At 37.7% G+C, this 67,333-nt stretch overlaps 1 protein-coding gene and 1 long non-coding RNA gene across 5 annotated transcripts; both read right to left on the minus strand.

Moving 5' to 3' along the window:
- Nucleotides 1-6,427: 6,427 nt before the first annotated feature.
- Nucleotides 6,428-52,193, minus strand: XPO1 (exportin 1). Of its 3 annotated transcripts, none has more exons than XM_081832038.1 (25): nucleotides 51,420-52,193; nucleotides 48,021-48,152; nucleotides 42,504-42,605; nucleotides 38,987-39,059; nucleotides 24,419-24,480; nucleotides 24,189-24,233; nucleotides 22,567-22,748; nucleotides 21,476-21,524; nucleotides 21,276-21,395; nucleotides 20,038-20,166; nucleotides 18,996-19,154; nucleotides 17,638-17,835; nucleotides 16,700-16,838; nucleotides 16,324-16,505; nucleotides 16,082-16,238; nucleotides 15,817-15,980; nucleotides 14,746-14,880; nucleotides 14,276-14,459; nucleotides 13,849-13,955; nucleotides 11,782-11,976; nucleotides 10,117-10,285; nucleotides 9,329-9,463; nucleotides 9,087-9,246; nucleotides 8,911-9,007; nucleotides 6,428-7,492 (listed from the first exon to the last, which is right to left on the minus strand). In XM_081832038.1, the coding sequence occupies exons 2-25, from the start codon at nucleotides 48,144-48,146 to the stop codon at nucleotides 7,346-7,348; spliced, it is 3,216 nt and encodes a 1,071-aa protein (XP_081688164.1). In that variant the 5' UTR covers nucleotides 48,147-48,152; nucleotides 51,420-52,193; the 3' UTR covers nucleotides 6,428-7,345. The 3 variants fall into 3 exon arrangements, with proteins under 3 accessions (XP_081688164.1, XP_081688165.1, XP_081688166.1); XM_081832039.1 differs by lacking the exon at nucleotides 51,420-52,193 and adding an exon at nucleotides 50,592-51,053; XM_081832040.1 differs by lacking the exons at nucleotides 48,021-48,152; nucleotides 51,420-52,193 and adding an exon at nucleotides 41,337-41,400.
- A 2,882-nt stretch (nucleotides 52,194-55,075) lies between these two features.
- Nucleotides 55,076-60,728, minus strand: LOC145723909 (uncharacterized). Of its 2 annotated transcripts, XR_014149306.1 has the most exons (4): nucleotides 60,607-60,728; nucleotides 59,339-59,404; nucleotides 56,425-56,529; nucleotides 55,076-55,647 (listed from the first exon to the last, which is right to left on the minus strand). It is a non-coding gene; the product is annotated as an uncharacterized LOC145723909 (long non-coding RNA). The 2 variants fall into 2 exon arrangements; XR_014149305.1 differs by having other exon boundaries at nucleotides 55,076-56,529.
- Nucleotides 60,729-67,333: the final 6,605 nt, after the last annotated feature.

Below are 67,333 nucleotides of genomic sequence, written 5' to 3' on the forward strand. Positions count from 1 at the left end.
CCAACTTTTTCTTTTTTTAAGATTTTTTATTTATTTGATACACAGAGACACAGCGAGAGAGGGAACACAAGCTGGGGGAGTGGGAGAGGGAGAAGCAAGTTTCCCACTGAGCAGGGAGCCCGATGCGGGGCTCCATCCCAGGACCCTGGGATCGTGACCTGAGCCGAAGGCAGACGCTTAACGACTGAGCCACCCAGGTGCCCTCTCAAATAATTTTTTTTAAAGTAAAAATAAAAAACAAACACTATCTGTAATGCCAAAGGGCAGGCAGGCCAACTTCACAGCTCAGGACGTTGGTTCCACCTCTCAAGTGGAACTTTGATGATGACAAAGACCCAGGTGGGTCTGGGGAGTGACTCTAGGATGGACTCAGGGATAAAAGGATTTCTTGTGGACCCTCACTAATAGTCTGGAAAACAAGGGGAGGAGTATAGCACTTATTTCTGTGTCTAAGAGCTGCATGAATCATAAAAACGAGAAACATATTTAAGAATAGTTTGCTCTTAACTGGTGGGGCATATTGAATAAGGCAGACCTCATTTTGAATATCTGATCTCATTACTATAGGAGACCCAAGACCCAGGGGAAAGGACATTCTGAGTCAGAGCCTTCAGTTAGGGTAGCAAGTACAGAGAATTAATGTTCAGGCTGGATCTCTTACATACTCCTCCTGGCATACAACATATAGTATATCCCAGCTTGCATTAAAACTCTGGTCTTGTTCAATAGGCTAACAGAAGAAGAGAGACTTAATAAATTAAGTGCGTGTTGACCCACAGTAGGCTCCAAAGAAATCCCCCTAGAGAGAACAAAGGAAGATTTTTTTTAAAGTAATCTCTACACCCAGTGTGGGGCTTAAACTCACAGCTCTGAGATCCAGAGTCACATGCTCTGCCAACTAAGCCAGCCATGCGCCCTAAAGAAAGATTTCTGAAAGTGGAGCAAATGCTTCCATGTCAGAAAAGAAAGGCCTAGTTAGTTGGCAAACTCTGGGGAAAAAGATACAATTTTCTCAGGTATCCTAACAGAAGTGAGAGCAGTGGTACTGTTTGGGTATTAGGTCCATCAGGAGATCACGGAAAGCACTTTGGAATTTTAGATATCCATTTTTCCAAAAGACTTTTTTTTTTTTTTTTGCAATGGAAATGAAAGATTTCCCATCTAAACTTTCCCAACTCTTAGACACGACTCCTTCCCCTCAACTTCTGTCATTTTTCCTTTCCTTTAGGACGCTTTAAAGTTTTCATTTGTAAAGTCAGGATATTAGTTTTAGTAGTCTTCTTTTACTCATCTTGAAAAATTGATTGTACACAACAATTAGGAACAAAGACAAGTAAATGGCTTTGTCTCCCACCCTGTATAGATGGGATTTTTTTTCAAACTGTGGTCCGCGAATGACAAAGGCAGCTGTCACTGCCACAGGAACAATTTCATTGGCATTATTAGTACTTGAATGCTAGGGAAGATTTTGCTTTTCCCATTAAGTCAACTGCCTTTTGTCCTTTATTTTCACTTAACACTTTTTGAACTTGTAGAGGCTGTTAGTTTCAATTTACTCTCCCCCTTAGATAGAATGCCAATTTTATTCCCAACAGCAATGCATCCAGCTTCAAGATTGTATTTCTGAGCTTCTCTTGTTGGGTGGGGTATGGAGCTGTACTTGAAAGTGTTCTATGAGTTTCTGAGACTTTAAGTCTTATAAGGGGAAGCTTTCTTCCTCTCTGCTGTCTAGAATGTAGATATAGTACTTGAAATTCCTGCACCTATATTTGAAGTGGGGGTTAATCCAGGTGCGAGGGATACAAAAAATTCCTAAATTGCCAGAACCCTGGTGATATAAAGCTGAGCTTCACAAGTTCCATTATGGTTAACTCTGGATTTCACTGACACATGGGCAAAATAAACATTGTCATTGTTATTACTGTTTCTGGTACATGGAGCAAAACAAAAAACACATTAAAATATTTGTAACAGGGGCGCCTGGGTGGCTCAGTCAGTTAAGCGTCTGCCTTCGGCTCAGGTCCTGATCTCAGGGTCCCGGGATCAAGCCTGAGTTATGGCGCCCTGCTCAGGGGGGAGCCTGCTTCTCTCTCTGTTCTTCCCCCTACTCTTGCGGTCTAATAAATAAAATCTTAAAAGAAGATATTCTTGTAAATACACACTAGTACCATCTTATCTGTGGGGGAATATGTCCCAAGACTCCGCAGTGGATGCCTGAAACCGCAGACAGTACTGAATCTAAATACAGTTTTCTCCTATACCTACATACCTATGATAGAGTTCAATTTCTAAGTCTGGCACAGTAAGTGATTAACAATAATAAAATAGGACAATTATAAACTTAGACTATAATAAAATAAATGTGGTCTCTATTGTACTGTACTCACCCTTCCTGTGATAATGTGATGTCAAAATGCTTATGTGATGAGACGAAGAGAAGTAAATGACGCAGGCATTGTGACGTAGCACTAGGCTACTGACCGTCTGACGACAGGTCAGAAGGATCGCCTGCTTCCAGACTGCAGTTGACCTCCGTTAACTGAAACCACAGAAAGTGAAACCCAGAGAAAGCAAGACTACTGTAAAACCAGTTTGCAAGCTAGTGTTTTTTCCCGAGGGCCAACAGAATTAAATTTTAAAGGTTATCAGTGGGGAGGTAGGGCAGCTTTCATCATTCTGAGTAATGGATGTTACAAAATACAAACTATGCTGTAATACATGGGAAAAATGAGAAGACAGTATTTTTAAAAACAGATTGAATAACCAAATATAAATTTTAAGAAATTACCAGTGAAATTAAAAACTCAGTAACTATACAATTCAAAAAACATAAACCTAAATTGGACCCCCATTTGGAAAAACACAAGCCATGAAAGACATTTTCAGGAACTGTTGGGGAAACCTGAACATGGACTAGGTATTATGGAATTACTATTAATTTTCTGAATTTACTCAGAATGTCTCACAGAGATGGAAAGCACAAAAGATGGTAAGGGAAACTTTACAACAGTACTTATCAAAAGTACTACTTATAGGGGCGCCCGGCTGACTCAGTTAGTGGAGCATGTGACTCTTCATGTCAGGGTTTTAAGTTCAAGCCCTATATTGGGTATATAGAGTACTTAAAAAATCTTAAAGTAGTTATTTATAATTAGTAATCTATTAGTAATTAGATACACTTCATTTTTTACCTTTTCAAAAAAAGATTTTATTTTAGAGAGATCACAAGTTAGGGGGCAAAGGAGCAGAGGGGTAGGGAGAAGGGGAAAGAATCTCAAGCAGACTCCACACTCAAGAGTGGAGCCCAACTGGGGTTCCATCTCATAACCCTGAGCCGAAAGCAAGAGTCCCAATGCTTAACCATTAAGCCACCCAGGCATCCATTTTTTTTTTTTAAAGCCAGCCTTATGCCCAAATGTGGGGCTTAAACTCAGGACCCTGAGATCAAGGGTCGTGTGCTCTACCAACTGAGCCAACCAAGAGTACCATGACTGTTTTATGAACCTCTTTTCCATAAAGCCTTACATTCACATTGTACAGAATGAATTATGCTGCTTTTTCACAGGAATCCCAACACATACACTATGAAATCACACCAATTATTTCCTATATGTATTCTAGTGTGTTTTTTTTTTTTCTCAAATTCCATCCTTGCCTGTCTGTTGGGGTCAAACATGAGAGGTCTGTATTGTGTAGGTAAGCCTAACAAATTAACTAGACTCCAAGTGGGGTAAGGAAAAGCCTGTGAAGATTTAACTCATACTTGGCTTACTTACTGCTTTATTTCAAATCTAAGAGGACATCAATTGCCAAGATGTACCAAGAACAACTAAACACTGCCAACTCTGACAATGTACTTGACAATCCTGCAAACTGCATGAATTGGTTATAGCAGCCTCTTTTTGAAATTTCATCAATCTGTTCACACTTCTCATTTGAATAAAACCGCTTTGCTTGCATTTGGTAGACAACTCCTTGCATTACAGCTTCTGGGCAGCTCCCCTGCATAGGTCCCAAGACATAACTTGGTTGCCACTTTGCAAGAAAATATCAATTGTGGTTATCCTTCTAAAAATTAAAATTTCCTTAGAAGTTTGTTCTGCTTCTGTGTGCCTTTTTTTGTACATAAAAGTAACATTTTGATGTTGAACTATCCTTTTGAAGACACTAAGCAATTAAACTAATGCACACCAGCAGCTATGATTAGGTTTCACATGTGGACAGGCAAAGACATGTCCGTGGCATTGCAGGTCCACCAGAAAGTTTAAGATGCCATGGATTGTTCAGATCTACTCCAATTTCAGAGAAGCTAAAATGTGAAGAAAAAAATGCACCCTGGAGTTAGGTATGGTGTCAGGCATATTCTCATGTTTGTATGTAAATTCTCACAACCATCAAGGGGACTTAGCTTTGTGATCCCATTTTTCAAGTTCAAATGCCTTACCCAAGATTCCCCATTGAATGAGTGCCTGGACCAGGATTCAGACCCACTTAACTATGCAAAGTAATTCCAGTTCTCCTCCCAACTTGTAAGAATTTAGAGACTGACTTGTTCCCAAGAGTTAAAAAGCACTATGCCAAACACGTGAAATGACCAGTTACCAGCGTACTGTGTTAAATACCTTGAGGGTGACCCAAATATGATCAATGTACAATCAAGCAAGAAATGCCCACCGAAGATTTAATTTGCTATCACTATTGTTTTCTTGGTTTTGGTCAAATCTCCTCTTTGCTGGAGTCCCACAAGCTTCATACAAGGGATTGAACTATGGGATAGAACATACCTCTGATGAGAACTCTGTGTAAAGAGACCGGAGTTCCAAGTTTCCAATTCCATTAATTTCTGTATTTTCCTTGAATGTGTTTAGCTTATGTAAACATTGAAGAAATGATTCTTTTAAGCTATAGCTATAATTTTATTCAAGATAATTTAATGTCTTGTGAAGTTCAAAATTTATAAAATTGTATATATTGTAAAATAATAAATTGTATAATTAAAGTACATGACAGTAACAGAAGTCAGCAGGGGAAACGGGAGGAAAGGTGTTCTTATCCATTATCTTTCATTTCACGATCTAAAATCTCGAGCTCTTACCATCACATCCATGTCCCTTCCTTTAAAGGTATTTTTCAGAAGTTTATTATCACTTCTGCTTTCATTCCAGTCAACAAGACTTCAACCTGGTTGCAAGGGTGGTTGGGAAAGGTCAGCTAGGAGGCTTAAGTACCCAGTTAAAACATAGGGATTCAATTATTAAAACAAATGAATGATACATATTGAGGGACAATTATCAGTTTTTGTGACATTGTCCTGAGGCCTGTACACAAAGTAAAAAGGAAAAAAAAGGTAAATTTACTCTCAGCAGTGGCTGAATCCCAGTTGCCAATCATTTCTAAATTCAAAGCGGACTATCCTGGTTTCCAAGCCAAGACTTGTTTTCTTGCAACATCTAGAATATACCAAGAAAGCAGGGGGTAGAGTGGATGTGCTAGAAGGTAAGAAAATTGTGTATGATCATTGACAGAAATGGTGACAGCGACTCAAAACAATATGCATTTCATAGCTAATTCAAAATAGACCAATCTGAACCTGAACTTTTGACTTTTGGCTGGCTGACCCAAGAAAACCTCTTAAAAGGGTTTTTTAGGCCAAAACAAGTAATTAATAAGAACAAATCAAAGATTTTAACAAAGCTAAAATTTGAAAGTTTTCCAATGTTCTTCTTTGAATACATTTGAACTCTTACCATTTACTGTCCTAGAAAAAAGTTTCACACAGGATTATATTCTACTGAAGCAATAGTTTTGTCAAAGCCTACGAAGTTAGAAGAGTACAGCAACTATACAAAATTGCTGACTCTGCACGAACATGAGGCACTTCAAATGCTTAGGTTTTAGTCTAGGTTTATAGGTTAGACTCAATCCTCTAGAGACAGGCTCACCCAAGCTAGTTTCCTTTTTCTATTCCCTTATTTCTACCCCCTTTGATGTTTTATAGGACATCTACACATTTTCCCCCTTCCTCCTACCTTTCCTAAAGGGATAAGGCAACTTTCTAAGGGTTATATTTGACAAAAATACAATTAATCAAGAATATCTGCAGTAGCTTCTTACACCTGGGTTCTCATTCTCTTTCATCTGTTATACGTAACTCCTATCCAGGAACCAAGAGAAGATGCTTTTTAATTGCAAATAAAGATAAAAGCACATCAAGCTGTCACAAAAGGGATCTGTTTCATGGGAACAGAAGGTAACATCTGGAGCATGTTCGATTAATCCAACTGTGCCTTTACTCCCAATAACCCCAGAGGTTGTATTTGTAAATCAACAGTGTCCAACTTCACTTAAAAAATGTTACCTAATACTTAAAACACATATATAATCACTTTCATTAATGCAGGAATAATTTTGAGCCAATAAAGGAAAATAAATGTAAACCAAGTTTATTTTGCTTTTTAAGTAGTGTTCTTAAAGCACTACAGCTTGGTAAACAATGTAAATTAGTATAAGTCATCTCAAAAGCCAGAGTTTTGTTTTGTTTGTTTTTTAATGAGTTGTTAAAAAGATGCAGCCTATTCTAACAGGATAAATATTTTTAACCATTTCACTTCGAGTTAATGAAGGCTCACAAATGAGCAACACTCCTCATTGAGGAAAACAAAAAGCTGTTGTCGACAAGCGACAGCACACACACACAAACAAAAAGAACTGTGTAAAAATAACTAACTGTGTTCCCATATTTTTTGAAGTCGCTTTACAATGGGATGATATGCACATGATCTTGCTGCAAACTTGCCATACAGACTCGTAATACATGTAGTCTAGACAAACGATTCAGTCCAAGAGGTGCTAACTTTAGACAATGCAGCACTAGAATCCTCTTAACGCAATTTGTTTTACTCATTACCTTTCCTTCTAGACTGAAATACAGGCTAGAAAGAAAATGCTCCCTAATTAAAAATTGGTATTGTTTACAGGAAAATTGTGTAATTTTGCATTAGAATTTACAAGTATATGTTCAAATTGAATTTGCCTCCTCCCCCCGTCCCAGCCACAAAATGGGCATGAAGTAAAATTTTTAAAAATGCCTTAATTTTAAACTTCATGCAAACTAAATAAAGATGACCAAAACAAAAGCTTAAACAATGGAAGGATATTTCACAGAAAATTTCTTATACAAAAAACACATAAGAAAAAGGGCCACTAGGTGACATTTTAATTTACAAATTGGCATCATTTTGGTCGACAAATATCCAGATGCTGTTTTCTTCTGCTAACAAGAGTTGCGGGGGGTGGGGGGGAAACCCAACAACAATAACAAAAAAACCCAGCATGACTTCCGATTTTAATCACACATTTCTTCTGGAATTTCATGTGGATTAAGGATGCCAGGGACAGACATTTGAAGTTTATGTTTCTCTTCCTGAGCCTGTCGAAGGGCTGTTTCTCTCTCTTCCAAAAACAGATCAGATGTATCTTCACCTGCAAACTCCTGTGAACACAAGATGGTTGAAGTGTTAACATAATGAATTCCAATTTTGGAAAATGACCTGTTTGGGGTGGGGGGAGACAACAAAAAACAACAAACAAAAAAACCCCATGTAAAAAAGGATAGACAAGCACCTCCCTGTTTTGTTTACATGATAAAAAATCTAGCCTTCAATTGGTTGGTTTTAAATTATATTGTGTGTGTATGCACGCACACGCGCGTGTATGTATTTAAAGATTATAGGTATTAGAGAGAGCAAGTACGTGCTGGCACGCACACGGGAGGAGCAAAGGGAGAGGAACAAGCGGACTCTGTGCTGAGCGCAGAGCCTGACACCACATGGGGCTTGATCCCAGGACCCGGAGATCATGACCTGATCAAGGGTCAGATACTTAACTGACTGAGCCACCCAGGTATCCCTAACTTATAGTATAATACAATTCTGTATAGCTGAATTAAAACCAAAGGTCTTAGTTGAGGATAAAAAAGGTTATTAAAAGAGGCACAGTCTGATGTCATATATATATGTAATACGCTTCACAAGCCAGGAGATTTAAAAAGCTGTTTCTCCTATGATTAATGACAAAGTTTAGCTACATTGTGACTGACTTTATAGCTGTTTCAGGTAATTTTCATTCTCCACCTTACAACTTAGCTAATATATTTACAATTGAAAAAACCTTATTTGTATCTTGGAGAAAAAATTTGATTATTGCATGTGACCAGTTCTTATTTAAGTCAGGTTAAGACAATCCATCAACCACTTATAAATGTTATGTTACTTTTCTTTTAAAACATTTTGTCAGAGAAAGAGAGCGAGCGAACATAAGTAGGGGGAGGAGCAGGTTCCCTGCCGAGCAAGGAGCCAGATTCAGGACTTGATCCCAGGACTCTGGGATCATGACCTGAGCGGAAGGCAGACGCTTAACCAACTGAGCCACCCAGCCGTCCCTACTTTTAAATTTCTTTAAAAGAAAATAATACAAGATGAATCCCTCTTCCCATAAATTTAAATGAAGCATTGTGTAACAGTAGTAACGGGTTGATTATCTGCGAATTTGTCTTAATTCCCTAAAATGGATTCCTTACTAACAAAATGGGTATGAAACCCCCAAAGGGTCTACCAGTGTTTCTTTCCCCATATTTCACAATTTTTAAAAAAATCAGCTGTAGGATGTAATCACAATATTCCAAGACATTTATATCATCTAAAATGAACTGTATTAATAACAAGTTTCCAAAAACATTTCAAATCCAACCTGTTCTCAACTACAATTTAGTTTTTCACTCTGAATCAGTCTAGGACTAGTAAGCCTGAATATCATTCATTTTGCTTTACCAAAAAAGTGGTTAATTCTACAATGCAACAACTAAATCATATCTAGTTTTACTATTTCTCCAAATACAAACAAAACACATACCTTTATTTGTACTAGGAAATCCCTAAGATGCTCCTTGAAAGCAGGAATATCCTGATTTAAGCTGAAGAGCCCTGTCACAAAGAGCTTTACTTGAGCACTGTAAATCAAAACACAACAATTAAATAATCACTATTTTTTTAACTGAAAAATGTATGCGTATTAAAAAGCATATTTACTCTTGAAGATGAGGGAATGCAGATTTAAGGAGATTTGCCACATATTCCTGAATGAACATCTGGTTGTTAACTGGATTTCCAGGATTTAACGGTGTACTTATTTTTCCTTCTTCAACCAAATTAAACATATATGCAAGTATTGACGCATGCATTGTCAAACCTGTTGATGAAAAGAACATTATTACCTCCAACAGGTAATAACAACTGGAACACTTAACATTCTCATGGCTATAAATTCTTACCAGCAGTATGTGAGGTGTCTGTCACAACAGAAAAGATATGCTGAAGAATATCACAAAAATAAGTTTGATAGAAACTCTGAGCTGCAGCTTCTTCTTGTGCAACATTTTGTAAGAGTGTAAAAAGTATCTGTAAGCCTAAAATGTACAGAACACCAACAAAGTTATTACAGACTGGTAACATTCATATAGAATTTCCACTATTCAACTATTCTGATTCAAAGGCCATTCTTACCCCCCTTTCCGCTAATGACTAACAATTATTTGACTAAGTTATCTTGAGTAATGGGAGTTCAAATACCATCAATGCCTGCTTAGTTACAGACTACAAGTAATAATTATTACCAACTTTCCACTATTTCTGAAGGTTCTGTCGATTCTCTCCAAATCAACTCTAAAAACAGCATTACAAGTACATACCTGCTACACAAACCGAATTCTATGTAAAAACAAACTAAATAAAAATCTGTCTTGCTAAAAATGCTGTGTTTTATCCTTATTTTGACCCTCACTGGCACCGAGGAAAAGCAGACAGGGAAAAGGACACAGTGGTGAGGATGTGGAGAAGGGATGTTTTATGCCCATCTCCCTCTAACTCAATCCTGCCCGTGGACTCAACTATGGAACAGAGGACTCAACTGCTTTTAGAATTTACTTAGGCCTACATACCAAGTGATGTACTCCAACAAAACCCTGATAACAAGTGTTATCTACCTGACTATACCTACAGATCTATCTCTAAGAGCCTGTGGATTGGTAGGGCAAATGAATAAAAGGACATGTGTATTTACCTGTATCTGCAACGTTCCTCATAGTATGTTTGAAAGCCCAAATAATGGAATCCAAAACAAGTTTAAATTGTGCAGGTGGTATAGCCAGGAATGCTGGGAAACAATGAGAATTGACAGCCTGAAGTAGTAAGAAAAAGTTCGTTCTGTGTTCAGGATATTCTTCAAAGTCCTAAAAACAAATGGTGAGAACAAAGTAATATTTCAATGCCTTAATTATGTTAAATAAGAGAGAAAAAAGAAGCCCTAATTTAGTATAAAGATTTGGAGTTGTTAGTGGGCCCCATAAGGTGTACAGCCTCATGACTGGAAACCTGAAGACAACATAATCTGCCTCCCATGGAAAATGAAATTACCATTTATTACACAAATGAATTACTAAAATGGAAGAACAGAAGATCACATTATAAAGAGAATTCATCAAAACCCACATAAAGAACATCACATTTTCTAGTTACTCAGACTATTACTACCATGTTACGACGGTGACTTCAAGATCATTAATACAGACCTGAAAATTTTTTAGCTACTGAATAACTTGTACACGTTTATCTACGTTTTCCCTTCTTGGTTAATATATTTTCCCATTTCTTTTAAGCACATTGTATATATATACTTTTTAAGATTTTAAGTTATTTTTTTTTTTTTAAAGATTTTATTTATTTGACAGAGAGAGACACAACGAGAGAGGGAACACAAGCAGAGGGAGGGGGAGAGGAAGAAGCAGGCGCCCCGCCGAGCAGAGAGCCCGATGTGGGGCTTGATCCCAGGACCCTGGGATCATGACCTGAGCAGAAGGCAGATGCTTAACGACTGAGCCACCCAGGTGCCCCAGATTTTAAGTTATTTCTATACCCTATGTGGGGCTCAAGCTTACAACCCTGAGATCAAGAGTCACATGCTCCACTGAGCCAGCCAGATGCCCCGTATAATACTTTTGTAACTTAAAATGCACCATTTAAAGAAATTAGTATCACAAAATTCTTTTTTTTTAAGATTTTGCTTATCTATTTGGTAGGGGGAGAGAGCACAAGCAGTGAAGTGGCCACCCAGGGAATCCAGTATCACTAAATTCTTAATGTTTAAAATGCAGCAACTTTTCACTAAATGTTAGCTATTTGAATGTTACAATCTATCAAATTTACTGTTTTGTTGTAGAGATCTTTTTATCTTTTTAAAAGATTTATTTGCTTGAGGAGGGGACAGTGCATGCGAGGGCGGGGCAGAGGGAGAGAATCTTCAAGCAGACTCCCCACTGAGCTCAAAGCCTGGACTTGGGGCTTTATCTCACAACCTGGAGATCAAGACTACCAAGAGTCAGAAGCTCAATTGACTGAGCTACCCAGGTGCCCCAAGATTTTATACATTTTTAAAAAAATAAAAAATAGGTTTAGTGTCTGGCTCAGTTTAGGTTCCTGGGATCGAGCCCAAGTTGGGCTCTCTGCTCAGCCAGGAGTCTGCTTCTCCCTCGACCTCTGCCCCTCCCCCCACTCGAGCTTGTGCTCTCTAAAATAAAATCTTAAAAAAAAGTAAGTATTTCTCTGATCTAGAAGTTCAAATATTTAAACTCCAGAGCTTAAAACTTCTGTTAATCTCATAGGTATATTTATGCTTTACTTAAAGCATATATACTGCAGAATTTTCCATAATTGAAATGTAAACACATACCTTATTTATCATATTCAATGTGCATTCAAAAACAGCATCAAATATTTGAGGTATTTCAGCTGTTATATGTCCTCCTAACTTGTTGACAATAATAGCCATAGTACTAAGCACTTCTGGTTCTCTAGCAGCTGGGACATTTCTCTGATAATCAATGAGAACTGCATCCAACAGAGGAGGAACAAAATTTTCAGCTACCTATTTAAAAAAAAAAAAGAACGCTTTTAAGTTTTATTCTATACACTTGCTAACCATTATCAACAGCTAGATCAGTGTTGTATTGAGATTTAGATTGCATATCTATTAAAACTTTTTACCAAAGGAAACCAAGAAATCGTAATAGGCTGGGAAGAGCCACAGAGATATTCAGAATTCAAATCTGTAATTACTAAGGTAACTGAAGCCCAAAATCAAGTGACCAGCTCCAAGTTACTACGGTAGGACCAGGATTCTAGGGTTACTGTATGTGGGATCACTTACCTAAAGGAATGAAAAGTCCTAACCAATACTGTATCAATTGTGTCAATGAATAGTATCTATAATAAAAACCAAGCAGCTCGTATCTAATACAAAGTAGACACCCATTCAATTATTATTTTTTTAAATGCAGTGAATGCTACCTGGTAAGTACTTTAACAAAAATAAAATGGAATTGGAATTGTACCAGAAAGACTGAGTTTCCATGAGTCTCAATAAACAGGGTCATATTAAGGTGTAACTTACATGCTTTTAATAGGTTCGTTATTAAGACATGGACAATAATTACAAATAATGTTTCTTATAACTGAAGTTAACAGTGTAAGTAGTGTCCTACTATACAAAATAGGCCTAGTAAAATTTTTTTTTTTTAAAGATTTTATTTATTTATTTGAGAGAGAGAATGAGAGAGAGCGAGCATGAGAGGGGGGAGGGTCAGAAGGAGAAGCAGACTCCCTGCTGAGCAGGGAGCCTGATGCGGGACTCGATCCCGGGACTCCAGGATCATGACCTGAGCCGAAGGCAGTCGCTTAACCAACTGAGCCACCCAGGCGCCCAGGCCTAGTAAAATTTTAAGGATAAGCACAACATAACTCACTTGTTCTGTTAGACCAGAAATGGTTCCCATTTTACTCTTAACAGTGCAGTAACTGTTTCCCCACAAACTGGATCCTAAGTGTATTTTTGAGGTATTTTTTAATTCACTGCCCCAACCCTCCATACAAATCTTGGTTGTAAAATGATGCCCTCTCCTTGTTATTATTGTCACCGATACTCCTAAAATTTGCCCAAGCTCTTGTAAATTATGAACTTCACAATTCCTTTAATTCATCTTATCTTCTCCTTTTGAATTTTAAATACCGTTCTGATCTCATAATACATGTGTTCAAAACCTTTCAATATTTGGTATGTTGAAAATCCCACAATTGTTTTCTGAACAATTTCCCTGAAAAGTATCTCATCTGTAGGAACAATACTGAAATTTCAAAATTATCAAACAGCACACTTGTCAACCACTATTTGCATACAGCAAAGATTAACATGACAGGATTCTCTGTAATATTCCAAGGATCAAGAGAATGAAATGGTAGAATAAATTAAAAATACAAACTTTAAAAAAATACTAACACACATTTTCCCAAGTTGAGGCACATATGGAGCCTGGTTTAGTTTCTGAAAATCATTTTCCTTTCTGGAAATGATTTCAAACTAAAAGAAGAGTAAAAGAGACTTTTAAAACTTCCACTGGGAAAGCCCTTACCTTCACTGCAGAGGCAAACTAATGACATCTTCGTAAATTACTCTGAAGACTCATGAAGAAACACAAAAAATTTCACTGGAATATATCTATTATCCATAGGGGGAAAAATGACTCAAGCTACCTTGTTACATATCACTACTGTCTCCCACTAACAGTAATTTCTAAGGAAGATGGTGTATATGATAATATTTTAAAGTATTCAAGGACTCTAAAAAAAGGACACTGCAAAACAATGCCAAACATATCCATCCACTGAAATTACCTTTAAATGAGCTATATGCATATTATCAGAGAATACAGCATCAACTTAAAAAGTATAACATTTCACATACCATCTGTGGATCATTGGACCGGCTCACCCAACCAGATATTAACTTTAAGGTTTCCCTTTTTACTGTTCGCATACTTCTAATCAATGGTTGCTTTGTAACCATCTCACCTAAAAAATACAATCCAGTGAAATCCAACTTGACAACTAAAATTCTACATTGGTAGTTACATATACTTCAGATCTAACAGTTCTCATTTACCACTCAAAAACAAAGACAAGGGCACACAGATGAATGTACTGGGAAAATAAACTAAGACTAATTTTACAAGGGAAAAGTGTATGCAACTCATTAAAAATAATTGTCTAGGGTCATTTGGCACATTGGGAGGGTTAACTTAAATCTGTGAGAAATGAATGCTTTACACTAAGACTGTGAATGTAGAACTGACTTGCTATTCATCATTCCACAAAACTTCAGAGTCGCTTACCATTAGCTTGGATAGCTGCTGAAATATTTTCACTGAGGCACTTGTATACATTAAGCATATCTAAATAAATTCTCCCAAGCTGAATTACAAAGGGATGTCCGACAGCTTTGCAGGCTCTAACATTTGTTTTCAATATACTACCGAGCTGCTTAACTGTTTCAGGATCTTTAAGTATATCCACATTCTGTGAAGGACAAATAACAAATTTCATTTATCACATGAAAATTACCTTTGTAATTACTAAAGCAAAAAACACTACCCACACCTTACTCCAAACCACCATCACATTTATAATCCAAAATAGAAAAAAAAGAAATCTTTATTACCTACAGGTACAACTAAGAATAGAGTAACAGTCCCAATACACCAGCAAAACAGAATAAAATTACAGTATAATTTCTGCTACTTTTGTAAACAACACTGTTGTCTTGAATTCCATTAGAACTTTGAGAAAAAGTAGTAAAACTTACTTTGGTTGCCTGCTGGATTATGCTATCCCAAACCTGATTAGGGAGTAGCATATATTTTTCTATCAAATGTTCTTGAACTGTTTGGTCTGTTTGTGCACCAATCATGTACCCCACAGCTTCGTAAAATGTATGTACCTATGTAAAAAGGCAGACATTTTACTTTTATGTATTATAAGGAAAACTACACACAAGCAATTCACATATGTATTAGAACTTATTTTGTGAGTCTGAGGAGGAGCTTACATTAGGTAAGAAAATAGCCTGACAAACTTCTGCATAAATTTTTGCCCCACTATGAGAATTTAACCACTCCAGCAGAGGTGGGTGGGTGGGGGGGGGTAAAATAGGTGATGGGGATTAAGAAGTGCACTGGGTGATGTATGGAACTATTGAATCACTGTATTATAAACCCAAAACTAACTTAACACTGTATGTTAACTATACTGGAATTAAAAAAAAAAAAAATTTAGCCACAGAGACACGTGTACTGAGTCCAATGGTGGCACTCTTTCTATTGCCATTCATGCATTCTGGGTAAAATAGTAGTCACGGGGCACCTGGGTGGCTCAGTTAAGCATATGATTCTTGGTTTCGGCTTGGGTCCTGGTCTCACGGTGCTGAGATAGAGCCCTCCCACGCCCCATGTGCATTCTGTCAAATAAATAAACCTTAAAAAAAAAAGTAATCACGTTTTTTTTGGCAGGGGGAAAATCTTTTTTTTTTTTTTAAAGATTTTATTTATTTGACAGAGACACGGTGAGAGGGGGAACACAGCAGGGGGAGTGTGAGAAGGAGAAGCAGGCTTCCCGCGGAGTAGGGAGTCTGATTCGGGACTCATCCCAGCACCTGGGATCATGACCTGAGCCGAAGGCAGACGCTTAACGACTGAGCCACCCAGGTGCCCCGGGGGGATCTTAAGCAGGCTCCACACCCAGTATAGAGCTCAATTTCATGACCCAGAGAGCATGATCTGGGAAAAAATCCAAGAGTTGAACACTCAACTGACTGAGCCACTCAGGAGCCCCAGTACTATTTACTTTCTTAAAAAAATATGCTCGGTGCTCTACATACCTGTTGAGGCTGAAGATCACAAATTATAGTGTTGATATTGTTCAAAATTTCATCAATAAATGGCATTACCTCTCCAACCTGAACCTGAACAAAATGCCTGCGGCATTTCTGAGCTATTTTAATGAAAGTATCACAAGCCATGTCTTGGACTCCATCATGGGTCTCTAACAAAACAAAAAGAATTTTCAAAAAATTTTTAAGAAAAATTTTGGTTTTTGTTCAATAAATATAAATAGCTAAATAATATATATTAAAGAGGATTTACCATGCATGAATTCAAACAACTTGTTAACTACAGTCTTCAAAAACTTCCAGTGAGCTCTTAAAAACCTTGGATATTGACCTACTATGTACATGATATTTGATGCAATAATAGCTTTATTATCTTTGCCTCTTTTCTGTTCACATAATCCTAATAGATCCTGTAAAATGAGAGCAATTTCAGTCATTTATAACAATACAATATAGTTACCTAACAGTTCCAGTTCATATGTATCACTTGCATACCTTTATAACAGTAACAAGAAAGCGTTTTTCATCCTCTTCATGCATTGCTCCACTAATGGAGCCTATTGCCCAACACAATGTATTCAAATTTTTCCATGACCACTCTGTACCATTCACTTGATTGTGAAGCTTCTCAGTCATTATTCTTTCTGTATCTACATAATCCAGATGAGTAAGATAAACTACAAAGGAAGGGAAAAGGTTCCAAAAGTTCAAATACAAAACTCTACCATCAAAAATCTTTAGTAAGAAGTAACAGCACATTAATAAAGGTGGTTATTAACAAATTCAGAAAAGTATAACGTATTTCTTTAAAAAGTATTTTCATCCCAGAAGAGAATTACAAAGATAAAATTGACAGTATTTATTGACTCACCTAATGTTTCTCTCATATTCTTATACAAATTAATGGAATCTGTATCCTTCATGAATTCTCTTACAACTTCTCCCTGATCATTTTCTACAACCAATACTTCTTCTGGTTTAGCCATACGACTAACCATCAATAAACGGACCTACTCAACAATAAACAAGAAAAATCTATTACATTTTTGAAATCAGCCACATCAAATGTAGGAAAAAAAATTAAGATCAAGCACTTCACACTTAAGACCAACATACCTCCATAATTCTTCCCACAATATAAAAGAATATAAACATTTTAAAAATGTAATTCAAGGGGTGCCTGGGTGGCTCAGTCTGTTAAGCGTCTGCCTTCAGCTCAGGTCTTAATCCTAGGGTCCGGGGATCAGTGAGCCTGCATCAGGCTCCCTGCTCAGCAGGGAGTCTCTCCCCCTCTTCCTCTGCCCCTCCCCACCACTTGTGCTCACTTTCTGTAGTAAATAAATAAGATCTTAAAAAAAAAAGTAATCCTACAACAATTGTTTTCAAATGTTCTTTATCATGAATAAATGTAATTTTTCTGTGTCTCATGCAGAGACTGATTCAGTAGATTGGTAGGTGATCTCTTAATCTGCATTTCTTTTAAGTTTTTTTTTTTTTTTACTTATTTGACAGAGAGAGAGAGGCAGTGAGAGAGGGAACACAAGCAGGGCGAGTGGGAGAGGGAGAAGCAGGCTCCCCGCCGAGCAGGGAGCCCGATGCGGGGCTTGATCCCAGGACCCTGAGATCATGACCTGAGCCGAAGGCAGTCGCTTAACCAACTGAGCCACCCAGGCGCCCATATATTGATTTTTTAAACTAGTCATCTGTTTATTCTCTTATATACACGTCGTGTATATAACTACTTGCATTTAGTCTTCAAAATCACAGCAAGGAACAGACAGAGCACTCAACCACCCACTTTATTATTACCTTGGATAACACGGGCAAATACAGCTGTCTCCTGGGAGGAACATCAAAATGTTGACTTCCAGAGAGCAATGGAGAAGCAGATGTAGAGAACGGGCTCTCTCTATAGAGTTCAGCTGCCAAATGATTCCAGTACTCAAGACAAATCTTGAAGATTTCCGTTTCCTCCACTTCTGATACCAACAACATATAATGAAGGGCCTACAAAGAAGACGAACAGTATTAAAATAATCCTTAGACATTAACACCCTACCACAAATTCCCTTCCACTTGTTACGTTAATAGGATAAAAATTCATGTTTCATTTTACACAACTCTGAGGTTTGATTATTCATCTAATAGACTAAAAATTCTCAAGGAGCAAACTGTGCTTTCTTCAGACATCTCCTAGAACATTTAAAAACTTTATGTAGTTGTTGGCCAGGAGGTATGTTCCCTAAAAAGGAATGGACATTAAAGGACATTTCATACCAATACTCAAAAGGTGTGAATAATCCACATGTCCATCAACTCATGATTGGGTATACAAAATATGTAACCATACAATGGACCATTATTTAGCTGTAAGAAGAGATGAAATAATGGTACATGCTACAACATGAAAGAACCCTGAAAACATGCTAAGTGAAAGACGCTAATTACAAAAGACCATATACTAGGAGTCCATTTATATGAAAGGTTCAGAATAGATAAAATCCAGAGAGCAAATTAGTGGTTGGCTAGAGCCTGGGGGAGAGCAGAATGAGGGACTATTTTAATGGGTACGTTATTCTTTGTAGGTGAATAAAAATATTTTAGAATAGATGACAGTTGACAATACTGTGCATGTCACTGAATTTGTACACTTTAAAGATAGTTTTATGTTATATGCATTATACCTTAGTTTTAAAATAACATCTTTAGATTTTTCATCTCAGAAATGTCTGAATACCCTTGAATTTAATTCTGATTATTAATTATTGATCTGGCATTATGCAGAACACATAATCAAATTCGGCTTGTAATTCAGAATGAACATATTTTTATGCACTGACAATAGGTAAGATGTCGTCAAAGGTACATTTTATTTTTTTAAAAAAGATTTTATCTCAGAGACAGAGTGCGCATGTGCGTGAGCACAAGCATGAATGGAGGGGAGGAGCAGAGGGAGAAGCAGGTTCTCCGCTGAGTGGGGAACCCTATGGACACTAAGATCATGACATGAGCCTGCCAAAAAGGCAGACGCTTAACGGATTGAGCCAGCCAGGCGCCCCAAAGGTACAGACGTTTAAATAAAAGATATTTTGGAACAAAGGCATTTTTTAAAAAAAGCTTTCATTATATAAAAGAATTTCAGAAGCCAAAGGGTCCACAAAGCCTACCTCCATAAGTGTTTCCCTGAGATTTAACCTTTTCTCTATAAGTTGACCATGTTCCTTTAGAAAGGTGCAGAGAAACAAACTGAGGTTTTGAATAAAGTTCTGTTCATCATCTTTTCCATTTGAGTATGCAAGTCGAATATTCGTATTTAAAGGAAGCATCTACAAATTTAAATATGGACCATTAGTCTGCATTCTAAAACCAACAAAAGGTATTACCTTTATTTATTTTTTAAAAAGATTTTATTTATTTGCCAGAGAAGAGACACAGCGAGAGAGGGAACACAAGCAGGGAGAGTGGGAAAGGGAGAAGCATGCTTCCCGCTGAGCAGGGAGCCCGATGCAGGGCTCGATCCCAGGACCCCGGGATCATGACCCGAGCCGAAGGCAGACGCTTGACGATTGAGCCACCCAGGTGCCCCAAGGTATTACCTTTAAATACTAAGATTTCATCACTTTGTTACTATTATTATAAACCACAGACTTAAATATATTATTCTTCACTAGAAATCCTTCGTCTATTATAGTATAGTATTTTTGTATTCTAGCTTTTGAGTTTTTAAAATGTTACAAATAAGATTTCTACAAATTTTCTCAATTTTTCCCTGTATCAGACTTTTCCTTTCTTAGTATTATTAAAAACAAAAATACTCAAGTAATTCATTGGAACACACATACATACTGTAATGCAGTATTATGGTTAACATTCTCAATAATTTCCTATGTACCTAAATCAAGATTATAAATGGATAATCTACATTTCAGAGGCAAAGTCAGAAGCAGAGCTAGTATCAAAACCCCAGGTTTCCAAGCTTCTAAATTCTATGTAAATAAATTACTACGATGTTCCCAGAAACTTTATTTCAAAGAATTTTCAAAATGTTCACTAAAATTTCTACCTGATCTGATTTTATGTAATAAATATACAATCACATTTTAGCTGATCTGTTATAATTAGTTGTAACAAAACAGTTCAACTCTAACCCAACTTTTTTTTTCTAAGACGCTAAAATTGTTTAGTCAGTTGTTAAGAGTGCTGTATTACCTGTTTTAGCTGCATCATTGTCAGTGTAAATAGCGTTACAAATTGTTCCTCATATTGGCTTACACTCACACCAGCAATCTCAGTGAGGCACTTCAGAGAGACATTTCGAAACATTGGAACATTCAGGAACTATTATAAAATTTTTTAAAAAAGGAAGCATAAAATTAAATGGCATGTAATACTTTACTTAACAATTAAGAAAAATAAAGGTTTTAACAATAGGGAACATAAGAGGGAAAACACCAGATAAATGGATGGTATTTTGTTCTGCACATAGATTTTGAGGAAATTTCATTCTCTACCCAATAGACAGTAAATGCTTTAGGAGCAAACTGTGCTTCTTCTGATGTGTCTTCAGACATCTAAACAAAGTCGCTTGGTAACTTTCCCAGGAACCATTATATGACTTTTAAGAACATCATGTTTTATGTGTAGTCTAATAAAGACTCAAGATTTATAACTGCTTAAGATTTTAGGAGGTGGGCAATACGTTAACAAATGTATGGTAAAACTGGCTCTTTCAATTTTCTATTGTTGAGAAGGTATAAAAACGGCATACCATTTGTGGATGGCAATTTGGTTAAGCATCAAAAACCTTAAAAAAATGGATATGCCCACTGGCCCGATACTTATTCTATGTATATAAAAGTTGTATTATTTAATAATGTTTCCTTTGCAGTACCACTGACAATAGCAAACAGTTTTATAAACTACCAATAAAGTATCTCCAATACTGTAAATTCACGTATTAGAATAGAGTATTACCTCATCAAGCCCTGAATTACAAAATCTCAAATGTTGTTATAATAAGGTCTCAATTAAGCATACAAATTTATTCCTTCTATCTACCAAGAAAGCATCGGGAAAGATAATACAACCAATTGGTACTGGTGAACTCTGGATGAACAATTATTAAGACTTCATATAAGTATTTTATGCTACTGCTTTAGGAAAAAAAGGGGGGGGGGGCAGGAAACGAACTGAGACCTTCCACTTTACAAAACATTCCTAAAATCAAATCCCTTAACAGTTGTTCACATGGAATTCTTGAGATTTTTGACACCATTTCAAAGAATTATTAGCTGAAACTAAAGAAAAGTTCTTCTGAGTAGTTAATCGTCTTAGAAACAACACTGGTCATACCTACAAATGCATAATGCTTTTTCTATAGCTAAGAGCATTACAAATTAATAATATATGCAACTATCCAGTGATAAACTGAGATGTATTCACTATACCTTATAAATTAATGTGCTGATTAACTTGGTCTCAAAAATATATCCCAGTGGAATCCAATTAAGAAATCTGAGCAATGTTTCCAAAGTTGCATGTACAAGTGGAGCATTTTGGGAATTTTCCTGTTAACAAAAACACATCTGTAAATAATTCTCTTCCTATAATTGTTACTTAAAAAAAAAATGAAATCAAAAGCACTTACCATCACAAACTGACACAGCTGAAAAATTTGGGAGAATTCATTGCACATGCTAAAAAAAAAGTGATCAGTTTAGAACATACACAGAAATACTGTAATTATTTACATACTAACAAAATTACAAAAAATTTCACCAATTTTAGTTATTAAAAACTTGAGTCACTTCTATTCAAACACAAATATCCATAACTTCATCAAAAGCTACAAAGTTGCTAAAGCTATCTGTAATATCACTCTTTCAAAGCTTACCCATAAAAAATGTTATAAAAAGCATATAATTTCACTTTCAGGTTTCTGTCATCCTTACTAATTTGAAATAATTTAATCCATCTTTTTAAAAAAGATTTTATTTTTTTTAAGTAATCTCCACCCACAAAGTGGAGCTTGAACTCATGACCCCAAGATTAAGAGTCACATGCTCTATCGACTGAGCCAACCAGGTGGCTTCCATCAATTTGATGGAATCAAATTCCATCAATCTTGATTTAAAAGATAGTTGAAATAAAACTCTTCAAACTAAAGAGAGTAAGAGAAGCAGCATTTTATATATATGTCCCAAATCCTACAATGTGCTTATACCCGGAAACGGAGGCAAAACTGTAAATTCTGAAGTTAGTCTGAATATATAAAGGTGAAATACTGCTGTGCCCTAATGATTAGAACAAATTTTATTACTAAGGGAAAGAAAATAAAGTGGTATGTATGTTCCCAAGACACAGGCCTGGTAACAATTCAGTTGACATTTGGACCCAAGTTACTTCCTTCACTTATATTTAAGTAGTCACCATATAAAAACAGATTCCAAAGGTTTCTGGCAACTCCTGACCTATATTCCTTTTGCATGAGATGTATAAAGTTATTTTGCTGTGACAATGAATTATGACATCCTATCTTTAACACCACACATATTTTTCAAGCCTCCAGATTTAGAATATTAGGTCCACTCTAGGACTATTTAAATTTCTACTAAAAAACAAAAGTAATTTAACATATTAATGATCACAGTTTCACAATAAATTATAATCAACCTCCAAATTTCTTTAAATCTTCTCAGAAATAACTTAAAAATTCTAAAGCAAAATATAATTACTTGCCTGTCTTTTAAATGCTTAGCTTTCACTTGAGTTATCTGTCCACTAGAGAAATCAAATACTTCTTCACTCAAGAGTTTAAGAATCACCATATTATTCTGACAGAGACTTTCACTGGTCCTACTTGCTCCAACAATGTCACTGATAAAAGTTGGCCAGTGTTTTGGCCATTCTTGTTTTAGTATCTAAAATAAGATAAGAAATGTTAATTTCACTTCTCAACGGCAAAACAAACTTCAAAGAAGTTGTGTGACACTAAAAGCAGAAGCAAATACACCCACTTTTCATTTTCTCCCCCTTGATTAAGAGAGTAAATGTGCCATCCTCTATAGAATAAATTAGGCGAAGTATAACACAGATGAAGTATTTGGCCTCAAATGCCCAGGACTCCTCTCAGTTATCCCAGCTGATAGATCTAGTCTGGTTCTTTCTTCTGTTTTTTTATTAGAGATTTTAAGTAATCTCCACACCTAATGTGGGTCTTGAGCTCTCACCCCGGAGATCAAGAGTCGCATGATCCACCAACTGAGCCTTAGTCTAGGCTGTTCTAATGTGCATGCGTATCAACATTAGCCAGATACAGATGTTTAAATTATCCTAAGTAAACTCAAAGATAAAACTCTAAGCAATAAAAAGGTGATGGGCAGGGAGAGGCATTTTCTTTGGGTGGAATCTGAGCCCTGAAATATAGTAGCATTTGTTCATATAAATTTGGAAGAGAGACAGCATTACAGTTGGGGATGGAATCATCTTTCAAGTCTGTACTATAATATTTGTATACATTTATATATATTATATATTTGTAATATATATTTTGTATACTAGGTTTTCCTAATCAGATTATTCCCTAATTGCACCTGTTAATAAGAGGTAACTAATTTCTTTGTACTCCTCCCTCATCCCAAAGATAGGCTAACAACAAACGTCTTCAGTATAAAAGCCAGTGTAACTTCGTGAAAACCCAAATGTTCTCATAACTTATTAAATAGAAAAATCTACTTTTTTCTCACATACTAATTAATGTTCCCGACAATTTTTGTCATTAAAAATACGTAAATATAAAAATTTTGAAGCTGAGGGGCGCCTGGGTGGCTCAGTTGGTTAAGCGACTGCCTTCGGCTCAGGTCATGATCCTGGAGTCCCAGGATCGAGTCCCGCATCGGGCTCCCTGTTCGGCAGGGGGTCTGCTTCTCCCTCTGCCCTCTTCCCTCTCGTGCTCTCTGTCTCTCATTCTCTCTCTCAAATAAAAAAAAAAAAAAAAAAATTTGAAGCTGAGACTATTTAGCAAGTTTGAAAAACAGACTAAGTATACAGATAAATGTAAGGAATGCTGAATTCAAAGGAATGATTTATGAATTAAAATGTAGATGACATGGAAAGGAAATATGCAGTCAACAGGCAACTGAGAAAATTGTAACATGTCTGATCCATATTGGAGCCATAGAAAATTTACAATTTCAAATGTTAAATAGTAGCTTAACTATTACAGTTATTGTAAAAATTATTACTGCAAGATGTTAGTCTAGTTATTTGATAAAGTAGGTCTGAATATTTTATTCTAGTAATCAGCCTAATTGAAGCATTTGATTCTTTTAAGGAAAAGAACTAATCAAGTAAAAGCTTACCTGAACAAGAATCATATTTAATTTCCCAATATACACCTTTTCCTTCTAAGAAAAGAAAAAAGTTTAGATTAAAACAAAGTCTAAAACAGGTATAAGAATATAAGCAAAGAAATCCATCTGAGAATTATTACAGATCTACTGTAAATGATTATGTCTGTGATGTAAGTAGATTTAAGTTGAAGATTCAGTATTTAAATGATTTTACATTCTCACACTTTAAATGGTCTTACCTCAACACAAGTTGGGTCAGATGACGTCTTGATAATGAGGCCAACAACGTATTTTTTAATTCCTATTAAAAAAAATTATTCAACACTTTCAGAGCATGCCAATAAATCTTCAGTAAGAAAAAAAACGGGGGAGGTGAAGGTGAAAGTAAAGTGTGGTAATAAACCCCAATCCCATCGGCGGCAACACTGGCATTTTTTGAATGATGCCAATCATTTTTGTGTACTACTCCTTTAAACTTTAATTTTTGTTAACTTTACAAAATACAGACTTAACAATTACAAATTATCTTCTAAGATATTTTCTAATGCTATACTAGTTAAGTACACCAACATCTAATTTTTTAAATAAAAAATACAAGGGACTATGTTGTTCATTTAACTAAATACACACATAAACTTATTTTTATGGGTTAAAACTACAAAACCCCTGAAGATGGAATTTTGTAATAAGCATTATAAATAAGAAGTTTATGTAAAATATCTCTAAATCAAGATCAGATATTGTTATCCTTTTCCAATTTAATTATAACATTAAATTAATCCTGGAAACAGGATTTTAACTTGTCCCCCACTACAATATAGAATAACAGTTAAGGAGAAAGTTTGGTTTCTAATGTTATTTACTTAAAGATATCTTAATAGTACAACCTATTCTTAACTTATTTAATGTGGGGATTGCGGGGCCTCAGGCATGCACCATAAGGAGAGGAAAAGAGACAATCTTTTTGTTTTTGTTTTTTTTTTTTTTTAAAGATTTTATTTGGGGCACCTGGGTGGCTCAGTCGGTTAAGCGTCTGCCTTTGGCTCAGACCATGATCCCGGGTCCTGCCTCTCCCCCTGCTTGTACTCTCTCTGTCAAATAAATAAAATCTTAAAAAAAAGATTATATTTGTTTGTCAGAGGGAGACTGAGCACAAGCAGAGGGAGTGGCAGGCAGAGGGAGAAGCAGGCTCCCCACAGAGCAAGGAGCAATGTGGGGACCCTGGGATCATGACCTGAGCCGAAGGCAGACGCTTAACCAACTGATCTGCCCAGGCGTCCTGAAGAAAAGAGAATCTTAAGCAAGCTCCATGCCCCGAGTCAGGCTCCAGGCTCAGAGCAGAAGTCTGCTTAAGATTCTCTATCCCTCTCCCTCTGTCCCCCTCCACTCATGTGTGAGTGCACGGGTGCTCTTTCTCTCTCTCATAAATGAGTGAATCTTTTACAGTAAGAACTGGATGCTTAACCAACAGAGCCACCCAGGCACCCTGGTCCCCTTAAGTTTTAAAGTTATATGGTACACCTACATTAACATACCCAATGGGTTTGAGAAGTAGGATCCCTAAATAAACAAATTATTATTCCCTTCTATATAAAGACTACTCTCATATTTCTTTAATTTAGCTTTGCTACCAAATGATCTACGAAGATCTTCTTTCAGACCTCTGGAAATATAGTTAAGACTTTCTGGAACTATGTCCTCCAAGCCTTATCTAACCAATCTGGAACTCTGCACTCAAGCTTTCATGGAGAACGGATTTACCCATAATAATAAGCAAGAAATACAGCCAACAGGAAGGCAATAAAATACAGATTTGACTGTAAAACTACCTTAATAATCTTCATGAGCTGAAGTATTAAATTTATTCCCATTCATTTGCATTTCAAGCAAAACTGCCCATTTCCTTTCATATTCCAAATAACTAAACACTTAAAAACACTAATTATTAAAATAATTTCCTTAGTGTGGAAAAACTTTATTAGCACAATAAAGTCACATAATGAGGGTTATTCAACTGAAAATGTAATGTCAAGTGGTAACAATATTCACACTTAAAGCGACACTAAAAACTGCTAGGTGCCAAAAATTTAACTGACTGTTACATACCACCTAATGTAAACTAGGTCATTTACATTTTGAAAAGTTAGTTCTACTAGGCAAAGTCCACAATACTAAATATTGCAGACAAGATCCACCAATGAACGCTAAAAACAGTGGGAAAACTTTCAGAAGAAATTAGACACCAGTGTAGTCTCAAATTACCTTCCCAAGACATCTGAGGGAAAAAAAATCTATGTTAATAAAAAATACTTAAATGTACTGACATTATGTGCCCTATGTCTTGGTGGACTGAAGACACCACATCACTGTGGTATCTTGCCAAAACCCATGGAACCTCAACCTTATCATGAGAAAGCAGACAAACCTAAACTGAAATACACTCTACAAAATAACTGACCAGAACTCATCAAAAGTATCAAAGACCTATTAAGCAGGGATTAAGAACTATCATAGATTAGGAGACTAAAAAGACACAACTAACTAAACTGTAAAACAGAAAAGGATATTAGAGAGAAAACTTTTGAAATCTGAATTAATAATGCCCATAGTTAACAGTACTAACCAATGTTCATTTTATGGTTTTGATAATTTTATTATGGTTGTTTAAGTTGTTAATATTAGAATAAGGTAAAAGATGTTAGGTACATTCTATATCTTTCAGGGAACATTTTTACAGTCTATAAAATTATTTCAAAATAATAAAAGAGCCTCTGGACACAAAATCAGGTCTAGTTTAAGGCAGTAAAAAAGGGGAAACAATTAGGAGAATCAAATTTATTTTTAAGAGTGCTTCTGTACACCTAAAATTAATGACAACTATGCATCAATTTTTAAAAACAAGCTAAATTATACCAATTATTTAGGGCAACCCACAAAATAATCCCACATGTCCTCAATATCCAGAAGATTTAACCAAAACATAATTCTATGGCTAGCCCTTCCGTTCTTTACACATAAATTACTATCACTAAGGCCTCTTTAAAAAACTGAGGAAACAGCAGTTCGAAACAAATACAAAGAGTAACAGGCATCCCTCTGAAACCTCTTAACACAGGAAACACAGAGCCTAAAAACAGAAACAAAAATACTGCCTTCTCAGATTAAATGAATGACAATACCATACAATGAGAGATTTAATAGTTTTCTTAATTTGTAATTAAGGAATGAGGACAATGTCTAAAACTACTATTGTTGCTTCTAGTTGGAATATATATATCTGGAGGCTTTTTTCAGCCTCAGAGAATAGGAAAATAGGATCAAACAGATCCTTCAACTCTTCTGTTACCAATTAAATCAATTAAGTATCTTCTCCCTCTTTTTCAGAGGCTTCTGAAGTTCACCTGTAGATGGAGCAAAGGGTAAAAGATGAAAACAAGAAAAAAAGTGAAATAATAATTAAAAAAAAAAAAAAAGGAAGTTTCCCACAGACAATACAATCTTAATTTAATGTCACTCTACAATGATCATACTTTAATCCCTTCAGAACACTGGAACAACACCTTTTCTTTATTTGACAGAGAGAAAGTACAAACAGGGCGAGTGGCAGGGAAAGGGAGAAGCAGGCTCCTTGCTCAGCAGAGAGGTCTGATGTGGGGCTGATCCCAGGATTCTGGGATCATGACCTGAGCTGAAGGCAGATGCCTAACCAACTGAGCTGCCCATGCACCCCAAGGAACAACACTTTTCTGATCAAGTACTGCTGCACATAAAAGTGTCTGTCTAGAATCTCCTACTGCTAGGTACAAAGGTTATTTCATTAAGTACTGTTAACTTCTTTCCCAAATCCATTCCAAGTGAGCCACTCAGGCACCCCAATTATCTTTTATCTATAGCCCCTCATCCTATTCTTCTCAATTTGAACAAAAACTCACCGCAAAAGTTTAAATTAAACTTCAAATTACTGAAAGGTGCTATTTAAAAAAGAGACCAGCATGGGGCACATGGGTGGCTCAGTCGGTTGAGTGTCTGACTCTTGATTTCAGCTCAGGTCATGAGGCCATGGGATGGAGCCCTGACTAGGGCTCCCCGCTCAGCAGGGAGTAGGCTTGTCCCTCCTCTCCATTTGCCCCAGCTCGTGTGCACGCGCCCGGGCACGCTCTCAAATAAATAAATAACAAAACAAAAAACAAAAAAATCCCAATAAAACCCCCAGCCACATACAATTTCATTAAAACAAGATATACTAGTATTAAAAAAAAAAAAAAGTCTAGTCAGGGGAAGGCAGATTATGACACGTAAATTTTCCAAATCACAGAGTTTATGCATTTACCTTTTATAGTCCAACTATTTTCTCAAGCTCAAGAAAAGTATCTTTGACCTTTGACAGTCCCACTTAAAAAGAACAATGTCAAATAGTCCCACCATACACTTAAGAAGTGGATAGTATCAACTACAGCTAGCTGAAAAGGTGAGTTTAAAATAAGCCCCCAAATAAATAAATAAAACCCCATCCTGTCTTAGAAGTTACACATCATCGGGGCGCCTGGGTGGCTCAGTTGGTTAAGCGACTGCCTTCGGCTCAGGTCATGATCCTGGAGTCCCAGGATCGAGTCCCGCATCGGGCTCCCTGCTCCTCCCTCTGACCCTCCCCCCTCTCATGCTCTCTCTATCTCATTCTCTCTCTCAAATAAATAAATAAAATCTTTAAAAAAAAAAAAAAGAAGTTACACATCATCTTGCAAGTTACAGATGGCAATATTAATAATCTTATCCCCTAGGAACATTTTTTAAAAAGTGGTCCTTGGGGCACCTGGGTGGCTCAGTCGTTAAGTGTCTGCTTTCGGCTCAGGTCATGATCCCAGGGCCCTGGGATCAAGCCCCACATTGGGCTCCCTGCTCGGCAGGAAGCCTGCTTCTCCCTCTCTCACTACCCCCTGCTTGTTTCCCTCTGTCGCTGTCTCTCTCTCTGTCAAATAAATAAAATAAAATCTTTAAAAAAAAAAAGGTGGTTCTTAATGACAAGGGTAAAAGAAATGCATTACCAAACCTGATTTTCATAGAGGATTCACTGAAACCCTTTACAAATGGTACTCCCCCCTCCCTTTTTAAGTAGGCTCTATGCCGAGCATGGAACCCAATGCAGGGCTTGAACTCACCACTTTGAGATCAAGACTTGAGCTGAGATCAAGACTCTTAACCGACTGAACCACCAGGCAACCCTCACTAAAACACATTAAAATATGACAACTTATACTGACTACAACTTACTGATGGTGCCATATTCCCATGAAAGCAAAAGCCCTACATTTTTTAAAAAACATTTTATTAGGGGCACCTGGATGGCTCAGTCGGTTAAGCGTCTGCCTTCAGCTCAGGTCATGATCCCAGGGTCCTGGGTTTGAGCCCCACATCAGGCTCCCTGCTCCGTGGGGAGCCTGCTTCTCACTCACTCTCTGCCTGCCGGTCCCTCTGCTTGTGCTCTCCCCCTCTTTCTCTGGCAAATAAATAAAATCTTAAAAAATAAATTAATCAAAAAAATTTTAAATAGTAAGACTGAATTAAATAAAATTTTATTAATTTATTTGAGAGAGAGAACGGGAGGAAGAGCAGAGGGACAGGGACAAACAGACTCCATGCTGAGCACGGAGCCCAACACCGCACAAGGGGCTCAATCCCATGACCCTGAGATCATCACTGGAGCTGAAATCAAGAGTTGGACACTTAACCACCTGAGTCACCCAGGTGCCCCAAAAGCCCTACTTTTCAAAATTTAAATCATAAAGTTGTACCTTACCATCCTATATAGTCCGTGATAGATTGCGATGAAGTAACTTCAATACGTGATTCTACCTACTAAAAAATAACTGCATTCCTAAACAAATTACAAAATATGTTGAATTAAAGTTACACATCCTGATTTCCTTTCACAGTGGCTGATTTTCATGTATTAGAGAAAATGAATAGTCTTAACACACTATTATGAAAGTAAAACTACAAAGTTCACCCCAGTTCCCAGTATTGTGCAATACTTACAAGTATCCAATTCAACTTTATTATTTTTGAAAGTTTATTTATTTTTTAGTAATCTCTACACCCAATATGGGGCTCCAACTCACAACCCGAGATCAAGAGTCACTTGCTCTTCCAACTGAGCCAGCCAGGTGTCCCTATTTTTTATTTTTTTATAGTAAACTCTACCCACAACATGGGCCTCAAACTCACAACCCTCAGATCAAGTGTCATATGCTCTACTGACTGAGCCATCCAGGGGTCCCTCCAATTCAACTTTAAATACTTGTTTACTCTCTAACATCTCATAATGCGAATCTGATACATTCCTCCATCAAAGCCATTTTAATTTTAAGTAAGGTTCTGTTCCCCTGCCAAATGTTTATTACAAGTATCTGTCCATTTAAACCACCAACACAACACTGATCAAACAGAAAGACAGACACTAAAATATACCTATCTATCCTCTTTACACCTTCTGGTCCAGATGACTCTAGAGTATGGTTCCTACTTACTCAATGAAATACTTGAGAGAACAGCAAAATGAGAGACAAACAGCTTAATTCAATTCAAAAGCACGAATTCTTAACCTAGGGCTCACAACAAAATAAGCTAGAACTGCACTGTAATTTATTATCTACGTGTTTAGTAATTTTAAGAGAAATGAGCTGTAAGATCATTCATTTTTTAAAGATTTTATTTAAGAGAGAGAGAAAGAGAGCACGCATGCACAAGCAGGGAGGAGGGACAGAGGGAGAAGCAGACTCCCCGCTGAGCAGACACAGCTGCTGACACAGAGCTTGATCCTAGGACCCCTGGGATCATGACCTGAGAAGGCAGATGCTTAACTGACTGAGCCACCCAGTCGCCCCCATCGATTACTCTTGAAAGGGTTATGGCCTCAGATGCAACACAAGTATAAAAAATATACACATAAGGTATAAAAGTATAAAAAATACATAGGAATTATTAAGTTTATAGCATCATTATCCACCTACAGGTAAATCAGTCAACAAAATGTGGTATACAATGGAATATCCAGCCATTTACAAAAACGAAATTCAGATACTGTTGAAGACTGCAATATGGATGAACCTTGGAAACATAAGTGATATTAACCAGACAAAAAACAAATACTGCTAAGAATGCACCTGCATGGGGTGCCTGGGTGGCTCAGTGGGGAGTCTGCTTCTCCCCACTCATGCTCTCTCAAATAAACAAAATCTTAAAAAAAAAAAAAAAAGATTGCACCTACATGAGTTACTTAGAATAGGCAAATTCACAGAGACAGAAAGTGTCAGTATAATGGGGAGTCAGTATAATGGGAGAGTTAATGTTTAATAGGTACAATTTCAATTTGGGATGATGAAAAAATCTTGGAGATAGTGATAATGGTTGTACAATATTGTGAATGGACTTATTTGACACTCAACCATATACTTAAAATGGTAAGTATCATTACGTATATTTCATCACAAAACAACCTTTACTTTATTAAAGATTCAATAATTACAGCTGACCCTTGAACAACACAGGTCCACTTATTTGTGGGTTTTGGTCTTTTTTTTATAAACACAGTACTACAGTACTATAAATGTTATTTCCTTATGATTTTCTGAACATTTTCTCTTGTCTAGCTTACCTTAGTGTAAAAATAAGAATATAGTATAAAACACATATAACATACAAAAATATATGTTCATTGACTATTATTGGTGAAGCTTCCAGTCATCAGTAGGCTATTAATGATTAAATTTAGGGGGAGTCGAAAGTTTTACATGGATTTGTGATTGCCAGGGGGTCAGTTCCCCAAACCCTCACACATTTTTCACAGGTCAACTGTACTGCTAGTGAGAATGTGAAACGACACAACCATTTTACAAAGTAGTCTGGCAGTTAAACATAAGCCTACCATATGATCCAGCCAAGACTGGGGAGGAGGAAGGGTAATAAAGAAGGCAATCACAAAGGTGAAGTTCTTGATTATAGCTTCATGGGTATATGCTTACTTATCAAATTGTACACTTAAACAGCTTCTATGTTCTGGCAACCATCTCTTTCCTTTTGTTCCCCCAGCCCCAAAGTTAGTAGCTGCCTCCTGTGTTTACTAACATCTAGGTTACCTGAATGGCCCTCTCTTGGCCTTACCAAACCTGTCAATTTCCTTGCATTAAATCACCTTGTCTGAAAAAAAGAAAAAATACCATGCAAAATCGTTTGTGGTAAATATAAGGGACACAGAAAAGTAGGTATTAGGAACCCCAGTTAGGAAGCTACTGCAGGTATTTCAAGGTGATCTGAGACTAATACACGGTTATTTGGTGAAATGAAGGTATTTTTGTGGAAAAAGACTGGCAACACGCATGTTGGGTTTATTCATACTTAGCACTTAGTAGTGCACAAGGCTTTATACACATTACCTCTTTCATATCCCAATAAGGTTGGAAGGCAGTCAAGATTCAGAGAGGTAAAGTATCTTATGCAAGATCATACTAACCATGCACCGAGTAAAACCTTATGGGCAATTGATTGGTTTACCAACTTTCTGAATTAAAACAGAGACATGCGTAACTCAAACTTTAACTGCCCAAGTACCTTTAAGCAACCAAACTTCCAAAATGTCCAATTATGACTTTATCACTTTGGACTAATCATAAATTCACCATTCTTCTTTTCAGTATCAGCAAGTTCTCATTTATCTCATGAAATGCAATGACCTATAAGCCATATACCTTAACACATTAAATCATCTGGTTTAAAAAACAAAACAAAATGCTACCTTTATACAGATAAATTTTTTTCCAGGGACGGTCAAAGGGGGCTTCCCCCTTCTTTATCATAATCCAAATACAGAAATTTTTAAAAAGGGAGGGGAATTACCTGGATAATGAAGATGGATGTGCAGCCAAGACAGAATCAACATCACTGACAGTCCTGGTACACCTTTAATCACTTCAGTAACTAGCAACCAGTCCTTATTTGGAAATTATTCTATTCCACGTATTAAAATTTCCCCTTCTACACAGATCAATGGAACAAAACAGAGAGCCCGGAAATAAACCCATGCATATTTGGTCAATTTATCTATGACAAGAAAGGCAAGAATATACAATGGGGAAACACACAATCTCTTCAATAAATAGTGCTGGGAAAACTGGAAAGCTACATGCAGAAGAATGAAATTGGACCACTTTCTTATACCACACAAAAATAAACTCAAAATAGACTGAAAACCTAAGTATGAGACTTGAATCTGTAAAATCCTAGAAGAAAACTCAGATCTTGGCATTAGCAATATTTTCCAGATGTATCTCCTCAGGCAAAAGAAACAAAAGCAAAAATAAACTATTGGGACTACACCAAAACAAAAGGCTTTTGCATAGCAAAGGAAAACATCAACAAAACAAGGCAACCTACTGAATGGGAAAAGATTATTTGCAAATGATATATCCAATAAGGGATTAATATAAAAAATGCGCAAAAAACTTATACAACTCAACAAGTCCCCCTCCCAAATCTGGTTAAAAATGGGCAGGACTTTAGAATAGACATTTTCCAAAGAAGACATACAGGTGGCAGAGACACATGAAAAGATACCCAACATCATGAATCATCAGGGAAATGCAGACCAAAACCACAATGAGAGATCATCTTACATCTGTCAGAATGGCTAGAATAAAAAAGACAAGAAATAATGAGTGTTGGTGAGGATATGGAGAAAAAGGAACCCTAGTGCACTGCTGGTGAGAATGCAAACTGGTGCAGCCACTGTGGAAAACAGTATGGAGGTTCCTCAAAAAATTACAAATACAACTACGATATGATCCAGTTATTTCACCACTGGGTATTTACCCAAATAAAATGAAAACATGAATTCACAAAGGTATATGCACCCCTATACATTTACTGCAGCATTACTTAAAATAGCCAAGATATGGAAGCAACCTAAGTGTCCATCGATGGATGAATGGATAAAGAAGATGTGGGACACACACACACTGAATAGTACCCAACCACAAAAAAGAAAAGTGGTCTTGAAGGTATAATGCTAAGTGAATAAAGTCAGACAGAAAAAGACTACCATATCATTTTACTTGTATGTGGAATCTAAGAAACAAAAACAAAACAAAGCAGAAACAGACCCATAAATACAGAGAAAACTAGTGGTTACTAGAGGGGAGATGTTTAGGGGGATGGGCAAAAGGGGTGAAGGGGACTGGAATGTACAGGCTTCTAGTACAGAATGAATAAATCACAGGGATAAAAGGTACAGCCCAGAAAGTACAGCTAATGATATTATAATAGTATTGTATGGTGACAAATGGTAGCTACACTTGTGGTGACCAAGCATTATGTTGTACACCTGAAACTAATAAAACAGTGTGTCAACTATACTTCAAAAAAAAAAAAAAAAAAATTTTTTTTAGTTAAAATAAAAATTTTTTCCTCAGTGAAAAATTAAGTCTCTGACCTATAATAATTCACCATGCAAATATTCACTTCAAACTTCAAAGATTATATGTAAATAATTTACATATATGTATAAGCAAAAATATTGGGGAACTCATTAGGCCCTTAAAGTAGAGGAATGAAGTAAACTTGGGAAACACTAACAACAGTAATTCCCTAATTGAGTAATTATATACCAAGAATAAGAATGCAGCAATCAACAAAACAATGAATTGTGGATCACTGCATCAAACACTAATGATGTATTGTATGGTGGCTAACGTAACATCATCATCATAATAAAAAAGAATGCAATCAACAGGGGTGTGTCTGCCTTTGGTTCAGGTCATGATCCCAGGTCCTGGGACTGAGCACAGCACTGGGCTCCCTGCTCACCGGGAGCCTGTTTCTCCCTTTCCCTCTGCCCTTCCCACCTTCCCCCATCATACTTATGTTTGGTCTCTTTCTCAAATAAATAAAGAAATGAATAAAATCTTTAAAAAAAAAAAAAAAAAGAATGCAATTAACATTCTTGGATCCTAACATCATTAAGCTTATATTTGGGGGATTGGGGGGGGGAAGACACCAAATGAAAATATTTTTCTGGACTAAAGCAAAATGATAAAAACCAGAGGAATTTAGTAAATTTTGTATTACTTGTCTAAATCTGTTAAAATGTTCTATTATGAAACCATACCTCCCTTTTTAAAAATTAAAATCTTCTAATTTAATGTTTTTGAAACACTTTTACTTGGCTAATTATTATCTGTTGTGTATTTTCTTTTTGAAATTTTATTCATTTGTGAGCCACTGGAACAGGATACACTAAGGGACATCTAACATAAGTCTAGTATTGTCAGGAATTTTCCTGGCAAAGTGCTTTAGACAAAAGGGCTAAACTGAAAATGCCTATTACCCTTAAAAAAGGGAAGAAAATTAACATATACTTAGGGAGAAAAACCTGAAAGCAGATTAAAAAATTTATTTTGGCTTGCTGTCTGTGTGGTCAAACCTATTCTTCATTTAAAATACACCCAGCACTGCCATTTGTGTGAAGGAGCTTGTTTAATTAAAGGGCCCAACCTGACCATCATTCCCCTCTTTTAGCAAGAGAAGCACTCATTATATTTTCCTAATTTTTTTCTCTACATCCATGTGTATCTTCCCACCTGTAACACTGTGATATAGGAATATATTTGCATAGCCTTAATACCTATTACTGCTTTGTACAAAGTAGATACACATTATATGTACCAGATAAATATATATGTTAAGTTGGACAAGAAATACCCAACAAGTGGAGACAGTTTTAAAAGAAAAAGAGTTATAGACAAAAATATATACTATTATGTGGGTTATACAACTTTATTCCCAATACTTAAGTTACTTAAAGATGAGGAGCCTGGGTGGCTCAGTTGGTTAAGCGACTGCCTTTGGCTCAGGTCATGGTCCTGGAGTCCCTGGATCGACTTCCGCATCGGGCTCCCTGCTCGGCAGGGAGTCTGCTTCTCCCTCTGACCCTAACCCCTCTCATGTGCTCTCTCTCATTCTCTCTCTCTCAAATAAATAAATAAAATCTTAAAAAAAAAAAAAAACTTAAAAAGTTACTTAAAGATGAAGGAAAAGTAACATTCAGAAATGTTAGCGTTTTTTGTGAGATACAAAAATCTTAAGATTGGAGAAGCCTCTCAGGACTGATAACATTTAAAATAATTATAAATTAATATAGTACTGAATTTATTTTCTAATGTTTTACCTTAAAAACAAATCACTAAATGCAGCTTGTCCATCTAAATCTAGAGTTCACAAACATTCTCTGGGATATATTTTATATGTTCTTTTTAAAAAAGATTTTATTTGAGAGAGAGGGGGAAAGCAAGGCATTCATGCAGTCGGTGGGGAGAAGAGGGAGAGGGACAAGCAGACTCCACACTGAGTGTGGAGCCCAATGCTGCTCTATCCCATGACCCCAAGATCACGACCTGAGCTAAAATCAAGTCAGACACTTAACCGACTGAGCCACCCAGGAGCCCCTTACATGCTCTTCTATCAAGCGTGTGAAAGATTCTAGAAGTTGTATCACACTTTTTCCTACAAATAATGACCTCACTAAAAATGGCAACTATTATGTGAGCAGTAGAGTAACTTCAGGTACTTAATCTTATTACTAGCCTTGAGAAAAACCCAGAGAAAGGTGATTCTGATACATCTTTTTTAACAGCTGATCCTTGACAACATGGGCTTGAACTGGACGGGTCCACTCATATGTGCATTAAAAATATATATACAGTACAGTACTGTAAATGTATATTCTCTTAGATTTTCTTAATAATATTCTTTTCCCTAGAAATGTTACAGTACATAAGAATACAGCATGTAATAAATATTGTATACAAAATAGGTGTTCATCAACTTTGTTACTGGCGAGGCTTCCAGTCAACAGTAGGCTATTAGCTGTGTTTTGGAGTCAAAACTTATATATGGATTTTCAACTGCATGGGGGTGGTGGTGGTGGTGTTACCCCTAACCCCTATGCTGTTCAGGGGCCAACTGCACTGTTTGCAGAGAAACGAAGTATCTCACCAACACAGAATAGAATACATAAAACAGAACTCTCTTTTAAGTCAGGCGGAACGGTCACCTCTCCAGTTTTTTCAAACATAATAGATTTTTAGAAGTGAACAGTCTTATGCACCCTGGAGTATGTGTACATTTGATATTTATACGTAAATATGAGGGCTACTGTGACTTTAGGATAAAAACCAAAACATACTACTTCCATTCATGTAGAAAGCTAAAAATGCCAAATCCTCAGGGAGACAATTAATTCTAATTTTTTCAGTAACAAATAGAACCATGACTTTGATAAACCAGGATCATTTAAATCGTTTAATTTTAAAGCTGGAAAAAATGTTGAAGGATCATCTAGTACAATTCTTATGTGGTAAGAGGCAGAGGTCTAGGTATTTAGAAACAGAAGAGGGGCTTAACCAATCAATAGCAGCCGAGCAACAAGAAGCGCATCTGAGATCCCTAAAGAGCAGTGACCAAGTATGGAGATCTATTTGGGCCACACAGCCAAACTGTACTGATTAACTTCCGAGGTCACACATCATCTAAAATGGTTTCAACCCCAAATAAAACATTTAAATAGGAACCTTTTTTGGAGGCACCATTTCCCCCCTATACGGTCATTCTTACCCTATGGTTTATGGTACAGTAAGGATACTGCCATTAAAAACTGGCTTAGTCACCTCTGAACATGCTAAAAAGATACCAGCTTTCTAGAGAAAGACTAGCTCTGTAAATCCAGGTCACTCTCCCACCACAAAGATGACATGAGAAAGCAAGTGATAAGACATATTAAAGATCAACAGTCACAATGAATCATGGAACACTACATTAAAAAAAAAAAGATCAACAAAGAAAGAAGATAGATTTTAATAGGAAAAAAAAAAATGCCACCAGTAGTAACATACTCCCTATTGTAAAGTCCAGGCTTATATTTATGTATTTTTCAGAGATTAAACAAACAAGTGATACAGAGTAGGTGATAGAGGCAGTATGTGAAAACTGGAAGTAACTTGATCAATATACTCCAAGAGACTAAGCTTGCTCCAAGTGTCTTAAAGCAGGACTACCTTTACTGAGATTGTAGAAGAGCAAAAGCTAAGTATCAATAGCAGGCATCATCACATCTTCATTCTTTTCTTTCCCTACTGTAGAAGCTGATCTCTTCTAAAGCAGGCACAGAATTTCCAAAGGTAAAGCTTTGTGATTTTTTTTAAATTTTAAGTAGGCTCCATGCCCTGCGCCAACATGAAGCTCAAACTCACAACCCTAAGATCAAGACCTGAGCGGAGATTAAGAGTTGGACACCTAACTGACTGAGCCATCCAGGCACCCCAATCTTTGATTTTTAAAACTTCATTTTTTCCCTTGCTCTGTTAAGTTTACGTACTATTTAATGTGCTACAATACTTATTACTCATGAGTTACCGTTAGGCAAACTTTTTATAACCATGTATAAGAACACATATTCAAATTTCATTCACTTCAGTCATGGTCCTGATTAACTACAAGCTGATACATATTTTTATACCACAGCATTTACTGTGAACAGTTTGACCACTTTGGTCTCCTTTCCCCCAAAAAGTAACCTTTTCCCTCCCCTGCCCCCAAATATAAATAGAACGTGCCTTCCCACTTGATGAAAGCAGTAATCTCCATCAGAGCTATTAAACTATTGAAGATTAACACCACCGCCCCCCTGCCCAATATTCAACTATAATAAAAATGCCAAAACTAATACAATTCTGAATTTACAATTCTTTAAAACATTTTCCTACCTTCACACTGGTTCCTTGGAAGAATCTTCCACCTTGTTTTTATCACATTTTCCAAAATTTGTAGTCCATAATACTGAAAATTGGAGAATAGAAACATGTGAATATATTGCTATAATACTGGCAACTTTCAGGATTCACAAATGGACAGACATTCACACATTTACATCTAAAGTTTCAAAAACATTATGCTACCAAGTTTAATTACATAGATTAAACAAGGATCTATTCACCCATATACTGAGTTTTCATGCATTTTCCTCATTTTATTGTTTACTACTCTATTTAACGTCCTGCTGTTTATACATGCTCACACCAGGAGGAAGAACCAAATAAAAAGCCCTTTAGCAGCCAAATGGGCTTATCTGTAGAAGGAAAAGTAGCAGCCAGATATGAATTCACAGCATAAATGACTGCTCATCGGCTCACGTACTTTAACACGACCAGGCTCCTAAGAATTTAGCAGCTTGGATGCTCTCAAGCTTCCTACCATCCTCTAGGAGTTGTAAACTCTTGGCCAAGTATTAAAGTATTGTCACAGATACTTTCCATAGAAAGTGTTTATAAACATCTCTGGTGTGTTACTTAAGGAGCAGCAAGACAGCCCACGGGTTTAATTTTAAATTTTAATCCCACCCTTACATTTGCTATTTCTACTAATTTAAAGATAAACTTTTGTGCACAGTCAAAAATAATACACAAACGCATGTTGCAATCTGTTTTTACCTTTCAGGTATTCCTTCCTAAATATAAAAGTCTTAACTAAAAATGTAAGAAAGTTAATACAGATACCACTTTCAAGCCATTTTGTCCCTCCTGCTGATTTCTCACTCTAAATAGTCAACAACATTCACAACAATTTATAATGCTATAGGAGTTACTACCCAAAATTATTACCATGACCAATTAGTGTGGATAGACAGGAGGAAGAAAAGGGACAAAATTGTTGTGGTATGTTTCAATTGTCTTAAGTAGGGAAGAATGAGCTATAATACCTGAAAGGTAAACACATTCATATATAGACATAGAACTTCAGATTGCAAGTTTTGGCTGAGAATAAGAGTTCATCTTTAAAATGGTTAGTCATCACACAATAAAATAGGAGCATTAGTATTTCAACCAAAGGGATCATGTGAATGCTCATTTTATCCAAAGCACAATATAGACTGTCCCAAACTACATTGTGCTCAAATAGTAAATGTTTTTGCTGTTCTCTTCCATTTTAACATTTCATACTTTAAGAAAATTTTGTCATTTCAACTAAAATCCTACATTTGCAGAACATTCCTTAAAAAGACTTCCAAAATAAAAAAAAGGCCAAAGCAAAATTCTGAAATTACAAATTTGACACCATTAAAGGGTTTCATAACCAGCAGTAAATACTGAAACTTTCTAACCTGGTCATTTACAATCCCTTTATAGGTCTACGTCTCAGAAAAATATAAATAGGCAAAAAAAGTTTCTGATTGACTGAAATTTTCAATTAACTTTTGAGAACATACTACCCTAAAAACTTTGAATTTTATAGACATGACACTATCAAAGTTTTACTAAGTCAAAACAATGCACTTCTTACTACTTGGAATATATCCTCTTGCTAATTCTCAACCAATTAAAACGATCTTTAAAAAACTAAAAATCCACCATACATATACCAGTAAGAAGCAACAATCTCAATGATAACTTCACCCTATTTAGCCAGCAGTTTTTCAGCTTAGGCTATTACCCTGCTTCCTTTTTCTTTGATACTTTGTTACTTAAATTACCTATTTACTAACCTCTACTCCTTTCCCCACCTGTAAAATGATAGCCTTAGCTTGCTGAAGATACAATTCATATTTTTCTTTCTGCCAACCCTGCTGAGGCAGTAAGCCCAATAAAAGCTTTTCAAAAGTTAAGTCAAAGGAATACAGAGATCACCGTCATAATATCCTAAAACCCAATCTCACCTAAACATTAAGACTCCACATATGAAGAGAATTTACATTTTTTGAATTAGAGTATTTTGATTAAAAAAATCTTAACTGCTAGCCAAATCTAAGGGCCAATCATAAATGACTACTTTGGAAATATCCATAAATAATCCAAATATCACTCTAAAGAATTAATTACATTTCTGCTTTACATCTCAGGACTTGAGAAATCCACTGCTGAGTTATGAAGATGAGGGACAGATAACAGCAAAGACTAAATGAAAAAATAAATGCATGAAATGATCCCTATGGTAGAAATTTCTACTGAGCCCTTAGAAATACTTATTTTATGCATTGACTTCCCCTTTCCCCTCCCACCGCCCATGAAACAAAAACAATTGATGAACAGAATTCAGTTAAAGGGAATCAAAAGGGTAGACCTTGTGGAGGCCTGCCGTCAAAGCCTAGCTGTGTCAGTTGCACAGGAAGACACCCCTTTTCTTCCTATTACAAGCAATCAACATAATGGAACATTATGATTAATATCAGGTAGTGTTAACATCTTTAAAGAAAAAAAAAATGATTGCATAAAAGCCAAATGTCATAGTGCATAAATTTAGCACCAAATCATTTGTAATTTATGTAAATTGAAGAATTCTTTACCTGTTGCTTTCTTTCTGTTCCTCTAATCATCTCATTTTTCACAAGACAAATTTGAGTTTTTAAAAATACTGTTGATAAATCAACTTAAACATTAGTAATGTCTGTCAGTATAAAAAGCAAAATTTACCAGGCAAGCAAACAGGCAAACACTATTATGTTACTTAAGGTTAGCACTTTGAGGAAGTTCTGGACTGTATTTTTGCCCTAAAATTTACAAGATGTCAAAACTAATTAATATTTTAAAACTGTTAATTAATACAGTCTGATTTCAGAAACAGATGTGAAAATGGCTATTTTCTGTTTTAACACAATGTATACCAAGTGGAAATCTTGTGTGTATTAAACAGAATGCCATGCATGGTATTTTATTACTTTAAGGCAGTTTAAAGAGAAGTGTGAATCATCAAGCCTAAAACAGTCAAAACACATTTTGATCAACCCTTCTGTTCAAACTAGGAAAAAATGACCCAAATTATAACATTTTTCAATTGCAAATAAAAACTGAGTGCTGTCCCATTTAAAGCATTGGTACCATGGAGCAGGGTTTTATGCTGCCCACACAACTTGGTGTTGGAGGTGCCTAGCCTGTATTATTATATTGATTACTTGCCCAAAATAATTCCTCTGATGTTTCATCTCTGAATAACATTCAGAATTTATGCTACTTAGATCTGTATACATATTCTAAAAACAAAAACAAAAACAAAAACAAAAAAGCAACCAAAAAAGCCACCTTGCATACTAGTCCTAATTACAAAACTTCATTCATAATTCTTAGGACTATTTGCAAGAATTCATTCTATGTTTAAGACTCAATTTTGAAGTTAACAATATTAAATAATTTGAGATAACAAATGCTAATACTAAAAATGAGATACCTTCCTCAAAGTTTATGACTGGAAGAAAAGAAGAAATAATGGATTTTAAAACCACCACTTGCTTACTTTCGTGTTCATATTCTGTGAAAATTCCAAAATTGTGTCGACTCTTGTCCATGCATCAGGATGCTCCTTTAAATGTGTCAGTACTTCTTGAGCCATTCTTTGCTAAAATATTACATGAAAATAATTTTAAGCTCACTTGTTCTTTTTAATCATTCATTAAAATGGTATTGAGCAAGGCACAAATCCTAATAGGACAGTGATTCTATTCTATTAACTTCCTGAAACACTCAAGAAATAATTAGTCCATACAGAAATAAAAATGTATCCTCGATCACTCTTAAACTTCAATTTATTTATTTATTTATTTAATTATAAGATTGTATTTATTTACGTGACAGAGAGAGACAGCGAGAGAGGGAACACAAACAGGGGGAGTGGGAGAGGCAGGGCACCCGATGCAGGGCTCGATCCCAGGACCCTGGGACCATGACCTGAGCTGAAGGCAGACGCCCAACGACTGAGCCACCCAGGTGCCCCTTAAACTTCAATTTAAAATGGGAATATACATCCCTTTGAAACAGTAGTTTTTTTTGGCAATCTACTACTTTATTTGGTATTCTCAAAATGGAACTTAAATTCAACCAATGCTAACAAAGATTTCTCTAGCGTAAAGGGAGTTCTCAGCACTTAACTGAAAGCAACATATAAAAATTCACATATACTTAAATTACGTAATGGTACTCCCTGTCTTACAAGTTACCAAGATATCTCCAACAAAGTTTACCTATAAAAATGTATTTCATGGGGAAAAAAATTACATGTTTTTTTCCTTGGGAAAACTGATAAAAACTAGGTCTAAGTAAGGCTACAAACCTCAAATACCTGTAGATACATAAAAAACACAAAGACCCTGAATCCCTTTTTAAAAAAATCTCTTAAATTTATTGTAAATACACATTTTTTCTGTTCTCTGAAAATCTTCTAAATTTCATATCAAATCCTAGCTTATTTTGAAAACTCTGTTTTCATATCTTTAAGATCTTATTTGATAGAGGGCACAGAGTGAGAGAGAGGGGGAGAGATGAGCAGAGGGAGAGAATCTCAAGCAGACTCTGCACTGAGCACGGGAGTGAGTTCAATCCCAGGACCCTGAGATCATGACCTGAGCTGAAACCAGGAGTCAGACATTTAACCTACTGAGCCACCCAGGCACCCGTTTTCATCTTTAAAATGCAAACCCAGAAATAAGAAAAACCTATATATCCATCATCTACAATTAACAAATGTTAACACTGTTTTACTTGTATTTGTTTTTCTTTTAAACATAAAAGTTCTGGGGCGGCTGGGTGGCTCAGTCGTTAAGCATCTGCCTTCAGCTCGGGTCGTGATCCCGGGGTCCTGGGATCAAGCCCCGCATCGCATCGGGCTCCCTGCTCAGCAGGGAGTCTGCTTCTCCCTCTCCCAACCCCCCCTGCTTGTGTTCCCTCTCTCACTGTGTCTCTGTCAAATAAATAAATAAAATCTTAAAAAAAATTTTTTAAAAATTTAAAATAAAAAAATAAACGTAAAAGTTCTAAAACTTATGGAAACCACCTTTATACCTTTTCTCCAGTGCCATTTCCTTCCTTTTGTTCCTTCTTTAGAGATAATGAGTTTCATGAATTTGGTGTCTTTTCCTATCCATATTTTCTCAGCATGTGCATAAATTTCATGAGTGATATAGTTGTGTGGTCACTAAATTTTATATAAATAGTATACTATAAAAAACACTACAATCTGCTCTTTTCATTTGACACTTTCCCTCAGCTTTATTATAAGGTATAACAGACAATGGAGTTTTAGAGACCTAGCCATACTGACACTATGTATCTAGTCTCTTCATTTCAACCATTATAGTTTCTTAATGATACGAACACATTTTACCCAAGGCTATTAATTCTATTGATTTTTTTCAAGAAGTAATAGCTTAATCTTTTCACCTTTAAAGGCAGTTTTGTAGCTCAACTGGATCCTCCCTAATTACCTTTTACTTAGTTCTATCACATGTACGTAAGAAGTTTGGTAATTTTAAAGTTTGTCAATTATCTTTCTGTTAGATTGATTCAACTTGATCAAGGGTTTAATTTATGGGTTATAAAGCAAGCATCAAAGAGGGGGAAAGAAGCATTCCAATTTGAACCATCTCTGACAGACACCTCAAAATCTTCAACTTAGGTTTTATTCCAACTTACAAAAAAAAAAAATCATGTTCCTTATTTTGGCTTTGATGTTAAGAATTATTTTCCTTAGGTAGCAGATATAGTGGTTTCCCCCATCAACCAACTAGCAATATACACTGCTTATTGTTTAAAAGAAAACTTTAAAAATATACACCCAATAAGTAGTGGTTTTGTACCTTGACAACACCACCAGAACCACCATGGAACTTGGGAGAAAAACCAGTTCCCTGGGTTCCAACCTACAAGTACAGGGTTCAAGCTAGAATATAAGCTCTTAAAATATACATATTTTGATTAGATTTCATTAAGGGACTAATAGTTTTAAGGAGTTCTAATTATGCTATATAATGACAAAAAGCAGAAAGAATAGTGATCTGAGTTATCTAGGGCCAAAGCACACTTTAGCAATGTTTTGACTGTCTCCCAGAGAGTATCTAACTAGATCTATTCATTTCTCACTAGTTATATTCTTGCACATAAAATAGTAACAAATAACAAGAGCATGAGGTATAGCAAAGATCCATGTCTAGTAAAAGTTATTTGGTCAAGATACTCTCAGAACTTTTGAAATGATGACCACTGTGCACATAAGTGAATACTCACCACACTATTATCATTAACACTGCATAAATCATGTCCTTTCCTTTTAGTCGTCCATAAAAGTCACTTCTAGTATTTGTGTCTTAGCGTCTTTACTTTGTCCTAACCCCACTATCCTTACATAATATTCTTTTATAAGCTAAAACTCCAGAAGGGGTTAAAAAAGACACGGAAGGAAACTAAAGGAGAGAATTTGGTATCTCCCTGTGTTACTTACTGAATGGTGAAAGTATTTTAGTTGCTAAGCAATAGATTAAGAGTTCAAGTCACTTAACACAGTATTGGAGAAAACACCCAACTCTTCCATATATTTTTCCCGCTGGCTGCCTAACTTGGCTAAAAATAGAAAAATACTTAGAAGATAGCCCTAATGTTAGTGTTAAACATCCTTCTGTATTGCCCATTTGGACATAAGCTCTGGGTATAGATTAAAAGGCACCATTCTAACAATTTCTTCACCTCCAAAATTATGTAATCCTTAAAAAAAAATTAGCTTCCTCTGAGTTTTAATGTTTAATTAGCATAATTTTTATAGCTGCCATTTTTAGCACATATGAGACTGGAAAAAAATTAAGAAACCATACAATATTTTAAAACAATGAGTTTGTGTAAATATGCTAAACCTTTATACTTCCAAAAGTACCCTTTAAACAGAATGCCTTCTAAGTATGAGGCACCATAACAGGTGCTTTTACAAACCCTACTATCTTCCAGTCTCCTGTGAGGTAGGTAACTTTGTAGGTGAAACTCTAGAGCAATGACTAGAAAACTTACTGGACTAAAACAAGACACCCCTCACTAAAAACATGTTTTCCAAGAAAGCTTTCTTCTTTTTATTCACAATAAGACCCCCAAAGAGGCAGCATATGAAAAATCCACTGAACTACAAGTGTAAAGACACACTTTGAGATAAAAGGTTTTTAGCTGATTTTAAGAGCTCTAAGCCTCCATTTCCTTATCTATAACAATGACAAATAGCAGTTTGCAACTATATGTAACAGATTTGTCTTATGATATAACTAGACATAAAGTTCTTACTTTTGGGAAAGTTTATTTTGCCTTGATAAATAGAAAACACTTTCCTAAGTCTACATTTTATTAAAAAATCAAATTTAAAACAAATAATTAAATCTTAATGTGAAACATTACTAAAAGCAGCAGCAGCAGCACCAACATACATATAGTTAAAGTCTTTTTTTTTGTTTTAGTGATCTCTATACCCAACATGGGGCTTCAACTCACATCTGTGAGATCAAGAGTCACATGCTCTTCCAACTGAGCCAGCCAGGCACCCCACCACCAATATATTCTTCATGATAAAAGTTACTATTACTTCTTAGTTATAAGCCTAGAAGAATATTGGTCTCTTTGTTTATCCATCATACTTTTAGATGTTGTGAGCCATGTTAAAAAGGAACAAAGATTTAAACAGCAGTAGAAGCTAAGTGAGGTGACAAAATTAAATTGCCATCTTCCTAATGGCTTACAAGACTTGTGCTTCTAATATATTCAAAGTTGAGCCCAACCTTACTTCTCTACTTTCTTCCTAAAGTAGCTGCTTTCCATACATGCATGTTAGAATGAAATGAAGCTTAAAACTCCATGTTGACCGTATAGCACAAAGAAACAACTACATGGTATGTGTAACACATATGGATGGAATAACTTTTCAGGAAGGCTTCTGGAGACAAGAACGTGGACCAAAAGCCCCCTAGGAGTTATAAAACTGGACCAACCTTACAAAATCTGCAGAATAATTTTTACCACTCATACAACTTTCATGGCCCCCTTTCAAGTTTTCTCTTTGTTATATATATACTAAAACCAATAATGTATTTCAGAGGGAATGGAATATTTATGCACGTGCTAGTATTTATACATCATGCTTTTTGGATCATCTATAAAAGATACAATTTCTACCTTTCAGGTTTTTAAAAAGTATGATAGCACTCGGGGTTAAACTATGCAAATATAAACTAGTATCTTCAAGACATGTACTAACTAGACATCATCTACTAGGAATATAATATTTTGGCAACAAAATTTTACTGGTTTTTGTCACATCATCTTAAAAGACTTTTAAATCCAACAACAGAAAATTTTACAATTTAAAACTCCTCATGTGATTAACTCCACAGAGTGAAGATTCAAGATTACCCAGTTTATAAGAAAAACCTAAAAAAATTATGAACATTCCTGTCTTGTCTATCATTCAATTGGGTGTTTTAAAAAAATAAAAACCCAAAAACTTTAAACTCATCAAAACATGGATTATGTGTGTAAGATAACTGCCTACATTAATAGACCACTTTTACAAGTCTTAAATTCAAATAATTTAAGATGCTTGGTATTGCTGGACTTTTAAAGCAAGTTTTATCAGTGAAGTACTTCTGTAATTCCAATATTTCAAAAATACAAGAATCTTTTAACTCCAAATATATTACATACATAAAAGATATACAACCTTTAGTATCTGTAAAACACTCGATACATTAGGCTCTATCTTTCATTAAATTGGCTAAAGGTTTCTTAAAGACAGAACAAGTAAGAATATTCCAAAACATCTCATTCTAACCAGGTCAAAATATAATGCACATAATGCAATTCTGCAGACCGCTTCTCATTGGTTAATATATAATTCCAATTTAATACAAACTATGGAACACTTTTTAAAAAGGCGGTAATTTAAAATCTTGTTCTAACCGAGTAACTTCATTGCACTCTAATAATGTTATAAAGTTTTGCTCAGCTTCTTTACCTGGGCTCCTTCTCCATGGTATAAGCAATTCACCACATTGTCTAGAAGGTTGATATCCAGTTTTTGGCTGAAATCGAGCAGCTGACGAGCTGCATGGTCTGCTAACATTGTCATAATTGCTGGCATAGATTACTGTAAATAAAGAAAAAAATTTAAGGTGCCTATGAAATTTTGGTATTACCAGTCAGAAACTTTCTACTCAAGTTATTTTACTTCAACCATGTTCTTACAAATATTATAATGAGTATTTTAGAGACTACCTAAATAAATAACAGTAAAAGCAACTAAATGCTGAAGATACTTAGCTACTCCGTAACTCCTTTAGTTAAGGTCCATTCAACTTTTCTAATGTCTATTTTAAATTCCCAGAAAAATCTTACTGTTCTACTAATATTTAAATAAAATTACTCCTAACCTCTTTTAATGAAACCATTACTAGGAATTTATGGCTCTAAAAATTGATACAGTTGACAGTCTTAATCTCAAATTTTTAGGTACAGATAAAGTTTAAGTGGATTTCCCCCCTTCCTAAATAGGGCCTTCTGTTTCAGTAAAAGCTCCCTTCCCTGTATGTTACCTTAATTTTTAAGATACGCTGAAAAAAACAGGAAGATGCTGAAAGTTAAATGTGGTATCCAAGTTTTCTTATTGTATATATCAATGACTAGCAAAACTTAAAATTTTTATATTCAAACCATCTATTTCTTTCAACCCTCAATAAATTTGGAGATTAAAATTCCTTGAACATATGTCTAGAAAAACACTTTACGGCAGCATGTGAAACTTTTTTTACAATTTCCAGGTATTCATTGGCAAGGTAAAAAACTGTAAAAGCTTTCCAAATATTTTCCAAATAAAAACAAATTCTGAAATAACAGAAAAACTTCTTCATCTCACATAATGCACTGGCTAAAACCTACCAGTTTATAAGCAATGTTACCCTTTTAAGAGGATTCTAATCCAAGATGCTGGCACACATTCACATTTTTGTTGCCCAGCATTATAAAAATCTTTGCTTTTTCTTCAAAGCCAGTGCCACTCTAGTCTGACTGGCTAAGTCAGTACTCTTAACCTTTTTGGGTCAAGATGCCTTACAATCAGAAGAACATGATAGCTCCCGTCAAATTTTAAAAACTCACAATTTTGTACACAATTACAGAAAATCCAGGACACCTTGAAAGCCATGCATGAAACCTCAGGTTAAGAACCCCTGGTTGACCGTAGTTAGACCCAATAAAGTCAGCTGGTTACCTCCACTTCTCCCCCTCTTAAAAAACCTTTCAGGATCAGGAAATGGGTGGGATTTGATTACATTATGTTTGATAGGATAGGAAAAAGACTGTTTCTTGGCTTCTTGAGAGCAGTTTAAAAATGTTAACAATGGCAGCAATTTCAATTTTAACACAAATGCTTTATTTAATGATAATGCCAATTACAAAAAATGTTAAGTGTAAATGATGAGTCAATAAGTTAGAGATAATGTAAAAATTGAGAAATTAAGAGTTCAAGGATTTTTATTCCTCTGAAATCGTTCAGCCCATTACTGACAGCAAAAACTGATGAGATCTCAAAAATTCATAGCAGTTATTAATGTTTTTTAATACCAAAAGAATATCTGACATTAACAAAAATCTCTAATCTACATATGAATATAAAAATGGAAATACATATATATATTCCACCAAATGTGTAAATTTCCTCGCATCAAATACCATAAAATTTTAAAGATCAGAACAGTCTTAAAAATTGAGATTGAAAAACAATGCCACAAAGCACCAAGATGTACATATCAAAGGTTTTCAATTTTTGGTTAAAAATTGAACGAACTTTTCTCCTATGTAGTCCTATCATAATTTAATAACCCAAACAAAAAGAACAATTTGACTATAAAAAGTTTCATTTTCAAGTACATTGTCCTTACAGAGTTCTTCGAGCTAAACTCTTGTGAAAAATCAGGTTTAGAATAAAAGCTCGTGTTAAATACAATAGTTTGCCATCCTTAGAACTAGCGGCTATCTTCGAAATGACCTACCTATTCTTGAACTGTACAGAAATGGCGGCTTTCTGGTCAAAGCCAAGCACATTTAGTCCCCCAAATCAAACAGCTTCCAAAACATTCTTTCCACTAACAGCAGTGTCCCACACGCTTAAGATACACAATCAGGCAGATAGCAAACAGCCATCGCGGGAGAGCGTGAAACCACAATCGCTTTCTTTTCTCCTTGGGACACTCAATCCTAAAATCCACTCACTGGATAGCATATACAAGGGATTATCCAGCAATGTGACTCTACAAGTGACTACCAAAATACCTTCACTGCCACTTCTAACTGAATAAGCAGGCAGCTGCACACCGCCAGCTCCCATCCAAGCCATAACCGTTGCTTTATGATTACTAAGTAGTAGGTCAAAAAACAAGTCGCTACAAGGAGAGACTGCTACTTAGATGTGTGGGCAATTGCCTGCTTCATTCAGTAGAAACACACCTCACTAAGGACCGCCCTCCCCTCGCTTCCCACCCGAACCGATTTGCAGCAGTTCTAACTATAGCATACCGGAGCACGCACTCACCCCGCCCATACTCGGAGGAGGCATTTAGACCAGGCGCCTGAAGTTCACCGCCCCATTCTCAATGCAGCATGGCCTCTGCGTGATCAGAGGAGGTCCGGGCTGGGCAAATCTCTAAAGCTTCCTCTACTACACCACTTCCCACCCATCCCAAACTCGGAGACATCGGAATGAAGGAGAATCAGGGCATCATCCACTGTACAATGCCAGCAGTAAACGATTCGGTCACTTAACACACTCAACCCCTTCCCCCCAACAAACTACAGAACGGAATCCCATTTACAGAACCCTGAACAATCAACTAACCCTTCCTACTTCTAATCCTACTCTGCAAAAAACCAGAAAGATTTCGAGTTTCCTTGCAGGAGGAGGAGGGACTCAGCAGCCCCTCCCTCCCCCGATCCCAAGCTCTCCACCGAGGGGCCACGTGATGCAGGCGGACGTTTCAATGCTGCTGCACTAAATATTTCTGGAAACTTCCACTCCTAATAATTTACAGAGATGTTCCTCAAATCACCCCAACTTCTCCCCAGCCCCCTGGGCTGGGGAAGCCCTTCCACACCCACACCGGCCTCGCTTCACTATCACGCTCCTCGCCTTCCTCCACCGCCACCCGCACACGCGAATAACCCAGCAAGCGCTACCCTCTCGCGGCCGCCTCCCCGCCTCCATCCCCCAGCGGCAGAAGCGGCTCCATTCAATCGCAGGCTCTGCTGTGGGCCCGCCGCCGCCTCCCGGGCTCGCCTCCCGCGGCCGCCGCCGCGCCCCACGCCGGCCTCCTCCCGCCCGGCCGCCGCCCGACCCTCGGCCCCGAAGACACAGTCGACTTACCCAGAGACTGAACCAACTGCTGCTTCTTTCCTTGTCGGGGGATTAGGGCGAGGGAAGGTGGGGAGGGGGGAGAGGGGAGGAAATCAAGGTGGGTTTCACAGTTTTCCCACCTTAAAAAAGGAAATTAAAAAAACGAAGATAAGGGCAAAAAAAGCTCAACAATATTTACTATTTCAGGGACACCCCACGACACACACCCACCCGCCCCCCCCAAAAAAGGAAGGGGAATTAATCCGTGGAATAAATGCTCCCGCCTGGCTGGGGAGTGAGGGAAGGGGGAGGGGAAAGGGGTCAAGTCCCAAAGATTCAGCCCCAGGGGGACCCTCCAGCCACAGGCGGCAGCAGAAGCGGCAGGAGTAGGGGATATAGAGTCCACAAGGTCGGGGGACGCTCTGCTGCCAGTTGCAGTCCGACTCCCCCCTACCAAAATACGGCTCCCTCTCTCACGCGGCTCCGGCGCTGGGCCCCCCCACCCAGGCTCGCCTAAACTTTCCCCCCTTCTCCTGCTCCTCAGCGACTGGTGGTTCCCCCCTCCCCCTCTGGGTGGTTGCACGGACTGCAGCAGCAAAGACTGGAACAGGCACCGCCGCCGGGGCTGTAGCTACTGTTGCTCTTGCTGATGCTGTAGCTCCCGCTGCTCCTGCCGCGGCCGCTGCAGCCGCTTCTCCCCCTCCTCCTAGTGCCTCAAACTCGGAACCGGTTGAAACCGGTTCAGACTGGGAGATTCCATCTCGGTTGAGTTTTCAGCCCATGGCGCCGCGGAGCGTTTGGAACCTGGGCCTCCGCCCCCAGCCCGCCTGCCCATTGGCCGGTTCCAGCCACAGCCGCGCCATCAGCCTACCTCTTATTGGCCAGATCGCCCGTCAATCCCACCTCAAGTCTCCACACGAGCCCGCCGCTTCGGCCCCCGCCTCTTTCCAGCAGCGATTTGCCTGCAGAGTGGGGGAGGGGAAGTGGGGCGGGTCGAAAAGGAGCAAGGAGGGGGGTGGAGGAGGAGGAGGTGGGACGAAGAGCTGAGCCCAGCTGAGAAGAGAGCGAAGACAAGCCGCGCGGAGGATTGGTGCGAGCGACCTGTCAATCAAGTTCAGCCCGCCCTCGACTTCCCGTCCCCCTCCCGCTGCTCCCCCTCCCAATGCTTAGCCCGCAGGCCCGGCCTTTCCGGCCCGCTCATTGGCTGGGCGCCTTTGGTGACGGAGAGGGTGGGGCGCAGCTCGTGAGCTGCTGGCGGCGCGAGTTTGAGCGCGGCGCGCGGCAGCCTTCGCTCGGTTCTTTCCGAGTCCGCGCCGGCCCGCCCCCGCCTGCTCCCGCCAACCTGCGGGGTTTGAGCCCGCGGTGATCAGGACCCGCCCCCTCGGAAGGGAGCCCCGCTTTGAGAAGGGAGGGCACACCCAGTTGTTTTTTTTAATCCGGGAGGGGTGGAAAAAAGGAGCGAGAAGAACGCACCGGAGGCCAGTTGTAGGCCTCGGACCATCCATTTTAAAGGCCGGGCTTTGGGGACTGGAAGTTGAGGGTGAGAATAACTGTGAAAGAGGTTAGGGTGAGATGTGGGGGCATGCACTCTTGGAGCCTTGTGATCTCAGAGTCGTGGAAAAGGTACCTGACTGGATCTTGAGAAAGGCTGCTTCAAAATTTAACTCGGTGTCTCCCCGGGCTGGGATTTGGCTGCTCCAAACAACCAACCCTTCCTAGAAACGAAGACACTATAATCCCTGTAATTAGTGTATCTTGGGTATTTTTGCTGGATTAGGGTGCATGCCAACAGCCTCCCACCAGATGCCCTTGATCTGCCCCTACCTTTGACTCCTCAGCATAGCTGCCCTTCACATTCTTCATCATCCCAAATAGCATTTTCTATGAAAGTCACATGCACGTGGACTTTGACGTGGTTGCCTCGCTTGTTTTGCTCCAAGAGCCCTCCAAATCAGGTTTACTGATTTTTCTTTGCTTAAACAGCAAGTAGCCCACCAAAATTTTCTAGGCCCATTGTGCCACCAAGAGGTTAATCAATGATTTATTAAATTGCAATTTCAACAGCAGATCTTTTCTCAGAATGAACAATGGCTAACACCAAAACTACTTAAGAGTAACTCCCTCACAGAGCGCTTGGGTGGCTCAGTTGGTTAAGCTTTTGGCTCAGGTCATGATATTAGGGTTGTGAGATCCGACTCCCAGCAGCCCCTCCCGCTGCTTGCTTGTTTTCTCTCTATCGCTTTCTCTCTCTCAAAGATAAAAAAAAAAATAACTCCCTCACCCTCCAATAAAGAAAAACTCTATAACTCAACTCTTAGATTTACCAAAATAGTATTTATTGGATGACTTTCAGGCCTAAGATTTTTATTCATTGCCTAACTGAATAGTATCAAACCATAATATATAACATACCTGGTATACACTGGTCATTTGGAATACTTATAGTCTATTACCAGGAAAACTGGAGATTCTTGTTTTTAAAAAAACTTTTTCCGGGGCACCTGGGTGGCTCAGTCTTTAAGCGTCTGTCTTCGGCTCAGGTCATGATCCCAGGGTCCTGGGATCAGCCCGCGAGTCTGCAAGGAGTCTCCTTCTCCCTCCCCCACTCCCTCTGCTTGTGTTCCCTCTCTCTCTGTCTCTCTCAATGTCAAATAAATAAAATCTTTAAAAAAAAAAAAAAACCTTTTCCCTCCACATTTTCAGCTCTTGGACCAGGCCACCGATTTTTTTTTTTTTTTTTAATGGCAGAATACTAGGAGTAAAAACTGGGAGTAAGACCTGGCTTTGTTCAGAGTGTGCCCTTGGGCAAGTCACTTCACCTCTTTGGGCCTCAGTTTCCTTCTCACCCATCTCACCCATTTAATGAGGCTGACATCATTAATGCCTGTCTCATCCATGAAGGATCAAATGGCTATGAAGGAGCAGTGTGACCCATAAAGCACTGTGTGGACTGTAAAGTTCAAATAGTCTCAGTTTGCTGTCCCTTTGTCTCTTTTCATCTGATCTTTAAATCATAACCCCCTAGGAAGTCATCTCTGTCTGACTATCGTGAATCAGACGTAAATATTTAGCCCATCATTTTTGCCCAGAATTAGCCAAAATGGAGTGTTCAATATCAGCTTGTTATTAACAAGTATAAAAAGAAGTGATAGGAGCAGATGTTTGATCACTGTATTTTCAAGATCAAATTCAGAACACAGGTCTGACGCATCTAATTTTTTTTCATTACCTTCATTTACTGGAATCAAACAGATTTCAAACCTTGGAGTGGGATATGGATAAAGAAATGTAAGTACACTGCACTGTGTGCCTGCCAATTGTCTAGCAGGCTGAGACTTCTTTGTACAATATTTCACTGGACTCTCATAGTAACCCTGTCAGATAGTTAGTATTTTGCAATCTCATTCTCGATTCCCCCTCTTCAAACACACATACATATACACATAGGTACACACCACAGTAGTTGAGTCAACATTAGAACTTACGTGTTCTTTCTACTAGTTCACATTGTCTTACAAAACAATAACATTCATCGGAAATAAGAGAAACAGAAACTCAAATTCCTTTTTAGCACTTACTACTTATTTCTATTTAAAAAAATATTTTTTTAAGATTCTATTTTTAAGTAATGTCTACACCCAACGTGGGGCTCAAACTCACAACCCCAAGATCAACACTCACATGCTCCACCGAAAGAGTCAGCCAGGCACCACTATTTTTTAAAATTATTTTTAATTTAGAAATTAATACATGATCATGGCTAACAATTCAAACAATAGAGAAAGATTACCTACAGTAAAAAGTAAAATTCCCCTCTGTGTATCCCCCTGTTATTTTTCCTGCCCAGAAATAAACATCATTAGGGGTATGGTATGTATGCTTTGAGGTATTTTCTATGCATTTACAAATATTTTTGCTTTGTTTTTATTCAGTATATATGACATCATACCATACATATTGTTCAGTGATTTGCTTTTTACTTAAAAGATTAGTATATATAAATCCACCTCATCCTTGTTAACAGTCCCATAGCCTTCCACATCTTCTTCCACAATAGGCTATTTCTGGTTTTCCTTCTTAGAAATAATGCTGCACTGGGGCCCCTGGGTGGCTCAGTCATTGGGCGTCTGCCTTCGGCTCGGGTCATGATTCCAGGGTCCTGAGATCGAGCCCCGCATCGGCTCCCTGCTCGGTGGGAAGCCTGCTTCTCCCTCTCCCACTCCCCCTGCTTGTGTTCCCTCTCTCGCTGTGTCTCTCTCTGTCAAATAAATAAATAAATAAAATCTTAAAAGAAAAAAAAAAAAAGAGGGGCGCTTGGGTGGCTCAGTCGGTTAAGTGTCTGCCTTCAGCTCAGGTAATGATCCTGGAGTCCCGGGATCGAGTACCACATCAGGCTCCCTGCTTCTCCCTCTGACCCTTCCCCCTCTCACGTGCTCTCTCTCTCTCTCATTCTCGCTCTCTCAAATAAATAAATAAATAAAATCTTTAAAAAAAAAAAAAGAAAGAATGCTGCAGCGAATATCCCTGTACATTAATCTTTGGGCACAAATGTGAATTTATCTCTAGGTTAACATCCTAAAAGTGGAACAACGGTGTGAAAGACATTATATTTGTTATTATAATATGTACTACCAAGGTAACCCCTAAAAAGGTTGTATCAGTTTACATACCCATCACAATAGGTGAATACTACCTGTTTATTCCCTATCAAAGCCATAAATATTTGCTACTACAACCACACCAGAGTCAAATAAGCATTTTAATTTAATCTTTTGGCTCTGAAGACAATCTCCTCTGACTGTGAGCTCTTCAAGGAATGCATAAATAATAAGATTAAATGTCCATATAATATAGCAAAAAAAAAGTTAAAGCAAGCATATGCAGTGAATCTATTAATAATGGAATTGGTCATTTCACTCTTTTTGAGAAACTTAATACCACTTTGCACTCAGAGATACAGCAGTGACCTTCCAACATGTACTTCTTCCTACCAGTCGTAAAAATGGGCATTAGACTGAACATGAGTGTGACTCACTGGGAGTTTTCATGTATTGAGCACAAATTCACAATTCCATGGGCTTTTTCTTCCAATGAATCTCTTATGGCATGATTGTAACTTTGTAAGGCCTAAAAGGAAACACTGGGAGAAATATTTCTTTGTGAATATCTTATAAGGTAAATGTTTTTCTATTTGCTCTTAAAAATACTTCATAAAACAATACATCACATCACAACCATAGATTAAAAACATTACCGATATAGTTTGGACAACAGTATAATTGTGTATGATGCTCAGACATGGAGGTGAGATAGAAGAGATACCCTTTTCAAGAAAAATTAACCTGGAAAGGCATAGTCCTATTCCTATCAACCTCAATTTACAATGTCAAAAATGGTTATGGAAAATTATGAATATTCTGTTTGGGGAGCTAAATTCCCTTATGTGTCTAAGACCTCAGCAAATAATCTATATGCAGTCTATGAAACCTCAAATCAGTCAGGAGCAGAATCAGCAACTGTCTGCAAGTAAGTTGCTGCCTTTTTGAGAACATAGCAAAAAAAGCATCTGACAAGGCTGCCAAGTCTCAGAGTTAGACAGTCAGAAGTTTATACAGTTCTATGAGGTGACATTCAACAGTAGGTCCCAGACTCTCTTACTCATGGAGAAATGAGAAATGAAAGATCATTTAACTACGATCATTCTCAAGCAGGAGAGGGGAAACCACAGAGTTATATTTCTAAGTCAAAAATAAAAATATGTAAGAAGTAAAACAAAACATTAGGGAAGGTGGAATTAGTCCCTGTAGCCTAGACAGAAACATATGCTATTTCTTTCACACATAAACGTGTCGTTATCTATTAGGCAACAAGAATCAGAAAAGTAAGTTAAAAAAAGGAAATGAAGAGGTGACACTAACCCATTCATTCAACAAATACTAAGTATTTACCCATCACTGTTCTAAATGCTGCAGATTTGGAAGGAAACAAATCCTACAAAAATCCCTGCATTCATTGAGTTTTAAGTCTAATGGAGGACATTGGAAGTAAATAACAAGTCAGAGAAATGGTGTGTTGTATGGTGATAAGTGCTAAGGTTAAAAATGAATCAAGGTATCGAAATAAAAAGTTGGGGGTGGAGCAGTTTTAGACAGGGTGGCTAGGGAAAGGTGTCACCTAAAAGGTAACATTCAAAAAAAGACATGAAGGAGATGAAAGAGGAAGGCCTTGCAAGTATTTAGGAGAAGAGCTTTCCATGCAGATGGAGAAATAAAGGCCCTGAGGCAACAGCATGTTTGGTGTGTTATTTATAGTGGTGAGCTAGAGTCAGCCCTGGGAACCAATTGTTAAGTTTTCAGGAATTTTGCAAGCTGGTTGTCAAACATAGCCGTTATAAACAATTAAATTATATATAAATTTATTATTGAATAAATAAATTATATTAAAAACCAAGGTAATAAATACTCAAAAGTCACCACTTCCTAACCATGTTATTGCACTTTACTATTCTCTATGCTCTTGAGATTACTTACATCAATGGTGTTTGCATGATGGAAATACTACATAACGATGTGCTACAGTGCCCCTCTCCACCTTTTGTGACATCATATTCGTAGCCTGACATTGGTCATGGGAGGAGTACTATAGAAGTCAGCTAAAATTCAGGACTTTTTCTCCTCAGAGCTTGTTGTTAAATCTTTACCATCAAGGAGGCCAGAGTTGTGATCAGAGCTGACTGAGTAAGGGGAGATGAAGTCATAGCAATAAAGGGGCCAGGTAAAGGGGGCAGATGATGTAGGGCCTTACTGTAGGCCACTGTAAATGCCTTGCCTTGTTTTCTCAGTGAGACTGGGAACCACCCAAGTGATTGAAATGAGACATGATGACTTGACCTGACTTCAAATCTTAACAGGATCAATCTATATGCTGTGATGAGAATAGCCTGGGAGCAAGGGTAGAACTAGGGAGACCACTTAGGAGACCCTGCATTCATCCACAGGTTGATTGTGGTTTGGACCAGAATGGTGTTCATGGAAGTACTCCAATTCCAAGTATATTTTGAAAGTAGAGTCAAAGGACTTCCTACAGAAATGTTTTCGGATGTGTGAGAAAGAGAGGATTCAGGGATGACTCCATGGATTCTGGCCTGAGGGACTGGAAGGATGGAGTACTGTTTTTCTGAGACTGGCTACAGGAGGAACAGTTTGGGGGGAGTGGGGCGGCATTAGGATCTCAATTTTCCATCGCCCATAAATTCCTTAAAGGCAGGGGCTTTGTGCCAACTTCTTAGTTGTACTTAATAAATATTTGTTGAATTCACAAATTAATCTTTTTTTGGCATTTGTAATCAAATGAAGCCCTGGAAATTAATGTTGATGAGAAGATGTTACCAGATGTGAAATTCTCTAACTCTGTAACTCTAAACAAAAAGAGAGAAGCTGCTAGATGCCACTCCAAGGAAGGCCATTTTACTTCCTTTAATTCTCACACTTAGTAGATCTGACTCATTTGTCTCATCACAAGAAGTTCAGATACTATAGCCATTAGCAGAAAACTTGAAAAGCAGACAAGAATAGTAAGACCTCATGTGTACTTGGACACATAAAGGAATTTTGATAAGGTATTATCAAAATTGTTTCAAAGCCTTCTTCTCATATAATAAACTGAAAATAGGTTCTAACAACGATAGAAAATGTTCTATGATCTGCTCGGACTTTAGAAGAAATGAAGAATGTAGCAAAATAAGTGGATCTATTTCAGTGATTCTCTACAGGGGGCAATTTTGCTCCCAGGGAGACAATTAGCAATCACACATTGCCTCACAAAACAACATTGTTAGCCAATGTCAGAATCAAACACAGCACCTTATAAGCCTAGATAGATCAGAGGGTGAAGGTAACAATAAACACCAGTATAATAATGACTAATACAAAGACATTGTTGGTACTTACAAGTGGTCAGGGATTGGATGCTGCTGGCATCTAGTGGGGTTGCTGCCAGGGATGCTGCTAAATATCCTGTATGCAGAGAACAGGCCCCCCCAAAACAAAGAATTATTCAGCCCAAAATATCAATAGTGCAGTGTGATATGGACAGATGGTAGCTACACTTGTGGTGAGCAGAGCATAATGTATAGAGTTGTGGAATCACTATGTTGTGAAACACCTGAAACTAATGTAACATTGTGTGTCAACTATACTTCCAAAAAAAAAAAATCAATGGTGCAGAGGTTGAGGAATCCTGATCTGTTTATAAAATATATGATGTTATCCTGGCTCGCTGGAGGAGAAAAAAAGCAGAACCTCAACAAGATCAGTGTTTCTCAAACTTTACTGTATATATGAATTGCCTGGGGAGCCTATTGAAGTGCAGATTATGTTTCAGTGGGTTTGGGGAAAGGCCTGAAACTCTGCATTTCTAACAAACTCCCAGGAAATGCTAATGCTAATGCTGATAGTCCATGGCCCACACTTTGAGTAACAAGGCACTAGATTATGCCATTGTGGTATCTGTTGGGGTGGGATGGGGACAGGGATTCCTTAAGAATTTGTCCTGAGAAGGTCCCCCCAAATAACGTTTGGAGCATGGTATGTGCAGTTTGTAGTGGGCTCATTAAAAATACATTATTTTGGGGGCACCTGGCCAGCTCAGTTGGTGGAGCATGCAACTCTCGATCTGGGGATTGAGAGCTTGACGCCCACGTTGGGTGTAGAGATGACTTAAAAATAAAATCTTTGAAAAAAATACATTATTTTTGAGTATTCTGTATTGTGCAATTCTTTCTTCTTGGGAGAAGTTTTAAAACATATTTCCAGAGGAGAAGGAATTCCTCTCTAAGAGATCAAATAAGCATCATAAATACATTAGTAGAAGAATCTCAGCACCTCACCCTGTCTTCGGGGGGTACTAGGCTTGAACAATTTCAAGCTGATTTCAACGTACTCATTGAGAATGTCAGAATCAAACAGCAGCCAGACCATATGCCCAGAGAGATCGGAAGGTGAAGGTAGTATAAAAACAGCGAGTATGGGAACAGCTAACATTTGCTGAGCACTTACTACGTGCCAGGGACTTTGCTAAGCACTTTATCATATGTATTCACTTAATTTTCATGGTAACCCAATGAGGTAGGAACTATTACTATTGCCATTTTAAGATGGGGAAATAAACACAGAAAGTTAAGGCATGTGAAAATAAAGTGAAAAGTATGCCAGGATACCTTGATACAAGATAAATGAATGAATAAAGCATGAAGAAGTTTGCCAGAAGGATAAGCTCTTTCCATTCTTATTCCATTTGAATGTGAATTCTAAAATATTGAAAGAAAGAAAAGAAAGAAAAAGTGTATCATATGGAGGGACTGGAACATAGAGCGTAATGGGGTCTTTTTTTAAAAAAGAGCTTTATTCTAATAGCTAAATTAGAAACTTTTGAATTTTCATAAAATGTATTTCAGAACTATGGTTAAAATCCAGAAGAAAAAGAGTATAAACCCTAGAAGTTGTTTGTTTGTTTAATATTAATTTAAGCATTCAATTATCTTTACCTTAAGAAATGTTTGGTTTTTTTTTTAAAGATTTTATTTATTTATTCATGAGAGACAGGGAGAGAGAGAGAGAGGCAGAGGCAGAGAGAGAAGCAGGCTCCCCATGGAGCAGGGAGCCCGACGCGGGGCTCGATCCCAGGACCCCGGAATCATGACCTGAGCCGAAAGCAGACGCCCAACCATCTAAGCCACCCAGGCGCCCCAAGAAATGTTATAAAAACAAAAGATTTATTTCAATAACAGGTACCTTTCTTAGGCATTTTGAAAATTGCCACAAGTAATGGAGTATTTTCTTAAGAATGGTCTGGCATGTTACTAAAATGAATAAGTAAACTTTAAAAAAAAAAAGAGGGGGGTCGCCTGGCTGCCTCAGTCAGAGGAACGTGTGGCTCTTGATTTCAGGGTTGGAAGTTCGAGCCCCACATTGCGTGTAGAGATTACTAAGAGAAATAAATAAGCTTTAAAAAAAAAGAAAGGGGGCTCCTGGGTGGCTCAGTTGGTTAAACGACTGCCTTCGGCTCAGGTCATGATCCTGGAGTCCCGGAATCGAGTTCCGCATCGGGCTCCCTGCTCGGCAGGGAGTCTGCTTCTCCCTCTGACCCTCCTCCCTCTCATGCTCTCTGTCTCTCATTCTCTCTGTCTCAAATAAATAAATAAAATCTTTTAAAAAATAAAAATAAATAAATAAATAAATAAAAAGAAAGGAATGGTCTGACATGACTTGCCTGTACAACTCTTTATTTGTAATGTAATGAAGATTTTCAAATGAATAATATTTAAACCACTTTTCACATGAAAAGAGAAGTGAAAAAAATGTTACATAACTATATGGGCTATTATAGTTGTAATTTCAGTAATTCTAATCCTCTGTAGATGAGACTGGATGCCATTTACCTAAGAAATGCAGAAAACTATATATACGTGTAAGCATAAGATCATAATAGCCTCCTCTACAAATTTCTGTTATCACAGTTGTTCAATTGCACAGAAGTATTAAAAAAATCTTTGTACATGCATACATTCATTCTTCCTCTCCATCTTTCTTCACACTCTCAGAAAACTGGAAACAAAAAGGTGGGGGGGTGTTCGTGGAATTGAAGAAATCTGATGAAAAATTCTCTTCTCACTCAACATTTTCCAACAACAAAAAATCTCCATGATACATTTGGAGTTTGCAAAGTGGTTTCTTTACAATGCTCTGAATCTTGGACACTTACTGTTTTTCTAGTTGGATAAAGTCGCCTGCTGGAAATCAAATAATAATAATTATTTATAAGAAAATTGCCTGGTAAATTTACCATTTATTAGTATCTACTATTTGCCAGATGCTTTATATATGTAAACAGTCATAAATAAGTCAGAAATAAGGCCAGAGGTAATTCAAATTTCTAAATGTTTGAATGTTTGATAAAATAAAAAGCAAGATTAAAAATTCCGGGGCACCTGCGTGGCTCAGTCGTTTGAGCATCTGCCTTCAGCTCAGGTCATGATCCTGGGGTCCTGGGATGGAGTCCTGCATCAGGCTCCCTGCTCTGCGGGAAGCCTGCTTCTCCCTCTCCCTCTGTAGCTCCCACTGCTTGTGCTCTCTCACTCTCAAATAAATAAATGAAATCTTAAAAAGAAAAGATTAAAAAATCCTTATATACAGGGAAATTTGGGCTGTGCCATAATGCCATGAACACAGAAAATGTATGACAGTATAAATTCAAACTAAAATGATTTCTTCCTGATTTATCCAGATAATTATTTCATGACACTTTTCTTTACCTGTAGAGGTCCAGCCTATTGAACACATTTTGTAAAAAAGAATTTTAATGTGTTTTCATGTTTGAAAATGTTTAAGCAATGCTGAGATCCATGAAAGCTGAAGTATTTGAAAATATTTCTTAAGTCTTTCCTACATAAGTCAAATTATACCAAAGGACACATTGAAATAGTTTGCCTAGGGGCACCTGGGTGCCTCAGTCAGTTAAGCAACCGATTTTGGCTAAGGTCATGATCTCAGGGTCCTGGGCTGGAGCCCTTCCTCATAGTCCTTGGGGCTCTGCACTCAGTGGGGAGTCTGCTTGAGGATCCACTCTTCTTTTCCCTCTGCCCCTTCCCTACTCATTTCTCTCTCTCTCAAATACATAAATAAATCTTTAATTTTTTTTTAAAGATTTTATTTATTTATTTGACAGAGAGAGACACAGCAAGAGAGGGAACACAGCAGGGGGAGTGGGAGAGGGAGAAGCAGTCTTCCCGCAGAGCAGGGAGCCCGATGCGGGTCTCGATCCCAGGACTCTGGGATCATGATCTGAGCCAAGGGCAGAAGCTTAATGACTGAGCCACCCAGGCACCCCCATAAATAAATCTTTAAAAAAAGAAAGTATTTTGCCTGATAATTCGACTATATGTTTTTTGCAGAACATAATGTAGTCACTAATGTACTACACAGTCTTTTCTTTCGAGATTGTGTTTACACCATGACAAGTAGCACTTCTCTCTTTATTGGGTAACAACAAGATTCCCCAATAAGGGTTTTGCTATGAATTTGGGAAGAGAAGGAGAGCACAGGGTGAGCAATGGGCAAGGGTGGGTGAAACTGAGGTCAAAGTGGAGGGACCACTCAGCAACAACTGGACACGGCCATGGCTGGTGGGTGGTTGAGGGTATGCAGTCATAGACTGGGTGTGCACTTGGCAGGTACCATATGCTATCCAGGAGGCTGAGTCAAAACAAGCCCACAGACTCACCAGACTGAGGAAATGAGAAAACAGTGTTGGGTTGGCCTTCAGAGGCGATGAAATGGGAAACAACGAAGATCCCAGAATTAATTACCCAGGGGCAATTTGCACTTTTCTAGGCAGAAGCAACATCTTTATGATAAACCGAGAGACTCAACCCAGGGAAGCCATGGAGAAGGAAGAAGGGGGTCTTATGAATGTCGCGGGTGGAAACATTTCCAGCTTCTTCCTACCGCACCAGGATATATATCTCCTTAATTTGTGCAAAAGTTTCAGTTTTCTGACTGGAAAGAGAGTGGGCCAGGAGAACAAGAAATCCATGCTACACACAGATTAGTTAAGGGTTTTGGAGAGCCCCAAGGCCCTGCACCTATAATAGCATTTTTAACATCCAGGGTGGTCCAAAAGAGTCTCAGTTTCTGAGTTCACACTTTCACTGCGACAGCTAGAAAAGACTGGAGGTAAGTCGGTAGAGTTTGTCACTCAGTCGTGTCAGGAGAATTTGTCCAGTCTTGTTTTTTAGTAGCATCAGCTTTGATGCTAGAGAAAGATAAACTCAAAACCTGGTACTTGAAGTAAGACAAGCAAGGGGCAGCTGGAAGTTCACACAGCTCCTGTCATGTTTCCATCAGAGGTTCATCTTTCCCCAACACCTCATTGAGAAGATAGGCTGCAGCCTGTTTGGGCTTCCAGCCTCCTATTATTCCGGTTAAGAAGCTCGACAAGGCCATCTGGACCCTCTGGCTGAACCCCCAAGGCAGGAGATAGAATTGCCCTTCCAAAGACTGGGACTAAGAAGAGAAGAGCAGGGCTTCCCTTCCCTCTCCACCAGAGAGGACCCAAAGGCAACCCTAATGCCCTCAGGGGCAGTCCTAGAATTATCTGCTAGGCTCTGCCTCTAGAGATGCAGAACTAGGGACCCGGCAACTGTTATTCCTCCCTTCTAGTTTTTCTCACCAATGGTGTGGGGTGGGGAGAATGATTTCAGGCATTTAAACTTTAGTGGGTATGAGAGATCTGCCAGCACTTTTTTTTTTTTGAGAGAGAGATAGTGCCCACACATGTGTGGGGTGAGGGGCAGAGGGAGAGGAAGAGAGACTCCAAAGCAGACTCCATGTCCAGTGAGGAGCCTCATGTGGGGCTTGAACTCACGATGCAGAGATCACAACCTGAGTGGAAATCAAGAGTTGGTTGCTTAACCAACTGAGCCACCCAGGCGCCCCTGCCAGCATGTTTTTTTTTTTATGAGGTCAGAGTGACTAAGGGAAGAAAAGAGAACCAGTGAGGGAGGACGGAGTAAATGGGGCTTCAAAGACAAACTCTGCCTGTCCTGAAATCCAGAAAGTAGAATCACGTGCAGATCTGAGAAGGCAACTGGCAGAATGTCATAATGAAGTTCTTGGTAGGAGGGCATGAGAGAATTTGCTTTTATTGGCCCCGGTGAACGTGAAATCCCCAAGGTCCTGTGTACAACATTAACTTCATTGGTTGTTGAAGACTTTAGCCAAACAACTTATACTTGTAGAAATAACTGGCATACAGAAAAACGTACAAGGTTTACTTGAGGAACAAAAGCACCTTCATTTATGAATTCCACATCTATATTCCAAATTCTTCTCCTACAGGAGATATAAAGCTCCGTAGTAACTCTGTAGTGGAGAGACACAGGTTTGAGCTATACAAAAAAAAAAAAAAAGTGAGTTTCACAGAATTAAACAATATTTTTATAAATATTTCTACTTTAAATAAATTAAGAGTTGCAAAATGGGACAGGGAAAAATGTCTAGAATCCAGAGATCTGGGTCCTTCTCAGTTCTGCCCTTAATACGCAGACAGAACTCTTGGCCATTAGTGACTTGATCAAACTGCTAAAAGATCCCTAGTGTCCCTCCTGGCTCAATGACACCCCTTAACTTCTGTGTGATCCTTTCTTCTTGAAGATTCCAGCAGATAAAGACAGGTGCAGAATTTTTTTTTTTTTTTAATTAGGGATTTAGTGAATGTGTGTGCCTTAAGGAGACATTCTCTATACTTATCCACCCATTCATTCATCTATTATATTTTGAGTCCCTCCATGTCTCATGTACTGTGCTGTGGCTGAGGATGTGATGATGAGAAAAATCTTTTTTTCTCTAAACAGAAAAAGACCACATGATAAAAATGTTTTGTTCAGATGTGATTTTTCCTATAACTGGATCTACAATAGTTTCTAAGTAATCACACCTAGTTTCATAAATTTGGATAACATATCCTTAACACGTGGGGGTTAATGTAGTTGCATTGTAGCCTTTTTTTTTTTAATATCAGGGAGTTATTTTCATTGAACAATCTTGAAAGAAATCAGTCTTTTCAGACATTTCAGAGTCTTGGTTAAAAGCATTTACTGATATATATGCTAAATTCTGTTGCGCGTGATAAGGATATGATAGGCAACAAGTCAGGCAGAAGTCCTGTTGTCAAAAACTCATACTCTTGGGTCTATTAAAATATGAGAAATTTAAACCATCATGTATTAATGCAATTTAAGCTTCTTTAGTATACTAGTCAATTGCTCCAGCTTCATAAGGTGTCCCTGAAATTTTTCAAGTAACTTTTTTTCAATTCAAGACTGTGTTTGCTTATTTAAGCAATTTGTGACAAATTGCCACTTTTTCTAGTAATGTTGCTAGAGTGTTGATTTTTTTTTTTTTTAAGATGTTATTTATTTATTTGACAGAGACAGAGACAGCGAGAGCAGGAACACAAGCAGGGGGAGTGGGAGAGGGAGAAGCAGGCTTCCTGCTGAGCCGGGAGCCCGATGTGGGACTCGATCCCAGCACCCTGGGATCATGACCTGAGCCGAAGGCAGTTGCTTAACCAACTGAGCCACCCAGGCGCCCGCTAGAGTGTTGATTTAAAAAAAAAACGAATGTGACTGTGCCCTACCACTTTTAGAAAATCCTTCTGTGGCTACCCAATGCCCCACAAGAATAGAAACCCCAACTTCCTAACACATCAGGCAAGGCCCTTGGCAACTGGGCCCTGCCTCCTCCAGTCCTGTTCATTCTCTGATGTCTGCACACTGCCCACTCAGGCCACTCTGATTGCCATTTCCCAGAATAACAGTCTCTTAGCTCTGGGCCTTCACGTGTGCTACTTCCTCAATCCAGACTGTTCTTCACCCCCTACCTCCCTTCAGAGCCTTCACTGATTGCCTGGACTTGGGTTCACCCATGACTCCCACAGTTCCTGTGCCTACATCCATCCTGGGTCTTGCCTACTGCTTACACATCCATCTCCTGACTACAGTGGGAAATTCCAGGATGGTGCACAGGGCTGGACATGTAGACACTCTTAATAAAAGATGTTCTGAGTCACCACCAAGACAGAAGAAAGAGAAATTAAGGAGTCAATCCCATTTACTATTGCACCCAAAACCATAAGATACCTAGGAATAAATCTAACCAAAGAGACAAAGGATCTGTACTCAGAAAACTATAAAATACTCATGAAAGAAATTGAGGAAGACACAAAGAAATGGAAAAACGTTCCATGCTCATGGATTGGAAGAACAAATATTGTGAAGATGTCAATGCTACCTAGAGCAATCTACACATTCAATTCAATCCCCATCAAAATACCATCCACTTTTTTCTTTTTCTTTTTTTTTTTTTAATATGACAGAGAGAGACACA

This window comes from Leptonychotes weddellii, chromosome 10 (assembly GCF_054177405.1).
Source record: "Leptonychotes weddellii isolate Sample4059 chromosome 10, ASM5417740v2, whole genome shotgun sequence".
In the NCBI taxonomy this organism is placed as follows: Eukaryota; Metazoa; Chordata; class Mammalia; order Carnivora; family Phocidae; genus Leptonychotes; species Leptonychotes weddellii.

What these genes read in the sequence shown, in the direction of transcription:
- XPO1 (XM_081832038.1), bottom strand. Translation starts at nt 48,146, where the DNA reads ATGCCAGCAATTATGACAATGTTAGCAGACCATGCAGCTCGTCAGCTG. An exon ending in TCCAAGGAACCAGTGTGAAG is followed by an intron (nt 24,481 to 38,986) that starts GTAGGAAAATGT and finishes TTTTTTTAATAG; the next exon opens with GAATTAAAAAATACGTTGTT. An exon ending in TTCTTGTTACTGTTATAAAG is followed by an intron (nt 16,239 to 16,323) that starts GTATGCAAGTGA and finishes CTCATTTTACAG; the next exon opens with GATCTATTAGGATTATGTGA.